The sequence below is a fragment of the Nelumbo lutea genome, chromosome 8 (genome assembly GCF_056320005.1).
Source record: "Nelumbo lutea isolate HS-2025 chromosome 8, American lotus-T2T, whole genome shotgun sequence".
Classification (NCBI taxonomy): Eukaryota; Viridiplantae; Streptophyta; class Magnoliopsida; order Proteales; family Nelumbonaceae; genus Nelumbo; species Nelumbo lutea.
In genome coordinates, this window is record NC_142691.1 from 52168173 (window position 1) to 52240261 (window position 72089).

The 72089-nt window shown below is 40.8% G+C and overlaps 2 protein-coding genes and 1 long non-coding RNA gene across 5 annotated transcripts; 1 reads left to right on the plus strand and 2 right to left on the minus strand.

The window, feature by feature from the left end:
- Positions 1–5075: 5075 nt before the first annotated feature.
- Positions 5076–10427, minus strand: LOC148844171 (uncharacterized). The gene is made up of 4 exons (XR_016103841.1): positions 10245–10427; positions 9802–10057; positions 5825–6231; positions 5076–5751 (listed from the first exon to the last, which is right to left on the minus strand). It is a non-coding gene; the product is annotated as an uncharacterized LOC148844171 (long non-coding RNA).
- Positions 10428–19095: 8668 nt separating this feature from the next.
- Positions 19096–44750, minus strand: LOC148844172 (Ribosome recycling factor). 3 transcript variants are annotated; one of them, XM_088958853.1, is made up of 8 exons: positions 44400–44750; positions 37270–37416; positions 37073–37188; positions 24426–24517; positions 23956–23977; positions 23812–23880; positions 22042–22110; positions 21489–21947 (listed from the first exon to the last, which is right to left on the minus strand). In XM_088958853.1, the coding sequence occupies exons 1-8, from the start codon at positions 44629–44631 to the stop codon at positions 21867–21869; spliced, it is 828 nt and encodes a 275-aa protein (XP_088814979.1). In that variant the 5' UTR covers positions 44632–44750; the 3' UTR covers positions 21489–21866. The 3 variants fall into 3 exon arrangements, with proteins under 3 accessions (XP_088814981.1, XP_088814979.1, XP_088814980.1); XM_088958855.1 differs by lacking the exons at positions 21489–21947; positions 22042–22110 and adding an exon at positions 19096–19606 and having other exon boundaries at positions 44400–44746; XM_088958854.1 differs by lacking the exon at positions 22042–22110 and having other exon boundaries at positions 44400–44746.
- A 24010-nt stretch (positions 44751–68760) lies between these two features.
- Positions 68761–71815, plus strand: LOC148844173 (uncharacterized). The gene is made up of 3 exons (XM_088959805.1): positions 68761–70496; positions 70582–71000; positions 71071–71815. Exons 2-3 carry the CDS (start codon positions 70995–70997, stop codon positions 71698–71700), a joined length of 636 nt encoding a protein of 211 aa, XP_088815931.1. The 5' UTR covers positions 68761–70496; positions 70582–70994; the 3' UTR covers positions 71701–71815.
- Positions 71816–72089: the final 274 nt, after the last annotated feature.

The following is a 72089-nucleotide window of genomic DNA, read 5'->3' on the forward strand; positions in this document are numbered from 1 at the left end:
GATGAGGGGTGATTTGGCCCGACCTGATAAATAGAGGACATGTGGATGTAGCCCACCACCAGGACGATAACTCAGCACCATGGTCACCTTGGCAAGTTTAGTTACTTCGGAGTCCCAGCCACCTCGGATAGCACCGAGCTATAGACACCTCGGATGACTAAGACTAATCAAGCAACACATAGCAGATCCCTAGGAGCTTGCCAGCTATCTCCAAACCTTTCGGGATTATGCCGCGTAACTCTTAGGTTTAACTTCATCCCATCCGAATCGGAGGAAAATGGTAATCCATATCAATTAGCGCGGCTCCTGCCTTCCCAAGTGAAATAAACCCTACGGCTCAGACCAAAATCTCGGGAACATTTCGTGAGACCCACAGTAGCCCATCTATATAAGGGCATCAATCCCCAAGACTCGCGTACACGCGATTACTTGCTCACTAGCCTACTATCATACAAACTTTCAGCTCGCACAACTCAGTAATAACTTAAGTATCGGAGCGACCTCACCAAGTTAGCCACCCTGGGTTCTCTGGTCCTCTGTCTCGTAGCTTAGTCCAGCTTGCTACGCGACTAAAGTCTGGGTCATCTTCTAGATCATGCACAATCAATTGGTGTTATCAGTGGGAAACGATCGAAAGGTCAAACACTCAACTCACCAATCACCGCATCCTTTTTTAGTGGCATCTTCTAGCAACACTGGTAAGGGCATTGACATGAATGTCACTAGGGGGCAAAATCACCAAACGTCATTCCCTCAAGGCCTCTCAGTGACTATCGGATAGTTCACCCTCCCCCTAACTGCTTCGGGGATCCATTCTCTATTAGTGCCACAAACAACTTAGCAGGTAAATGTCCCGCTGGCACAAGTGAACACCACCTTTTTGGAGCCTTCAGTGATCCCTCCTAGGATCGATCATTCTCATGATGATGCTCTTGTGGTGAAGCTCGTCATTAATGACTTTGAAGTGTAGCAGATTCTGGTGGACTCAGGCAGTTCGGCTGATGTCCTATTTAAAGGGACTTTCGATAGGCCATAGCTGAAGCAAAGCGACTTGGAGCCAACAGTCACACCCTTGGTGGGATTTAACGGCGAAGAAGTAAGACCCCTTGGTTGGTTCACAGTACCAATAGAGGCAAGAGCGTGGCCGAGCATAGTGCGATTCGAGCATACCTTTCTGGTGGTCGCAACTTCGTCCCCCTACAATGTGATCGTGGGTCGGCCCATCTAGCATGTCTTGCATGCAATAGTATCGACATACTACTCTGCGATGAAGTTACCAACGGATTACGAAGTAGGGGTTGTACGAGATGATCAGATGGAGAAGATAGTCCACATACCGGTTTCCAAGATCGAGCCGAGTAAGACTCCTGATCGGTGCCCTAATAAGTGAACTGCTCCGAATACAACTAGTAAGTTTCTTACTTAATAATTTAGACATTTTTTCCTAGTCTGTGGCAGAAATGCCCAACATCGACCCTAGTGTGATTATTCACAAGTTAAATGTGGACCCTTTAGTCAGGCCAGTTAGACAAAAAAAATGCAACCTCGCCCCAGAGCGATGGAGGGTAGTAGATGAGGTCAGGAATCTCCTCACCGCAGATTTTGTCAGGGAGGTCCATTGCCTGAGCTGGGTGGCCAACCCTGTGTTGGTAAAGAAGGCCAATGGAAAGTGGCAAATGTGCGTTGGCTACACCAACCTGAATAGAGCCTGCCTAAATGACTGTTTCCCCCTTCCTAGAATAGACCGCCTAGTAGACCTGACCTCGAGGAATGAGTAGCTAAGCTTCATGGATGCCTATTCCGGCTACAACTAAATTAGGATGGACTTAACCGACTAGGACAAGACTGCCTTTGTAACTGAGCTAGGGTTGTACTGTTATAAAGTCATGCCCTTCGGTTTGAAAAACGCTAAAGCAACTTTCCAACGACTTGCAAATAAAATTTTTGAACCTTTGATTGGAAAAAAGATTGAGTATTATGTTGATGACATGGTGGTAAAGACCCAATTCTTGAGGTCTTTAATTGATGATTTAAATTTGATTTTTCAAATTCTAAAGAAATTTAACATGAAACTTAATCTGAACAAGTGTGTCTTCGGGGTCACATTAGCAAATTCCTCGGTTACATAGTGAACCGATGTGGCATTGAAGCCAACCCTAATAAGATTAAGGCCATTTTAGATACTAGACCACCCTAAAAAGTAAAGGAGGTCCAAAGACTCATAGGCCGAGTAGCTGCCCTGAGTCGGTTTATGTCTAAATCGGCGGGTCGGAGCCTACCCTTCTTTAAAGCAATAAAAAAGAATGAAGACTTTGCAGGACCAAAGAATTCCAGCTCACGCTTGATGAGTTGAAGAGGTATTTAAGTACCGCCCAGTTTTGACCTGACTTGAGGAAGGAGACGAACTGAAGCTGTACCTCTCCACGAGTGATGAGGTGGTTATCTCGGTACTAATTAGAGTAGTAGACCAAGTCCAACGACCAGTCTACTATGTAAGCAAAGTTTTGCAAGATGCAGAAACCAGATATCCCAAAATTGAAAAGCTAGCTTACGAGTTAGTAGTAGCAGCTCGGAAACTATGTCCATACTTCCAAGACTACGCCATTGTCATCCTCACCAATAGACCTCTGAAACACATTTTGCTTAAGCCCGAGCTATCAAGGAGGCTGACAAAGTGGTCCATCGAGCTAAGCGAATACAACATTCGGTTCAAGCCAAGTCTAGCGATCAAAGCCCAAGTCTTGGCAGGCTTCGTAGTAGAATGTACATTCAGTACGTCGGCCCCTAAACTAATTGAGCCCGTTAACACATCGAAGGCATCAACCAATGCAGCATTGGTCTTGGTCAGGGTAGGACTGACCTGGAACGGGGAGCCCTGGATCCTCCATGTAGACAGCTTGTCTAACCAACGAGGAAGTGGTGTTGGACTAATACTGTATGGCCCGAGTGAGGTGAAGTTGGAGTATGCTCTTCGGTTCGGATTTGGGGCGTCGAACAATGAGGCAGAGTACGAGGCACTAATTGACAGGCTAAACCTAGCAAAGGATATGGGTGGAAAACACCTCGTCATGTGTAGCGACTCTCAACTGGTAGTAAACCAAGTCAACGGCGACTACGAAGCTCGCAATTCAACTATGGCAGCTTACCTGGCCAAGGTTAGAGAAATCCTATCAGGCTTTCTTTCTTGCTTCATCAGGCAGATACCGAGGTACGAGAACGCTGAGGCCGACAACCTATCACAACTGGAAAGTACCAATGAAAACATAATGCAAACTATATATATAGAAGACTTACCTCAGCCTAGCATTCTTGGTAGGGGGGGGGCAGAAGAGGTCACTCCCGTGTTGCAAGCGGAACCGAGTTGGATTGACCCACTCGTTGATTATCTACTCCATGGGACCCTACCAGTAGAACGCAATGCAACTTGGAGGGTAGATCGTCAATCAGCCCAATACGTCCTTGTCGATGGACAACTGTATAGGAGGTCCTTCATGCTCCCCTACCTACATTGCTTACGACCTTCAGAAGCTAAACTAGTACTTCGTGACATCCATGAAGGACTATGTGAAGGACACTTAGGGAGCAGAGCACTCGCCCAAAAAGCACTAAGGCAGGGCTACTACTAGCCTACCATGAAGGCAGACACACTCAAGTTCGTCAAGAAATGCGACAAATGTCAGAGGCATGCCAACATCCTCCATCAACATGTTGCCGATCTGAAGTACCTGACCAGCCCATGGCCCCTCGCACAGTGGGGATTGGCATCCTCGGTCCATTCCCATTGACAACCGGGCAAAGGAAGTTCTTGGTTGTAGTAGTGGACTACTTCACAAAGTGGGTGGAGGCCGAGCCATTGGTGAATATTACAGCCCAGAACGTGCAAAACTTCTTTTGGAAGAACATTGTGTGTCATTTTGGACTACCCAAGGTGTTGATCTAAGATAGCAGAAAGCAGTTCAAAGACATCAAGTTCCAAAGTTGGTGTGTCGATATGAGGGTTCAGCAAAATTTCCCTTCGGTGGCACATCCACAGGCGAACGAACAAGCCAATGTGATGAACAGGGCTATTCTCCGCGGACTGAAAGCTCGCTTAGCATGAACTAAAGGGTTGTGGGTGGACGAGCCCAGTGTCGTTTGGGCCTATAGAACAACCATCAAGACTACGACCGGTGAAACGCCCTTCAACCTCACACGTGGAACGGAGGTTGTGATTTTGGCGGAGATTGAAATACCAACATTGCGGCTAGAGGCATATGACAAAGAGGTAAATGATGACGAGCTCCGGACCAACTTGGATCTAACCGAAGAAGTATGCAACTTGGCCTATATCCAGATTGTAGCTTACCAACAGCGAGTAGCTCAATACTTCAATGCCCAGGTCAGGAAACAACAGTTTAAAGTCGGTGACCTGGTGCTCCGCAAGGTAATGGTACCTAAGCCCGACATGGATAAGCTCGAACCGAATTGGGAGGGTACGTATCGAGTGAGACGAGTGTTCGGCTAAGGCACATATGAGCTTGAGACTATGGAAGGAAAACAAGTACCTCAAGCTTGGAACGTTGACAACTTGAGTAGATATTATCTATGAGCTCGTGACTCCAACTTCAACACAACCAAAAAATTTAATAAGTCCACAAGACCACCAAGCTGGTCAAAAGGATGTCAAGAGCTAGAGAGAGGACCGTAAGTCACTCCCAAAGCCTAAGGGCTATGGGCAGATAAGTTCTAGTCGCCTCTTCAGCATAGGCGTGGTAAGACCGAGTCGCCTCTTCGGCATGGAAAACCTAAGACCTAGTCACTTCGGCATGAGCAACCTAAGACCTAGTCCCTATAGTGCCTGTTCACTTCGGCGTACATTAAGATTGGGTTATTCCTACTCAAACCTAGCTCGTCTAATCGGAACTTCGGGAGTAATCCATACTTAGAAAAATTTTCGCACAACAAAGATTTTCAAAACTACTGCATTGTATTAATGAAAAAGAGTTCGAAGTACATGCAGAAAAAAAAGGTTACATCTACTTAACCAAGCTCAGAGGCTCGGGACGTCATATATATACAAGAGGTCCACTAAAAGAGGCACGATTTAGTCTTGATGGGGCTCCTCGTCCCCCCCCCCCCCTTCAGTATGCTCGGCTTCCTTGGTCAGGTCAACCTCCATGGATGTGTTCACAATGAAAACCTCATTGGCTACTACGTCAGAGTTCCCCGACCTATCTTCAGCTTCCAGATCTACTTCGTCATCATCATCAACCTCGTTGGAGTATGGGTCCTCACCTGCCGCCTAAATTACAGTCTCAGTCGTGAGCCCGATCGTTGTGAGTGGTGGAAGGTCAAGCTGGGGAAATTCACGCCTTGCTAGCCAATGGAAGACCTTGAAACCCTTGTAGAAGGCCGAGGTAGCTGTCCCACTCACAAAGTTATCGAACTTCGGAGAGGCCTTGTAAATTGAACAACGTGAGCACTAGCTTTCTTCAACTCCTGAGAGAAGATAGCCTCACACTCAGAAAGGAGAGCCTTCATCTCCTCAACTTCCTTTTTCATCTCACGGTTACACTCCTCCTTCCACTTCACTTTTGCCTCCCACTTCGACCCCTGCTCCACCACCTTTAATGCCTTGGACTGGCACTTCGCTGCTTTTGACTTAGCAACCAACACCTTGGCCTCTAAAACCTTCGCCTTCGACTCTGAAACTTGCAATAGCTCCATCTGACGGTTAGACTACTCCACTAGCGAGTGAATCATCGAATTCGTCTGCAAGGGAGTCATACCAATTAGTAAAAGCATGAAAAGCATAAAAGACAGAGAAGTATAGTTAGAAGAATACCACCGCTAGATGACCCCATGCAATGGCAGTGAGCTTGGAGCGTGGCATCCCCTCATACTTCGACACCTCAGTAGGAAAGATGACTTCCTTGCTCTTGTTGATGGCAATCCTGGCATCAAAGATGCTTTGGCCCTCCTTAGGGGTTGCATAAAAAACGGCGGCCTCGGGTTGAATAGGCTGGGGCATTAACTCCTGGGCCACCTCGGGCTCTCGAGCTGGCGACGTGGCTCCTTGGTCATCCTCGACTAGGTCGATGATAGGCGCATCTTTTTTCCTACTCAGGGTTGCAAGTGCGATGTGACTGGTGACGAGCTCGATGGCTTGGGGTTCAATTCGCGACACCTTCCTCTTCTTCCTCCTCTTCATGTTGGTAAAAAGCTTGGAGACAGGGATACCTGTCAAGATACCTACAATAGACACAGACTTAGCAAAAATTCGATGAAAAAGAAACATGTCTAAGTTTTTGGAACCAAAGTGAAGACCTACTCGAACTCAGCCCCGCACTAATTAATTTCTCCTTAGTTAGGAGGGTCTCCAGCTCAAAGTTGAGCCTCTCCCAGTCATGAATTTGCTTCTTCATGTCTTTGTCAAGCTTGATGCTGGGGTCACCAATGGCCGTTCTCTAGAGTGTAGGAAACAACCATCCCCCAACTATAGTAATAATGAAATAATGCCTCTTCCAGGCCAGGACCTTATTGGAAAAACCAGGCAGGATTTTGTATCTAGGGCGGGGAGTTAGGTAGTAACTTTGGGGCTCAGAAGAAGGAAGACTAGCTGAATTTTTCTTAATAGAGTAGATCGAGCTAAATGTGTCCATGGACAAGGGTCAACCGAAGTGATGAAACAAGGAAATTGTGCCTATTATGGAGCGAACTGAGTTTGGGTGGAGTTGACCTATGGTGATGTTAAAGAACTTGAGGATTTCTACAATGAATGGGTGAAGGGGGAAGCGCAATCTAGTAGTAAGTTGCTCCTCGAATACGATGAGCTCGTTGGGTTCAGGATCCCAAGGGTATTTTTCCATCGAAATAATCCAGATGTGGTCCTCGAGAAATTTGTAGTGCCGAGCTAGGGTTTGGAGCCTCTTAGTAGTCATCACCAAAGGACCGAAGCAATCCGGTCCTGGCTTCTGAGAACCATGGGAGGTTGACCCCTCCTTCTCAGAGACTTCTCAGTCTTTTGATGGGGAGTCCTCTTTAGACAGGTTAAGTTCAGCGCTATGTGCCGAAGTGCCCACCTCGGCAGAACCAGACTCTACCATCTGGCCCGAGGAGTCCACCTCGGCCCCAGTTGGCTCACCACTAACATCTAACAAGCTAGTAAAGAAAACACTCGACATCGCAATCAAAAGGAAACAAGTAGAAACGAAGAAGGCTTACCTAGGCTGAAGAGAAAGGAAGATGACTTCAAAGAACAAGAGCAGGTGACACCGACCTAGAAGCAGGCATGTGAGCTCAAAACACTGATGCACAATTCATGATGAAGAAAATGGGGACCCCATGGCCCCTATTTATAGCTATTGTGGGCTGTTTTGGATGGACAAGATCGATGTGAAACAACGGCCCCTGTGAAAACCGATTGAACTCCTATCAAAGCCGAAATCAGTTGAGTGCATGTTTTGAAGTCCATTGGGTTAATAATCTACGTGACGTCCGCATGTTCCGAGTACGCGATCTGGTTTCTTGGTCGAACCGAAGGGATTGCTAAGATCAAACTGCCAAACCGGCTGAAGCCAAATCCACCTCAACTCGACGTTAACTGCTCGCACCAGGTCGTGACCCGTGAGCGAGGAGCGGGGGGCAATTGATGAGGGGTGATTTGGTCCGACCTAATCAACAGAGAACACGTGGATGTAGTCCACCAGCAGGACATTGACTTAGCACCACGATCACGTTGGAAACTTTAGTTACTTCGGAGTCCCAGCCACCTCGGATGACACCAAGCTCCAAGCACCTCGAGTGATAAGACTAATCAAGTGACACATAACAGATCCCTAGGAGCTTGCCAACTGTCTCCAAACCATTCGGGATTATGCCACGTGAACGTTAGGTTTAACTTCATCCCGTCTGAATCATAGGGAAACGGTAATCCATATCAATTAGCACGTTTATCGCATTCCCGAGTGAAACAGACCCCTATGGCTTAGGCCGAAGATCCTGGGAACGTTTTGTGAGACCCACGGCAGCCCAACTATATAAGGGCATCAATCCCCAAGACTTATTTACACGCGATTACTTGCTCACTAGCCTATTGGCATACAAACTTCCAGCTCGCATAACTCAGTACTAACTTAAGCATCAAAGTGACCTCGCCAGATTAGCCACCCCGGGTTCTCTGGTCCTCTATCTTGCAGCTAGGTCCAGCTCGCTATGCGACTAAAGTCCAAGTCATCTTCCAGCTAGGAGCTTCCAGATCCCACACAATCAGTTATCAATTAATTAATTAGTTGCTTAATTTTAAATTATATTTTAATTTTTTAAAACAACCAAGCCTAAATATCCAACCCGACCTTGCCCAAACTTGGACCAACCCTTTGGATCTTAGAGTGCATAAGTGTTGCCATGTGTCCTTTAATTTGCTTCTCATCCAGCTAATCGCAACCCTTGATCCTCCTTTAACTTCTAAATTGTACAAATTAATACTTTTTTTTTTAGATTTTTAGAACTCGAAGGATTGTTAATTTGTAGCTATACAAATATGTCTTTGATAACTCATTAGATTTATGCATTGTGCATCTAATAGGGAAAGACACCTTGTAGAACAGTGAACCTGTCACGGGTACGGTTTTGACTCGCTATTATGACGACCCGAGGAACGTATGGTCCACGATCATCACCGGGACCTGTACCCCTCACAGGCTACAGTTCACCAGCAACAAGATTCATTCAGCATGTGACCATGGCATGACCTCTTGCCCCCAAGTGTTATGCCCTAGGCATCCTCAGCACTAGTAGGAAGCAGGGCAGGGGGCAAGGACTCCTTTCGCCCATGACTGTCACGAACACCAAAGCCAGAGTCTAGGCCTCCGGACAATAGGAGCTATGTGGCATCCCTCCAGGAAAGGAGTGAAGATCAGGTCGACACCATAGCACACAATGCCAAGATCACCTCCAATGAGCCGAGGCCGAAGCCCTAATCAAATAGGCCCAACGGTGCCTCCCAACACAGGCAATCACTCTTTTTGAACGAAGTCGAGGTCCTCAACTCAGATCTCCACCACAACCTTAAGAGTGGGGGGCAAATGATGTAGGCACACCTGGCCCAGACCAATGAGACGATAGCGCGTGTGCGACAATAGCATTCAGAGCGGACCCAATCAGGGTGCACACAAAGTAGAGCTCAGCAAGGAACCTGGAACCAATAGTGCAAGCACACTTGGCGGCCCCAATGACCGCATCTCTCATGTACGGGCTACATCCCAACCGTCTGATCTCACCTACCTCCAAGCGGACTCAAGTATAAATAGGAGGCAATCCCCTCAAGGTAAATATCTGCAATCTAGAACTAAGACACAAGAACTTTGAGAACACTTCAATTTCCTTGTGGCATCGTCTAAGTGTCCTCAACTCAGGGCTTGTCCACCTTGACCTAAACAAGAACTAACTTGTTTACTTGGAGAGTGTTTTGTAAGTTGGAGATAGACTCCTATTTGGAGTGAGATTCTAAGTGTGATAGGACTGGATTGAGATTAGTTTGATGGGGAACTAATCTCAATTAGTGATAAGAATTGTTAGAGTCCTAGTCACCTCTGGATGAAGGTTATAAAAACCACATAGTGGTTTTGGACCCATCACTGTTGGCCTCAAGATTTAGAGACCAATGAACTCAAAGAGCTAAAAAGGGAAGCACAACACAGGCATTCAACAATAATGACCGATCTCAGAGTGTAATGCAAATAGGTAAGTATATCTGAATCTGATTTGTTTCAAGTTCATCAATTGAATGATCTTAAAATCTTGCAGCTTTAAATGACAAACCTGAGCTTCACAACAATTTCAGAAAATGCTTTCCATGAGTAAATCTATAGAAACTGTCTTGACATTTGTTGGGTCCCGTTTCTCTACACTCATTGGCTTCTGATATTTGTCTTGTTTCTCTGCAGATGTTTATTGGGAAAAACAAAACTCAGAAATAGACATCTTCATAACGTTAAGCTCTCGCAAAGCCTATAGTTCTTTTGCAATACTACATCTGATGTTGGTTCTCCTCCATAAAGAAATTAAAGCCACAAACCTGAAAATCAAGAACAAAGAAATCATTAAAATAAATCACAAAAGAAACCCTATAGTTCTTTTACTAGATATTCTTTGTGGGTGGGATCGTGGGTTTCCCAAAAGAAATTACAGACGCTTCGTGCACCCCTCACAGACCTGAAAATCAAGAACAAAGATTTTCGATCTTACTTTCCCTTGATAATCACCTCTCAATAAGATGCACGACGGAGATGATGGAACCAGATGCACAACGGATAAGATGGAGAAGAGAGATGCCAAGAAAGAGAGAAAGATAGAAAGCGAGACGTAGACAGAGAAGTAACGGCAACGGTGAAGAGTTACTGCCATGGGAGCAGTTCCAAGATGGAGAAGAGAGACGTTAATGAGAATGCTTTTACACCGATGGAGTGACGAAGAGATTTTTACGTCAATATTTATAGATGTATTTTTTACATCGGTTCTCGATGTAAAAATCTGTCGAAGAGGTTATTTACATTGATATCCGTTGTTACTTTACACCCCATCCAAACGACTGTAAAACCAGACCGGAGTGTAAAATAACAACAAACCGAGATTTAAACGGCTTCCAAACGCAGCCTAAGGACGTATGTCCTTCGTTGGAGGGATGTAAATGGCAGCAAAGAAGATCCCATGTACTTGGATCTTCAACAAATTTTCTTCTCCAGCTTTTTGGTCGACTCTGATTTAGTTTTTGTCGTTTGTTCGTTTTCCTCTACAAATTATTTATTTAGTGAAACTTTAAGCAATTCCAGATTAATTTGTTTTGTATTGACTGCTTATTTAACTTGGTGAAAATAGGCCAGATAAGACACAATGAGCTCACACGTACTGATTAGCAATGTTGCATGACAGTGTTGCATCTTGTATATGTGAAACCTAAAAATTTGTGAAGTTAATGGAAGGGTCTTGAGCCCTTTGTTAGTAAGTAATTTTTTTTTTTTGTTTTTAATTATTATCACCTTAGGTTGAGTTTGGAGGGAGTACAAATGCAAATATGTAGAGTGCAAAACCTTATATTTTGTATGTATTTATGTTGTACATATTTGTATTTGTACTCTTTCCAAACTGAGCCTTACAGGTTTTATCAAAAACATCAGAAAAGACGGTGGTGCAAATGTGAAGCTCAAGGCATCAGAGATTTCAAGGGCATCAGAGATTGTAAAAATGCTAACAATTAAAATAAAATCTTAGGTAAATATCTTAAATTATCCCTACTGTTCACGAAATTCACAAACTATATCTTTACTATTTAGATATTGTCTTGTGGTACCCTTAAGTTTTCTGATAATTGACATTTCCGTTAAGTGCTAATGGAAGAAACTGAAATGTCGAATTTATTCTCCATTATTCTTCAAATTTCATCCCCCATTTCACCGTCCGCCTCTATTCTCTCTCCATTCTCAGATCTCCTCCTCTGCCTCTAGTCTCTCTCTCCTTATTTCTCCATTCTCATACCTCCCCTTTGCCTCTGAAATTATTATGGTGATCCTTGTGGATCGAGTGGCAATGTATAATCCCTAGATGTCGGATAGTCTAAGGACTTTAAAGATCAACCTCACAGGTTTAGCGGATCGTGGGTGATGATAAAACAGGGGCGACAACTACCGGCAAAGGGTACCTCCCTCTCTTTCTCTCTTCCTCCCTTTTGTTCTCTCTCTCTCCCCCAGGGGAACAAAGAGAGAAAGAAAGGGAGGGAGCCCTTCGTCCATGGCTGCCGTGCAACTATGCCGAGAGGGAGAGAAAATGAAAGGCTCATCACAAGCATAGCCATCACAGGCAACGGCAGCCACCGGCCAAGGGGAGGAAGAGAACAATGAAATGCATGATCTCATAACCTTTTATCTGAAAAATACCCTAGTACTATTCATCATCATCATCCTTTTTTGAACAAGAAGTAGAGCAGTGGCTACGTAGATCATCTCTCTCTGTCTCCCCCCTCCACAATTGACCAAACCTGCAAGTGAACCGGGAAAACATCTCCACTGTCCTTGTGGGCATCGCCATCACCACCCTTTTGTTCATCCCATTTCCTCTCATAGACAACTACCCGATGCTTGAGATGTATTTCTATTGGAAAATAGTAAAGAGAGCAAATGGAACTTATCGGTAATCACTTTCCTTTGCCAAAGTTGCAGTGATTTGAAATTGTTGCAGGAAATCGAAACTGGAAATTGCATGAAGATGGAGGGCTGAGTCGTACCACTTGGTCACTCTCCTTAAAACCATATTTTCCCTCTACGGTGTAGCCTGGTGATTGCAAACCAGTCGCCAAGATAAAACAACCCACAGGCCACTAGTAGGCGTGCACTCGCTTACCAGACCTTTGCGAACCACTAAAGAATGATGCTCAGATTTCTCAGAGAAAAGAAAGTCAAAAATGTTGTGTCTCCTAGACTGGGTCGGCCAGCACTCATTTTATTGATTTTTCTTAGACCCGAATGGACACAGATGTGTCCTTTCAGACAGGAGCCTCTTGAGAACAGTGCACATGTTCGATGAGGCACAAGGAGGAAGAAGAGAGACGAAAAAAAAAAGAAAATAGTTTATTTAAAAATTAAATTTGAATTTGAAGAAACACGTTTTAAAATTAAAAAGGTGTAATTCGGATAAAACAAATTATTCAGTGCATCGCGCGTACACATACACGTGCACCCACGCCCACACCCACGCCCCGACCTAGCTCGGCTCGGCTCGGCTCGGCGCATGCGCGTGAAAAGCACCCCCATCATGAGTGTTTTCGAGAGTCAGCCCTAGATCTCTCTTAGAAGCGGCTATACTTCACACTCACTTAGGTCAGTTATTAGTGTGCATTGCTCACACTATTCCTAACTGATTAAGTGTCTCATGCTCAACCTCCTCAATCTATAGTGAGCACTATCTTACCTCAGCATCTGAAATGGGACACAAATGATAGTGCTTTCCCAAGTCATCTAGCGACTCATTTTTACCCATCAACCTAATTCTAGGGATCTCTTTTCACATAGGTTGGGTGTCCATCACTAATGACTTCGTAACAGGCTTTAGGCCCGTTCCTACCAATGTCTCATAAACCACCTTAGAAGTTTGTGGTTTGGTTAACGAATTTGCGAGGTTCTTTTCAGACCTTACAAAATCCAAAGCGATCGTACCTTCGCTAAGGTATTGTCTTACCAGGTTATGTCTTAAGTGGATGTTCCTTCTTTACCATTGTACATTTGGTTCTTGGCCCTAGCTATTGCTGCTTAGTATCACAATGGAGAGATATGGATGGAACCAGCCACGGCCAAAGTGGTATGTCTGCTAGCAAGTTCCTTAATCACTCTGCCTCAGACCCTACCAATTCTAGTGCAATGAACTCAGCCTCCATTGTTGAACTTGTATTGCACGTATGCTTTACCGATTTCCATGATACTACTTCTCCACCTAGAGTAAATACATATTCACTAGTGAAAGTACTATCTTTTGAATCTAAAATCCAATTTGCATCAATAAAACCTTCTAAAACAAGAGGAAAACCCAAGTAATGTAATCCAAAGTTTATGGTTCCTTTTAAATATTTTAATAATCTTACTAAAGCTTCCCAATGTTCATTTCCGAGATTATGAGTATGTTAACTTAATTTTCCCACAACTATAACTATGTATGGTCTTGTACAGTTCATTAAGTAGAATACAGATCCAATTATACTTGCATACTTTTTTTGTGAAACAAGTTCTCCTACATGTTTCTTTAAATGAATACTATAGTCAAAAGATGTTTTAATCGGTTTATAGTCATAGTGTCTAAATTTCCTAAGAATACTTTCTACATAATGTGATTGAGAGAGAATAAAGTTTCCTTGTTCTTTATGAATTTTAATCCCTAAGATTACATCAACCTCACCAAGTTCTTAGTATCAAATTTGGAAATTAGAAATTGTTTTGTTTCTTTTACTACCTCTAGACTAGTTCCTATTATTAGCATATCATCAACATATAGATAGATCATGACTCTTTTATTATTTTCAAATTTGTTATAGACACATCTATCAGAATCATTTCTGTTATATCCATTAGTTACTAACACATTATCAAATTTTTCATGCCGTTGTTTGAGAGCTTATTTTAAGCCATACAGAAACTTAATAAATTTATATTTTATTTTCTTGTCCTAGCATTGTGAAGCCTTCAGGTTGCCTAATGTAAATTTCTTCCTCTAATTCCCCATTTAAGAAAGCGATTTTCACATCCATTTGATGAACTATCAGTTTGTAAATGGATGCTATAGCAAACAAAACCCTAATTGTTGTTAATCTTACAACCGGGGAATAGGTGCCAAAGAAGTCTATACCTTTCTTTTGTCTGAACCCCTTAACAACTAACTTGGCCTTGAATTTATCTATTGTGCCATCTGGTTTTAGTTTTTCTTAAAAATCCACTTACAAACTAGTGCCTTCGTTTCAGGTGGGAGATCTACATGTTCTCAAGTGTGATTAGTGGCTAAGGAGTCTATTTCACTTTTTATGGCTTCTTTCTAAAATACTGCATCAGGTGAAGTTATAGCTTCTAGATAGGTTACTGGGCCCTTGTCTACTAGAAATGTGAACATTCCATCACCCAAATTTGTTTCACTTCTTTATCGTTTACTTCTCCTTAAGTTTGGGTCTTGCCTAAGTAAAGTACTAGTTTCTTGAGCATTCACTAGTTATCGATTTCTAACTTGGTTTTGGGAAGGTTCCCTATTTAATATTTCTTTCCTCTAAGGGAAGATATGCTCAAAGAACTCTACTCAAGACTCTATTATTGTATTACTTTTGATAACATTTTTAATTGTTTTAATTACAAGGAATTGATAAGCCGCACTGTTTTGTGCATAACCTATGAGCACACAATCACAGGTTTTTTGTCATAATTTATTTCTTTTAGGTTCAGGAATTCCAACCTTTGCTAGGTAGTCCTAAACCCTTAGATAGTCCAAACTAGGTTTTCTATTATGCCAAAGTTCAAAGTGGACTTGTCCTTTCTTCTTAGATGGTATTCTATTAAGTGACAAGCCGTTAGGATTGCTTCCCCCCACAAATCCAGAGGTGCACCTAAATTAATTAGCATTGCAATAATCATTTCTTTTAGTATTTTATTAAGTCTTTCTGCAACTTCATTAGATTCAAGTTGATAGGGAGCTGTGATTTCATGTATGATTCCATTTTTTTCAAAGAATTTTCTAATGGTTTGTCCATCATAATCAGTTCCTCTATCTGTTCTATGTCTTTTTCTTTTTTTTCCTAATTGATTTTCTACTTCAGTTTTGTAGTTTACAAAAGCTTGATTAGCCTCATCTTTTGATCTAAGTAGAACTACTTTTACATATCTAGAGAAGTCATCTGTAAATGTTATATAGTATATTTTTCCTCCTCTAGCTTCATGACATTTAAGGTCTCCTAGATCACTATGTATAAGTTGTAACAATTCAGCTTCTCTTTGTATACTTTTATGAGGTTTCTTAGTAAATTTTGCTTCTACACATACTTGGCATTTTTCATTTGTAAAATTAAAATGAACATTCAAAACTCCTAATTTACATAACGTTTTAAATAAGGAGCACTACGATATCCTAGTCTAACATGCCAAATATCAAAAGATTCAACAATATAAGCAAAAGAAGTAGTTTTATTCGTAATAATATCAGAGATGTTCAGTACAAATAATCCACTTGTATGTTTCAAATGTGAGTTTCAGTCCTATTTTGTTGAGGAGTACTCCCGATACCAAGTTCCATCGGATCTCTGGCACATGTAGTACATCATTCAGCATTAGGATTTTTCCTGAAGCCAATTTCAGGAGCACTTTTCCTTTGCTGATGACCTTCGAAGTTTGTGAGTTTCCCATGAAGGCTTGCTCTCCTTCAAATAGAGTTGTATACTCATAGAAGGAATTGCAGTCTCCATAGATGTACTTGGTAGCACCAGTGTCCAGTACCCACTCCTTCGGCTTATCAACTAAGTTTACCTCAGCTACCATTGTTGCGATAACAGCCTCAGTCAATTTGACTTTCGGTTTCCCAGAGTCCTTGTATTTTATACTGGTATTGAAATCATCCCATGTATGTGGCAATTTCTCTATGAGAGAACCTGCAATGAATTCATCTAGCAGTACCATGCTTTCTTTTGCTAGTCCCCCACAAGAACCTAGAACTCATCTATTTGAGCAGATACATCAATGTCTTCTTTCACAGTGAAGTGCAGGAAGTTGACAATTACATATTTCTTGTTTCCAGCATTATCTAGAGCATACTTAGTGTCCAAAGCATTCCAGATTTCATAGGCATAATTGTAGGAAGAATAAACATTGTATAGTTCATTGGACAAGCAGTTTAGGATATAATTGGTGCAAAGGTGGTCGGTTGTAATCCAATGTTCTGCAACAACAGAACGGGTTGGTTCCTCCATGTTTAATGGGTTTGGTTCAGTCAAAGCGAAAGCTACCCTAATTGTTCTAAGGCAAACAACAGGTGTTATCTCCAACGCTTGTAGTTGGTTCCATTAAAGGGTTCAATTTTAGAGAAATTAGGAACCATTGACAGTATTCGGTTCCTCATGAAGGAGTTAGCAGAGATAGGTTCCATAAATTCGGTTTTAAGAATGTTGGAAAATAGTAAAGAGAGCAAATGGAACTTATCGGAAATCGCTTTCCTTTGCTAAAGTTGTAGTGATTTGAAGTTGTTGCAGGAACTTGAAACTGGAAATTGTAGGAAGATGGAGGGTTGAGTCGTGCCACTTGGTCACTCTCCTTAAAATCGTATTTGCCCCCTACGGTGCATCTGGGTAACTGCAAACCGGTCACCAAGATAAAACAACCCACATGCCACTGGTAGGCGTGCACTCGCTTACCAGACCTCCGCAAACCACTGAAAATTGATGCTCAGATTTCTCAAAGAAAAGGTCGGAAAAAAAATGAAAATTATTTAAAAATTAAAATTGAATTTGAAGAGACACGTTTTAAAATTGAAGATGTGTAATTCAGATAAAACAAATTATTCAATCCATCACATGTACATGCACCCACGCCCCAACTTGACTTGATGCACGTGTGTGAAAAGCACTCCCAACCCACCCTCACATGCATGGAATATCTATAGTCCTCTCCTTCTATGGGTAGGGACCCATAGAATGAGCAAAACTACAAATATACTCTACTCTCACTTCTTTCCCAAGCAATGTGGGACAATGAATCATTCAAGGGAGAAAATGACAAAATTAAAAGAGGGAGGATAGAGATTTTTGTAAATTTAAATCTCCCTCCAACAATTTCCTGCTCACCACATTACCCTCAAGCACCCAAGCCACAGCCCTAGGACAACAAATCCATTCGGGAAGATCCCACCAAGCTTGAAAATAAAGGGCTTGAGAATTGGGGTAATTGGTGGGGAACTGGTTTTGTGGGTAGCCATCTGGTGGATCGTCTGAACAGGAGAGGAGACCGCGTGATCACCAACGAATCATGTTTACTGTGATCAGATAGCTATGGGTAACTCTAAAAATTTGATAAAAGAGGGGTCATTTAAGATTTAACAACAAGAACATTGTTGACATAACCTTTGGTAAGTCTAAAAATTCAAACAATGTTATGGGTCTTAGCGACCTAAAATCGAATCGTGCCATCTACTGATCCAAAAACTAATAAGATTACATCCATGCTAAGCAAGTAACGTCCTTAATTACTGTGATCAGAAAGTGAACCCATGATATGCTTTCCATAATTGTTGCTGGAAATGCTTTCAACATTAATGGCAACAATATATCTATATCTATATCTATATATATATATATATATTTCCAGCATAAAATGCATGGTCATCAGAATCTAGTGCGATTACATCAATTACAAAAGGGAAATCTATCCTCACAGGAAACGACACCAACACTACTTCCATTCTTATTGTTGACTATAGATAGCCTTCTCAAATCCTCTTCTGTTTCTGCTGCAACCTACCACCTGTGCAATATAAGTTAATTAAATCCGGTAAGACCGTCGTTGGTAAATGCAAGTTCTCTCCAAGAACCTTTAGTAGAGCTGTACTCTTGCTCGTGCATTATTACACTCGCAAAATAATTGTTTTCATTTTTTATTTTCCTTCAATCGTAGGGACTGGTTGAAAGGGTTTTTTACACTTTCGTTAAAGAGAAATCAAGGTTCAAAGTATCGTTACGTATTGGCCAATGTCATTTCGGGACCCTTCCAATATGCCCTTACAGTGGGTGTATTGGGGGTCTGACCGGTTCAGGGGATGGAGTGATCCTAGACCAGTTCTCCTGAACCAGTTTTGAAAAAAAAATAAAAAAAAATTAATAAAAAAACAAGTATCGTAACACTTGATACGCCTCTACCAACGTATCGGACATATCAATATTTTAAACCTTGAGAGAAATAGCTCTAAGTGAAAAGGGTGCAAACTATAGGAGTGTTTTAACAATAAGAAAACTAGAGGGGGCAGCTGTTAATGTAGTAAAGCATAGGGGGTGCCTTAATAAATGAACTTTTTATATACTTTTATATTAAAAAGAAAAAATATGGTTTTATATGGGTTTTGCCTTGTAAATTACAAGGGGGTGACTAGGCCAAGGCAATTGGAATGGACTAGATTGTTGGATAAGCCGTTGGGCTGGGCAGAGAATAGGGGTGATTAAAGGCCAAGCCCGGGTTTGCACTTCTAATAAGGGCAAAACCCTAGGCTTAGGCCCGGTCTAACCAGGTTTTGGGCTTGATTCTAAGCCATATATTAAAATTAAATATTACATATATAGTATTTTATATTAAATGTTATATAATATGTTTATAAATATATTTTAAACATTATATAGTATAAATATTAGGGAGAATTATAAATTTATGCAATGTATTTTGGGCCTAATCTTACTTTAGTCCCGAAACTTTAAAGTATACCAATCTAATACTTGAACTTTCAAAAATTCCCCTTCAAAACATTGTTAATCATCTTCCTTGGAAATGAGACATTGTTCATCATATGCATTGTGTACTGCTCCATTGATGTACTCATGCCTCAAAGCCAAACGCCAAATAAATTCCATATCTTGGAAGCTCAACTCTCTGGCCTTAAAATTCTTTTTTTTGAAGAAAAGCATTGGCTAATTCATTGAGAAGCACCTTTCAACAGAACAGGTACAAGGAAATCTGGGGACAAAGACCATAAGTAAGTTCTGTCAAAGAACAGGCCTTTTTTGCAATTACATGAGCAACCATGTTACCTGTACGATGAATGAAGGAGATAGAATGACAAGAAAAACTCCGCAAAAGATTTTAGAACCCAACTGATAGAATCTCAGATCAGCAACTAGATCAATCTGATAAAACAGATACTGTTTGCCCATAACTACTAGCCACGTAAAGCCAAAAGTTGCCGTGTCAAACCTCTTCCGATTGGCCTGGGAGCGAGCTGCTTCTCCGAAAGCTCTACTATGTATCTATTTGATATGATACATAGTTATTGCTTGTAATTAATGTATCCGTTCCAACACCCAGACCCAGAACTTCTTTATGCAGCCGCATCTGCATCTTTCTCTCCTCTTTAGGTTCTGTTTAGAAAGAGTGCAAATTCAAATATGTAAAGCAAGGTTCAAAATATCGATAAATCGGTAGGGGTGTTTTGGGTGTTTCGTTACTTGTTTTTTATATTTTTTTTTCAAAACTGGTTCAGGGGAGCCGGTCTAGGACCCCCCCATCCCCTGAACTGGTCAGACCCCCGATACACCCACTGTAGGGGCGTATCAGAAGGGTCCCGAAATGATACATATTGGCCAATACAGGCCGGTACGTAACGATACTTTGAACCTTGATGTAAAGTACATTCTGGTTCATACAAATGTATAGTTGGTTTAGATGGCACCTAAAGGACATTTGCATCCTTTCACATGTCACTTAGGTTCAGTTTAGGAGTACAAATAAAATAAAATAATACAAAATACAAAATTTTACTCTACATAATTGCATTTGTAATCCTTCCAAATTGAGCCTTAACAGAAATTAATGATTTTGAACTAAATTAAAACGTTTTAAAAGTTCAAATACTAGATTGGAACATTTTAAAGTTTGGGAATCGAAGTAAGACTTGACCCAGAATACAGGTACTGGATTGGCCTGAACACAAAACCTAAGCAAAAGCCTGAATATTTTTTCAGGCCAAGCTTGTGCGAGCTGAGCTGAAATGATCAACCCTAGCGGAGGTACCAGGGCAGTCGGGCACTAGGCAACAAGGCAGGGGCAGGTGCACAGAGTGCCAGGTGGGGAAATTGGGTAGTGGGGAAGGGGGGCACATACGGGTGTTTATGCATTCTAGGCGGGGTGTGGCATGCATTTGCACATAGATCCCATTTGAGACTTTCTTTTGTTTAATCAATCCCCATTGAAACATTATTTTTGTTAATTAATCCCATCTGAGACTTTCTTTTGTTTAATCAATCTCCATTGAAACACTTTTTTTTTTGTGTTAATTAATCCATTTGAGATTTTTGTCGAACACATGGGGGCCCATTCACTGAAACCCCTACCCTCTTTAAAAATGTCCTCCTATTCCCATTAATTCTCCTTAGGTGATTTTACAGAGGAAAAATAATGAAAAAAAAGACAACCGTAAATATAAATAAAACATAAAAAACCAAAAAGAAAAAACATTGAAATTTTATACTTGTACCTCAAATATAAAACCTTTCTCTTCATGCCCAGCCTTCAAAATTATGGGTAAGTGATCTTATGCTTCAAAATGGGTGTTGGCATGACCGCATGAGGACCTCCTTGACGGCTTGACCATATGTTTGCACCATTAGGACTATCGTACCTTTATAGTTAAATCTTCTGGTGCACCCTCAGCCTATAACCTCATGGAAACTCCTCTAGTCCATTTCGGTACTCCATAAGTGCCATCTTTTTATGTGGAAGGTCTTCTCAAATATTGTCAAAACAAAGGGAGAAAGTTGGTGTTACAGACAAAGAGGAGTCATGGCATTCTCATTTTGTGACTCGTCAATGGAAACACAAATGCACCTCTTCTTTGAATGTGAATTATCGAAGGCAGTTTTTCTTCATGCTCAAATTGGTGTTTACCTCCAAGTTTTCACACAGTAAAACTCCCTGAATATCGTGGATTGGTGGTATCAAAGAACTGAAGAAAGCAAGCCTAATAAGAAAATCTACCTCGCAAGATTCATATTTTCATTATATATATAATGCAAATATCAAGTTTAAGTCAGGTTCACGCTTTTCAACCTTAATCCTAACCCTAAGGTGAACTTCAACCCAACCCTACATTTTCGGATTAAGCTAACCCGACCCAAGTTACAGCCCTAATTATTATTATTATATTTATGTTGTCAACAAACATTCTCAAATGTTGTCAAGCTTAGGGTTAGCCTCTGGTGATGTCTTGGGGAAATCTGACTCAAATGATAACTTGTCAGAAAATGATGTGAAGTTGCCGATGACCATCAATTCTCATTGAAAATGTTTGCTATCAAACACATCTGACTCGGTTGATAAGACAAATAATGCTGTGTTCATGAAGGCATGCATATTTGGGCAAGTTACTATTGCTTTATCACTATGATTTCAAAAAGTTCAAGGGCTTCAATCCAGTGATGTTAACTCTGACAACAACCATGCCCATAGGCCATATTACCACTTCGCCTGCCTCTGATTCCAGTTAGCTTCTAAAAGAAGACTATGAAGATCATCAAACACTACTCTCAAACTACCAAAACTTTGTGGCCAACGTCTTCTCAAACAGCAAGTATTCTACATGAGATGAACTCCTGAATCAGTACCATAATGTAGAAATTGCTGTCAACTGCCCTTGATCTCCTTCTCCTTTACTTTGCACATATCCTCTGCCGACTTGACATACTTCTTTGTCATTTCATCAACCTGGAAAACGGAACTAAAGTCAACAAGCTTAGTGACAAAACACACACACACACACACACATACACACACAAAGGGATATCTGCTGGTCACTCGCCTCTTTCTCCAATTTTTTCAAATCATCCTTTGGGATACTTGATCCTACTTTCTTTACTGTATCTAACGCCTGCAAAACCCAAAGGACATCCTGTTTCAAAGTACGAACGTAGAATAAAAATTATAAATCATTGTGACGTACTGCAGTACAACATCCGTACTTGCTCATTGCAACTCACATGGCAACATTGCATCAACTTGTCCGATATACAGTGTTGCATGGACTCTGACACTACATGGATTCTTGGAGAATGAGGACTCATCTATGTGACATTTTTTTCTTTTTCATCTTGCTTATTTAACAAAAATGAACAGCTAATGTACACAATCAATGCTGTTTTTCTTATAAAATGTTATTAGGTTACAATATAATCTTTTAGACCTTAAGAACTCAGCAAAATATGAATTATTATTTTAATAGTCTATACTTCTCCATAGATCTTTCTGAAAGTCCTTGTTTCTTCATCTTGCTGAGTCAGACTCTTGGACACATGTCAGATTCTAATTCCCATGTTTGTGTCCATGTAACGCTGCCTATACATCTGACCATCCAATAAAATGCCTTTCAGGATTGCTAAATAAACCTAGAACTTCCAACCATAGGATGGTAAAGATCATAAACCAGGGCTTTGAAATAAGAGAACCATCCACTGAAGCTACCTTTGGTCTAAACATCCTATATATATATATATATATATATATATATATATATATATAAACCCACTTGCATGTGCCATATAGACAATAATCTGTGAGAAAGTCTCATTTGCTCATACTTCACTACAGTATCAAACTCCATGCCAGAAGTCAGAACTATAATAACTGCTACGTAAGACAAGATTTAGTGTACAATAGATACAAACATATCATTTCCCTGTATTGATAGTCTATTTGGATAGGATGGATAACCCATTGTTGAACTCTTTTTTTTATAGGAAATGGTAACTTTCATTAATAAATTAAGTTAAACAAGATAATTACAACTCCAGCATTCCAAAACTGAAATGCTGACCCACATTCATAATCACTGTTACAAAGCAGACCAGAAAAGTTCACTCCTGTTTGATCCTTGTTTGGTAAGAATTGTTTATCGGATTCTTTTAGACTGGCTGGTTTCTTCAAGATCACCTCTGTCTCTGATGGAGATTCTATAGACCTGGCCCTCTCCCCACTTGAAAGGTATAAATCTAAATCTTGATGATTGTCCTTTAGGAAACCCAAGGCCTCCAGGGATTGAGGTGCTACAGAAATGATAGTTGACTAATTCTAGGTTTCCATGGGTTTAAATTCTTTATCCCCATGCACTATGAAAAGGTTAAGGTTGCTAATGATCCTCAAGTTTTGATTGGATGAGAGGCATCTGATGACCCTAAAGGTTAAGACAGTGGATCAAGGAGGCTATGTCTTCACTCTTCATATTCCATATTGAACCACTTTTGTTCAGATGGATCACAAGGTCAGCTAACTGAACAGTAGTTGATAACCTTGCCAGGAATAGAGTTGAGAAAGTGAGATACTAGAAGGGGGCTTACTACCTTGTTGATTTTCTAGCTTTATTTTCTTTTTTATCCTTCTGATGGATCTTTGAAAGCATTCCCTTTCTTTCTCTTGTAGAGATGTTTGGTTGTATCTCTTTTTCTTTAACATTTAACAAAATTTCATTTGTAAATAAAGACATGGAAATTATTAGTACTGAAGACAAGGGAGAATTTGAGCTTTCATTAGCAAAACTCTTATTTTCTTATTAAAATTGTAATTTTTGATGCCATACCTTTTGACGTGCTCTTCGTATACTCTGCTTAACAACTTCAGATGATTTGGCAACCACCTTACACATGGCCTGATGCAAAAACAATGATGAGGGGAAACAGCACAAAGAAGAAAAGAGAAAGAGAACAATCTACAATAAGCTCACCTGAATATGTTCCTTGGTCAACCTGGTAGAGGCATAAAGCAAGTTATAACAATAGAAGGAATTCAATCAACAAAAAGGTTTATCAAGTACTACAAAAGCTTAGAAAAGTTAATGAGCTTTAGTAAACTTGGGAAATAGAGGGCCCTTCCATTTTTAAATCACAAGTTTCTAAGTGGAGCCCAGTGCCTGTAATAGGTATTACGGGCAAGTAGATATTACTGGTAAATGGGCACCATTAAAGCCATAATAAGCATGCATTCTGGAAGTCGGTAAAAATAAGAATTAAATCAGCAAAGAGACTCACGAGTTACTGGAAAAGCTTAGAAAAATAAATAGGAAATATAAAACTTGGAACAGAGGAACAGAGTTGTTAAAACAAAAGTTTAGCCTCCTTAGTCCAACATTTCAAGTTTTGAGCCATGCCATCTCACAAGCCAGAAACTCTAAATATAGATGGAATATATACTTACGGGGGAATAGTTGCAATCAATCGTTGACCTTCCAGTGTTGGATTTAGACCTAGGGGTGATGAAACAATGGCATGTTCTAACTCCTTCAGGGCCTGCATGAAACGACTTCTAAGGTTACAAATTCTTCAAAAATAATTCACATTGCACAATGGTAAAACATCAGCATCAGAAATTTATGTGTAAAAATACTAGTCAGAGAAAGTACCAGAATTTTCAATAATTATAAGTCTTCATTAGAATTTTTCAATTTTCAACACATTATTATGGGCCTTCAATCAATAAATGTGCACAGAAAACCAACAACTGCACCATCAATTAGTGACAAAATGCCAATTGAAAGATGTAGTAAGAGCTAGGGTCAAACCAAAAAGAGCATGATTTAACATAGTGAAAACATGAGTCAAGGGCTCACAATTTAACCATGAATATGACCCTAGATAGAATGGAAAAGTGGAACTGGATTCATGTAGTCATCCCCATGTAAAGTGGAGTTAATTCCACTTATCTACCCAGCTTTCCGGCAAGTGTCAAGCAATTCTTCAACAATCTTGAAATCATTCTTGAAAGAATGGATAGGAGATTAGCAGGATGGAAGAGGCATGTTCTTTCATTTGGAGGGCATATCAGTTTAATGAATAGTGCTTTAACTAGTATTCCTATCTATCATACCTGATCTTAGCCAAAAGGTCGAGAAAGGTAATACTAACTGTTACACGTCAATTCTCAACATGCCAGCTTCAAAGACACTTTCTATAGAATGGTAGAGATGAACAGGGGAATAAATCCATTACATTAAGTTGAACTGGGTGTGTCATCCCAAGCATCTTGATGGCTTTGGTTTCTGTTGAGGTACAAGATTGGCAGCCTTTTTCTTTCTTACTGGGCCTGCTACTAGGACTGTTATATTTCTTTTTTCCTTTTTGGTCAATTACAAATTTTTCATTAATTCAAGTACTGTGTGATTAAAATCCAAGAAATAAACAGCCTGGTCCCAATGAATAACACAGCCCAAAACAACTGTTCCCTAGCAACCTCTTTCTTGTCTAATAAATTTGCCAAGCCATTTGCAGATCTTCTGACCTAAGAAAAGGAAGCTATAAGATCCCTAGCATTGCATGCAATCTCCCATAAAGCTTGTCTGATAATCCAGACTCCTTAATTTCTGCTTTGCAGCCATATATTACCAACTTTGAGTCCCCTTCTACCTACACTTGTCTAAATGCTTAGCTAATCTCATCCCATGCAATGGTGGTGTAATTTCTGCGTTTAGGGAGTCACCAGTCCCTATTAGTCCTGAAAGCATGGCCATAATCCATTGCCATCCCTAGTTACACCTCCAATTCCACAGGGACTTGGATTACCTTGAGAGCTACCTTCAAAGTTCAGATTCACCCTATTATTAATTGGAAGCCTCCATACTTGTATTTGGTTGCACACTGAAGAAGAAGCTGCAACTGCTTCCCAAGCTCTTAGAGTACCACTCATTGTGTATTCCGCAAAGATCTCTACCTTTCCCTTCAGGTTGTCTAAGAAACTTGGGGTTGAATAAGCTAACCACATCATAAGGGGGATCACACCAACAAACCAAAGAGAGAACAAAACCACACCCAAATGCATTTCACAAAAGAATAGGAGATTAATAAATGGGAGATAGACTCACCACTAACATTGCAAAGGATACAAAAGTGGGGTGAGAGAACCAATTTGGTCTCCTTTTCTGGAGCAAATCATTGGTGTTAATCTTCTCTAGCACCACTTCCCAATAGAAAGCCTTAACCTTAGAAGGCAGAGGTCTACTCCAACACCAGAAAGTAAACACCCAAACTGTTTAACTGAATAAGAGAATTAAAAAAAAAGTCACAATAGAAAATACCAGGATTGGCTGACTAAATACAACTGTCCTCACAGGATTGATCCAGGAACACACTCCCAAGCTTAGACAACAACTCAATCACAGAGGAGCATTTCACATCCCTGAGACACCTTCTAAAAACCAAACTCCCAATCAACCCCACTGGCAAACCAAAAACAAAATTTTGAAATAGGTTCCTTCTTGTAAGAGGAAAGATAATACAGAGGCAGATAATGATTTTTTGAGAGGGAAACCACCCAGCCACACATCTTCCCAGAAAAGCACTTTATTACCACATCCAAAAAGGATCTGTTTTATTTCTTTATTATTATTTGGTTTTTATTCTTTTATTTGTAGGCTATGGACTACGGTACTTGGAAGCTTTTTTTTTCTTCTTTTTCCTATATGAGGATACAGATGTAAATTTTCTTTTAATTACAGCAATTAATAAAAGTGGGAAAGGATAGAACACAATCAGTGTTCTTCCTCCCATCTTTTCTTCTTTTTTATTTTTTATTTTTTTTGAAAAGTAAAATAAAAGTTTCATTAATATAAAAAGAAGAATACATAAGGAAGGTGACAAGATATCATCCTAGAGATAAATGACAGCTGACATAGAATCTCCACCAGCTACAAGACTCAAATAAAAAAGGAAGGTTAACACTTCTAGAATCATAATTTCAGACAGCTTCACTGCTGATACAACTGCACCACAAACAAAAACAATCCTAACAGAACCAGGGCCGTAATCTTCCCCCTTCAAACACCTCCTCCTGATCGTCACCATCTTTATCCCACCTCCGTTTTCCTTTTTCTTCCTCTCTTGCTTTCCCTTTCTTGAATCTTGCTGCAGGTTGATTTAATTTACTTTTGCTGCTGTAATTAAGAAAGCCCGGTGCTTCAAGATAATGAGCCTAATGAGTAAAGCTTCAATAAGAAAATGGCTTTAGAGGTATCCAAAAGAGGATGTTGCTCTTTAGTGAAGGGTAATGGTTAAATGACTAGGCGACTATACCAGTGAATTCTTCATATCCTGCTAGTTTTTTAAAAGGTATCATGAAGATTCATGATGAGTATCTATCTACAAGGTGGCAAATGGGTATAAAACAATATTGGGGAAAGATGATTCATGCAGTGTTGGAAAGCTATGCTCCTCTTTTTTATTTGATCAGCAACACAAAAATTGATTCATTAATTTTAAAATGAAGATATACAACAAGAAGTTGTGGGAAGAAATATCCCAATATTTACAAAACAGCCCAGAACATGGATCATCATGTCTTTATATATCTGTTTGAAGCGCCTAAACTCATTCCTTAGCTGCCACATTACTCCTTTACCCTTTTCAGCCAACCGATAACTATTTTTGAATCACCTTCAATAATCAGCCCATCAATCCCCATTTCTTTAGTTTTCTCTACTCCATACATTGCTGCCATCAGTTCTGATCTCACCAAATCTCCATGCTAAACAGGACCTGAATACATGGCTAGAATGTTTTCATCTTCTTTCCTTATTACCCCACCAATACCCGATAGGCCAGGATTTCCCATGCAACTGCAATCAAAGTTCATTTTCTTCCACCCAGCACATGGAGGTGCCCAGGCTTCATGTACTTTTTGTCTTTTGGAGGAAGAGTCGGCAATTAGTCTCCACAAGATGAAGAAATCTTCAACCTTAAAGTCAGCAAAGAGCTTTAAAGTTTTCACCCAATGTGCCACCCTTAAGGTTATAACCTCTATTACAGCTTCCTTACTCCTTTGTCTTCAAAGATTCTCAAGTTACTTTCTTCCCAAATTGTCCAAACCACTTCTGCTGCATCTCCCCATTATTCTACCTCTTCTTTTAGAGCAACTAAAAATATGAGAGCTAAAAAAACCTTCCAGACTATCAAGGAGAAGCCAACCTAAAAGAGATGAAAACCACTCCCAAATAGAGTTAGCGAAAGAACAGGATATTAATAGATGAAAAGTAGTCTCACCATACAACTTACATAAGAAGCACCAACTTGGGGACAAGCACCAATTTGGTCTTTTCCTCTGAAGCAAATCACAGGTGTTAATGGAGCCATGAAACACTTCCCAACAGAAAGCATTGAATTTGGAGGAATAGGATGACACAAAATATCCTTAACAGGAAAAGGATAATGAGAGGTAGCCATAAGAGAGTTCAAAAAAGACTTGAAAATGACCTTGTTTGATTAAGGGTCCACACTCTAGAATCTGAACCTCCATCCCCCAAGACCACTGAATTCAACAGGCTAGGAAAGCAAAAACACTGGAAATCTCAGATTCTCTAAGATTTTTAGTAAAGCCCAGATACTAATTCAAGCCTGATTGGGATGAGGATGAGCTGATAAAATCACACAGGTTTTCCTTTGAAACTAGAGAGATCAAAAAGGAAAGCTAGGCTCCTCTTACTTACCAAGACTATATAGTCTCCATCAAAGTTGGAATGAATATTTGTGGATTCTTTTCCATCCAGGGAAATTTGGTGGCTTGGAACCCTATATTCCATAGGCCTATTGTAACAGACAGAGTGTCTTCTCCTAATTCAGAAACTTGAAGATGCTTGTCTTTCCTGGGTCATAAGTATAAAATTGTGTGGAAAGAGGATTCAAAGAGAACTTCTATGCAACTTTGCTAGAGGATTGTCATGATGCTGGTTGTGTTTGAGGTGAGCATCAGATTGGTTCTAAAACTTTAGTAGGAATTTTTTATTTTTCTGATTTTTCTAAATTTTGTCATAGGGGTAAATAGGTCATTTTAAAGTTTGATTTGATGTCCGAACATTGCAAATTATTAGTTAGGTCATTGTTAAGGTTGATTTAAAATTTTGAAGTCATTGGTCAGTAGGTTAGAACTTGGCCCCTTTTGTCTTAATTGGATGTAAAGTGGTGATTTTGCAACATGGTATATGATCAACCAAACCACACTAGTAATATGTTTCTTATATTTTCTTCTTCTCAATATTGATTTAAGTTGTAACTCCATCTACTAAAAGATCATTTTTGTTAATTCAACCCCCCTTCAACATCCAAGTATCTTTCACCCATTTTTCAACTTATAAAGTTTCTATAAAACTGTAGGGTAAAAATTCTTCTTTAGAAACCATCCAACTTATAGAGTTTCTATACGCTAACCACACCCTCTATACCACATCCATTCACACACTTGATTCAGTTCATATTGTTTAATTTGTAATACTTTCTAAGATTCAAAATTCCTTCTGTATTAATAAAATTCTTTTTACTCATCAAAACATATATATATTTCAAAATTCCTCCTCTTCCCACTGCTAACATTCTCAAAAAAATGTTCAGCCATTCATTAGACCTATTCGCATCTTCCTAGCTAGTTCTTGTAGGAACCCTAGTACTCTTCACTTTTACCTTCTTAAAACAGTCCTCTATTTTCAGCACCCACCAAGTGTTTGTAAGTAGGTCAGCCATCCATCCTAAATCAATTTGGTGAAAGCATATTCCACCCAGGTTGGATGCTTTCATGTGGCTTCTCTACCATGATAAGATCCTTACATTTGATCATATAAATAGTATGTAGATGAAAATTTGACATAGTTGTACCATGTGTAAAGAAGCTCAGGAACTGACCACCATTTTCCTTTTCTGCTCAGCTACATCATTCCTTTGGTCTTTGATACCTTATCCAATTTGTTGTGCTATTTGGAAATAGCATAACTGAAGAATCATTCACAGGTTAGAGAGGCTTCTGAGTCTTCCCATGAATGGGCATTTTTCTTTATTTGATCACTTACAATGATCAAGGAGACCTATGCTGCAAACCAGTTACACTTGGTCCAACCTTTGGGAAACCCCTTTGTGTTCGAAGTTGGACAGATTTTTATTTAACCTAGCCTGTGAGAATAGTTGGGAAAACTCGGTTTCTAGAGCATTACCTAGGGTCACCTCTGATCACCGTCCCATCCAGATAGGCACCGAGTCTTTTTCTACCGGACCCAAACCTTTTAGACTTGAAAACATGTGGCTTACCCATCCAGATTTTGTAAAAAAAGTGAAGGAATGGTAGGGTGAGAAGGTGAGGGGGGTAGGATGGAAGGGGGTCAAGTTTCATAATAAGTTAAAGAGGTTGAGAGACAAAATAAAAGAGTGAAATAAAGGTCAATTTGGCAGAATTGAGGAGCAAAAAATGAGCCTAATCTCTCGAATAGAAAACATGGATGTAAAGGAATCCCAAAATGGTTTGACCAAGGATGACAAAGTGTTAAGGGGACAATTGAAAAAGGATTTGGAAGATGTGGTATTAAGGGAAGAAATCAGTTGGAGACAAAAATCTAGACACAAGTGGATTAAGGAAGGCAATGGCAACACTAGATTTGTTCATGACTTAGCCAATGGAAGACAAAGAAAGAATTTTGTGACCAAGCTAGAGATAGAAGAGGAGGTGATTACCAACCAGCATGACAGCCAGAAAATTTGTGGATCACTTAAAATCAATCTATAGAAGACCTTTGAATGAGAAAGCATTCGTCAGAGGGGTGGAATGGCCAAAAACTGAGGACGGAATGGCAAGGTGGTTGGAAAGGAATTTCGAGGAAAAAGAGATTAAGAAAGTTGTCTTTCTAATGGATAGATCCAAGGCTCCAGGTCCAGATGGCTTTACAATGGGTTTTTATCAAGACTGCTAGGAGTTGCTAAAAGAGGATTCAGTTGAAGCCTTTAAGGAATTTGTAGACGATCATGTAATAAGCCCTGGAATCAATGCCACTTTTTTGGCCTTGATACCTAAGAAGATGATGCTAACCACCCAAAAGATTATAGGCCTATTAGTCTAGTGACAAGCATCTATAAAATTCTGGCTAAAGTTCTTTCTTTGAAGATCAAAACAGTTCTCCCTTCTATTCAAAGGTGACAAATAACAGATCAAATCCTAATTGCAAATGAGTGTGGAGGAAATGAAAAGGTCTAGGCAAAGAGGCTTTATTTGTAAATTGGATATTGAAAAGGCCTATAACTTGGTGGCCTAGGAGGTTTTATTAGAGGTGATGAGAAACTATGGATTTGGGGATAAGTGGTGTAGTTGAATATCTGGGTGTATCAGTACATGTCACTACTCTATTCTAGTGAATGGTGTGGTGAGGGACTTTTCTCCAATTTGCAGGGGTGTCGGGCAAGGGGATCCACTCTCACCCTTCCTTTTTACCTTAGCAGCCAATGTGATTAGTAGGACCATTACTAAGGCCGATAGAGAAGATGTCATTAGGGGTTAGAGAATAGGGAGACACCAAATCCTAGTCACCCACCTTCAGTTTGCAGATGACCTAATGATCTTTTGTGAAGGAGGTTTTAGTGAGAAGGTAGCAAACCTAAAGGAGCTAATTAAAGGATTTGAAAGAATTTCTAATCTGAAAATAAATTTGGAAAAGAGTTGCATAGCGAGTATAAACTTGGAGGATGGGGAGATTGAGATTACTACAGAGTGTCTTGAGTGTTCCATCTCATCTTGGCCTATGTCCTACTTATGGCTTCCATTAGGGGCAAATCCTAAGGAGAACAGATTTTGGACCCTAGTGCTAGAAAAGTTTGAGAAGAGATTAGCCTCGTGGAAGAAGAATTATATCTCTTTAGGAGGGAAAATTACCTTAATAAGAGCTACTTTGGCTAACTTGCCTGGTTACTTTCTGTTTGTCTTTAGGATACCAGTTAGGGAAGCTAAGAAGCTGGAGAAGTTGGACCTCCTGTAGGAGCCGGAACAAGAAAAAATGATCATTTGGTTAATTGGGAAATTGTTTACAGAAGTAAAGAAGAGGGGGGTTTGGGACTTAGGAGGGTGATTGAAAAAAAAATCAAGCTTTGTTAGGGAAATGGTTGTAGCGATGGCCATTGGAAAGTGAGAGGCTATGGCATGAGGTGGTGGGAAGCATTCATGGGAGTTCAGAGAATGGATGGGATGCTAGTATATCAATGCAAGCTAACCTGATAGCACCTTGGAAGGCCATTCACAACACCCTTCCTCAATTTCTTAATTTTATCAAGTATGAAGTTTGTTCTGACAATGTTGTTCGCTTTTGGGAGGATATCTAGGTAGGAGACACCCCTTTAAAAGACCTTTTTTCCCTTTGTTATTTTCTGTTTCTTAGTATAAAAAAGAGGTGGTCTTAAAATTTGTCTCACCATTGGGAACACCCTTGGCTCCTAATTGAGATTTTGGGTTCATAGGGAACTAAGGGATGTTGAAATTGAATCTCTCTCTAACTTGCTATGTTGCCTTAATCAAGCTTGCTTGGATCCCTCCAAGCCAAACAAAAGGGTGTGGGCTCCTAGACCCAAAGGAACATTTACTTGTGCTTCTTACTTCAAGTCCATCTCTCAGCATTCTTCTCAACAACCCTTTCCGTCAAAGGAAATTTGGTGTAGGCCAGTTCCCCCAAAGATTATGGCATTCTGTTGGGAAGTATTATGTGGGAAAGTAAACACTCTAGATAATCTACAAAAGAGAAGGCATTTCCTCTGTATTTCTCCCAATTGGTGCATCCTCTGTAGAGCTCACGGGGAGGGTTGTTACTATCTACTAATATCATGTCCTTTTTTTTTGCAAACCTTTGGGCTTGGCTACTTTCATTGTTTGGGAGTAGTTGGAGTCTACCAACAGAAGTTCGCATGATCTTTGACCATTCTACTTTCTCTTGGCCTACAAAAAGAGGGAGACTTATGTGGAGATGTGCTCGCACTACCCTGATTTGGACTCTTTGGGAAGAAAGGAGTGCTAGAAATTTCCAAGAAAAGGAAAGGAGCAGTCAAGAATTGAAAGACTGTGTTGCATAGGGCAATACTTTGGCTGAAGACTTTGGAAAGCTTTCATCAATTCTCTTTTAATAAACTTTGGAGAAACTGGTCAGCAGTAGAGTAGCAAGGTGTTCACCCATCAAAGAAAAGTCAATCACAAGCTAGTCTCCTCCATCTAAAGGTTCACTGAAACTAAACTTTGATGGAAGTAGCATGAGTAATCCAGGATTATCCAGAACGGGGGGTGTCTTAAAAAATGAGAAGGGAGAGATTCTGTTGCTCTACTCAGGTCCTTTAGAAGTTGGGAACTACCAGGGTAGAGCTATTAGCTGTTGTACAAGGGGTGCAATTTGCAAACCAACTAGGGTACAACATCTAATAATTGAAGGGGATTCCAAAGTGATGATGGGCTGGTTGAAAAATCCTGAAGAGGCTATATGACGCTACAAAAACAAAATGAAGAAATTCAGTTGGTTGACAATGAATATGTTGGTCTCTTTACAGTGGGTGAGGAAATCAACAAATACTTTGTCCGGTATGTTAGCCAAGCAAGGGGTAAATAGGGAAGAATTGTTTTGGGCTCAACTGTGATTCTTGTATTTCTTTCCTAGTTTACTTCTAAGATTCAAAGAGGGGCTGTAGCTCGCACCTCTCCCTAGGATGTTGTATGAATTCACAACTCTAAATCAGCTTTTGAAAAAATAAAATTTACTTTTATTCATCAAAAAAAAAACAATGTTCAAGGAGGCTTTTATTTAAGATATGAAGACATATAAATGAACATCAACAACTTCATTTGAGGGCGGTATACTATATGGATAGATAGGATTTGAGTTGTTTCTTTGTAATACATATAATTGATTAATTGTACGCATTAATGAAAATTCTTACTACAAACAAGTACAGAGAGGCTGTTTCCAAGATTTGAACCCTGGTCACCCAAGTCACAATGGAGCAACCCAACCATTGCACCAAGGCCCCCTGATCAATAATAAGTATTGTCCATTATATGTTCATTCCCTGCACTCCTATGTATGCAGACTTACAGTAAAGCCGGTAAGAATGATCAAGAACAGAATATTTAAAACAATTTCGTTTAACAACATTTGCCTAAGAAAAACAAATTTCATGATATCAAATCCAAACATCACAATAAGTGACCAGAACAGTACCAGATTCTAAGACATATGGGACAGATAGGGGGTCCAACGACTTCTAGATCTGGTAGGGTGAAGAGTAGAGATAGAGAAGCAAGTAGATTAACTTGTACTTTGGTTATTAATGGTGAAAAACAGAGATAGAGAAGAAAGTGGATTAACTTGTTGTGATGGGAATCAACTTAAGGTGTTTCAAAAGCAAACCAAAGACTGTTATACCCCTAATGGTGAAAAATAGAGAAAGATCTAAACTTGAGAGAAAAGATCAGTCACTTCTCAGCCGAGCAGATTTATTTATATATTTGTGAGAGTTATACAAAGATTGTTTACTGTTATACCCCTTATTAAGTATGGGATACCCTACTTAAACTAAAACAAAATATACAAAACGTCTTTTAATAAGCCAGCCTATAATGACTAAAATATCCCTCTACCAACTCTAACAAGTACCGATATGAAGTGTATCATATGGGTATTTTGAACCCTGGGTTCAACATAGGGATTTTGCTCTTCCTTTATAGACTCCAATTTGGGCTCATACACTGACAAATAAAAAATAGAATTTCCAGTTACTTCAAAACTAAGGCAAATCCAAAGGTCACATATGGGATGTTAAGGGCCCGCGAATAGGAACACTGAATTTAGCTAAGAGATAAGATAGGAACACTAAATCTAGCTAAGAGATAAGATAGGAACACTGAATCTAGCTGAGAGATAAGATAAGATAGGAACACTAAATCTAACGCCCATTACTACTGCTGCCTGTGGCTGTATTCCTTTCCAACAAAAGCATCCACAATATTACTCCCCTCCTGGACTAAGAGCTTGTCCTCAAGCTCGAATTCAGGATGGGTGTCTTGAAACATAGTCAAAGGAATCCAAGTAGCTTCAGCCAATGGTAAGCTGGCCCATTCCACCAGAACCTCAACAACACCTCGATTAATTCTGGAACGAACAATAGATTGAGGTTGGGGAATGATTTTGCCCTCCTGGATCGGGTTCCAATGAAGAGGGTTCATCCCCATCTTCCTCTTGTTCCACCAGGAGACAGAAAAGTCTCTTGCACTTGTGCCCTGCTGAGTAAAGTTCATCAAAATTAAAACACTATCCCCTTGCCCTGCGTTCCGCCATCTCATCCTTGGACAAGCGTTTAATAGGGGGTGCAACAACGCTGCTTCCCACACTGGATGCCGATTTGGAATTGTTGCTCGCCTGTGGTTTTTCCGCTAACCCCGCGGTGAACATGTCAATCTATTGGTCTGGTCGTACCGAAGATGCTCTTGCAAGAAGGGTCTGAAACTAACGCTGATACTCAGCCACAGTTCCAGTCTGTTTGAGGTTGATCACCTAATGGATTGCTTGTTAATGGGGGCCCAAATCTGAGAAGCCAGTAGGATTTGAATTGGGTCCAACTGAGCCCAGGTTCCTCCTGCTCCAATTTATAAAACCAAAGATGTGCCTCCTCTGTCATGTGGAATGCGGCTAAGCCTACCTTGTCCCTGTCTTCTGTCCATTGGTTGCGGAAGAACTGCTCACAGTTGTACAGCCATCCCATAGGATCTCCAGTTCCATTATAGGAAGGAAATTCCAGCCTGCTGTATTTGGGAACGATCGCGGTTCCCTAGGCAATGACCTACTGCTCGCCGGACGATTCTACCATGTCTGGTCGGCGATCGTCTGTGGTCGCAGCCCCTTCTAAATTCTTTTCCTTGCTGGAGAAATATAACTCCATCAAGTGCCTCAATTCTCGGACATCATCCTTGATCTCACACACCTTCTTGCTATTTTCCATGAGTTTGTGCTCCAGATCATGAACCCTAGTCTTCAATTGCTCAAAGTCACCCAAGACGCCCTGCTCTAATACCAAATTGCTAAGGGCCCGCGAATAGGATCTCGTCACAGGTCGGTTAACGGGAAAAGCTTCTTTTTTTCCCTTGTTTCTCCCTTTTCTCGAGGAACCTATCTTTAGCGCCTTTATGGTGATTTGTTAAAGAGATCATCAACTCTCCTCTGCTCTTTCTTGACTGAAATTATCGATAGTTTCATTGAATAACATCTGCTCCTTTAAATAGGAATTACAAGAGTCCTTAAGGAAACTTTCTAAAAAACTTTAAGAAACTTTCCAAAAAGAGACTTTCTAAAAATACACAAGGAAACTTTCTAAAAAACATTAAGAAACTTTCTAAAAGACATAGGAAATAATAATGTTACTGCCTAATTAATAGGACCACTGAATTTAGCTAAGAGATAAGATAGGAACACTGAATCTAGCTAAGAGATAAGATAGGAACACTGAATCTAGCTAAGAGATAAGATAAGATAGGAAACTGAATCTAACGCCCATTACTGGTGTTGTCTGCGGCTGTATTCCTTTCCATCAAAAGCATCCACAATATGGGAACACTCAAATAAGGACCGACTCCTAAAATTACTCTTGTAATATTCTACTAATCCTGCTACAACTAGACAAACCAAAAGCAAATTCCAAAGGAGACCAAGAAATAAGACTGAAATATCGTTACAAACACCCTACTAATAAAACAACTATGACTTAACACATTGGATATACAAGATATTAGTCTTGTAGGATAGATAATTGAAAAGCCTATCCAGTGACACAAAAATCATGAAAAATGGACAAGTTTAGACCCCTAATAATTAGGCATAGAAAATCTTCCCAAATTAGCAAAAAAAAAGACAACAAAACTATCATGACCCTCCAAAACATTTAACCCTATATGCAAAGAAATTAGCAAAAAAAAACTCTTATAAGGCTCAAAATTGACCAATAACCTAAAATCCATTGAATTACCACTCATGTAGGTGAAAAAAAACCAGTATTATAAAATAAAAGGAGAAGGAAAGAATACATTACATTTGGATCATAAGGAGTTACTGAGAGAGTCTGGGAATCTATGACAGAAACAACAGCAACATGATTTAATGGCATCTTCATACCACTTGTTTCTATTATAATATGATCAAGCATTCCTGCAAAGACATTTTCCAATGATCATTTCAAGTAAATACACCAACCACACTAGAAACTCTTGAAAAAAATGCACAATGTACCTGCAGATGCCCTTCCTGTCCGCAGTTTGCTCAGCTCTCTCGATAAAGCATCTATAGCTGCTTGCATCTGTGAAAGAGCAGTTGCCTTAACACTAGGTCCAATATCTGGCACCATTTCAACTGTATTTGTATCATCATCATCAGCTCCTACAAAAAATACGTCAAAAGGTGTAAAGTTCAAACTCAACAAAAAAAAACATCCACAATCTGAACTGGACAGATAACAACCAGTCAACCATAGCTGGAAAACTTCTAGAACAACTAAGAAAATTGGCAATTCTTCTCACAAGCCTATTCTGCCTTTATCATCATGGATGCAAGAAATAATTTTGGAGAGGGAAAACTAGCTGTTAAAGGCAGTCTCCCATCTTTCATAGATGTTTCAACATGGTCTCATGTCCACTTCAGACATTTGAATTTAGGACCAATTCACTTCAATATAGGAAGAGGTCTTAATAAACACTTTCTTCCTCCTCAACAACAAAACAAATGTAAACTTGGTGCAAATTCCTTGTTCTATAGTCTATACCTTATCCATAACATGACCTTACCACATCTGGGTAGCAAAGTCTACCATTCATTCTACATGTGCAGGAAGTGTATTCTCATTGAACCATAACTATTTTTTGATGAATATTGAACCATTAAATGTTCTAGCTATAATACTTCAAGGATTCAAGGATCGAAATATGACTAAAGACTTGTAAATATAGAAACATTTCTTCAGTTTAGTGACTGTTGTCATTGCTACAATGTGCTTTATAGAAACAACTGATTTCGAACTTTTGAACATAAATTTTCCCTGCATTTACCATTGATTTTGTTTAGCTTAAATTTTGAGAAGGCTTAGAAAGGCTAGTGTAGAATAAGAACTAAAAGCAACTCAACTCAAGAAAACCTTTTCAGTTTTCCCAACTATGTTCATTTAGCTACATGAATCATGTTTTCCCATTCCACTCTATTGTATAGACAACTTTGATAGTTTATAAGAAAGTAAAAATGTTGTTACAAAAGCTAACCTAAGTGGTCATTTCACATTTCTCCTTATTTTTCTTGCTTCATATGAATCTCTTAATAACTTGTATATTTGGTACTGTTTCCCAAATTGTTACTCACTTCAATCAATGGCCACCTTGTCTAGCTCTATTGCATTGCTAAAACAATTTTTTTTATTAATTTAACTGAAACAATGCAACACAATAATTCAATATGCAATGAATAACTATTTGATTATATAAAAACTTTCAGGATGGAATAACTATCTTTTTTTAAATTCATGAATAAGCCCAATTCCACCTTTTCTTTTTGTTAGAGTTATCCAAATAAAGGTAGATTAGTCTTTTCATTCTGTTTAAGTCATATGCTTATGTGGTAGTCCTAAATATTACTTCTGTAGACATCCTGTCCCATACTTAAGTGGGGGCAGTTTAGTCTTTGTACACTAATTAGAATCCCTATCCATATTATGGTCAACTAGTAGGGTTTAGCCTACTAAGTTCGACTGGTTCGAACTGTTGAAGCTACTGCAATAACATGGTATCAGAGCGTTAAGCGAAGGAGAAAAAGGCTGTAGCACCAAGTTTCATATTCTGTGATTTCTCCTTCTGGTTTCTCCTTCTCTGGGCTGCGAAATCTGAGGCACTCAGTCTAGTAAGTGCAGCACTTTTTATTTTTCTTAGGACTGCCGCAGTCCCTATTTCAAGTGTTAGGAAGGTGTGGCAGCCCTAGGATATCAGTTTCATACTGCTGTCACCATGTGTGACAGCTTTGGTCGTGTGGTGGTGTTTGTGATGTTCACCCTCTATTGAGCAGTTTCAAGAGGGTTTGTGTGTGGTTGGTTGAGTTGTTGAGTTGCTGTCATTGTGATTTATGTTTCTGAGTAATCGATAGTGGTGTGAACAAGAAAAAAGTCTGTGTTTTTGTGCTGGAAGGAGTGGCCGAATAGTTTACATCAATACTCTGACTTGTTGCTGTCTGAATTATAGTTTACACTTTTTTTTAATCTGAAATGGTAGCTGAACCTGTCTGAGACATCAAGCTCTTAATTTGAATGTTAGTTTACATAACGGTGGTTGATTGTGACTGGTTGTGAACCTATTATCTGTGTTTGGAGACTACTGTAGTGTTAGAAGTACTCATTTGGAAGCTGCCGTAGTGTCTAGAACACCAAGCTCTTGACAGCAATACTCATTTGGTGACTAGGGATTCAGCATTAGAAGTAGCATTGGGAGGACATAATGGCAGCAACTGGAGATGGTTGTAGTGATCAGAAACCTGGTGTGATGATTCCCTCCAACTATCTAGGTGTGTAGATGACTTCAATTAAACTTAATGGTGAGAATTATGTGTCATGGGCCAAGTCAATGAAAGTTTTTCTCAGGACAAAGAGGAAAATGAAACATGTGAAGAAAGATAAACCATCAGTTGAATCTCCAGGGTTTGATGACTGGGAACAGGAAGATGTCCAAATCGTGACATGGTTGTGGAACAGTATGGAATCCAAAATTAGTGCCAACTTTATGCTCTTAGATACAGCTAAGGACATATGGGAACATGCCAAGAAGCTTTAGGGGGTGTTTTGTAGTGTGGATGAGAAATTGGTGGGTGTGGACTGGGCCACACCACACCCTATGACAATGACCAATCCACACCACACCACAGTCCATAGCTGTTCTGACCATCCACGAAGTTATAAATGGTTCCGAACACCACCTTATTTTGGACAGGATAATACTACGAGGGTATATCAGCTCTATCAGGAGTATTTCGATCTGCAGCAAGGGAATAAAACCCTAGAAGAGTACTATGCTAATATAAGAAACCTCATAAATGAATTCAATGTCTATCATCCCCTAACTCCAGATGTTAAGGTTCAACAACAACAGAGGGAGCAATTGGATGTCACTAGGTTCTTAGTGGGGCTGAAATCAAAGCACGAACCAATTACAAACCAAATATTGGGAGTCTCAAATCTTCCTACACTTGAGGAAGTATTTGCACGGCTTCACAGGATTTCTTTGGGATCTATAGAGAGCACCACACCTTCTGACAGATCAGTATTTGTAGTAGCCAGAGGAAGTGGATGTGGTACTAGAGGGGGAGGACATGCATCTCGAGGAGGTCGTGGCGGTTCCATGTTTGGCCGTGGTGGTAGTCGTGACTCAGGGATTGGCCGTGGAAAAGGAAAAGGTTAGGAAGGGTATCCATTGTGGCAGGTAAGGGCATTCAATGAATTTCTGTTATGATCTCCATGGCCCACCTTTTACATGGGCTAATCATGCAGTAGCTGGTGGGGTTAATGTCAATGATAACCAACAAACAGATCTATCACCTTCCACGTCTACATCTGTTTCCCATAAGGAGATGAGTGTACCGCGAGATGAGTATGAGAGGTTCCTTCAGGCTACTTCACAACATACTACAGCCACCCTTGCACACTCAAGTATAGCTTGTCTGGCATCCAAACCCTCTCCCTAGATTATTGACTCTAGAGCCTTTGATCACATGACTGGGACTCCAAGTGTGTTCTCTTCCCTCTCTGAAACTTCCACATCTCAAACGGTTACCCTTGCCAATGATTCTTCTTCTCCCATCTGTGGTGTTAGTAATGTTGACACGGCTTCTCTTTCTTTATCATCTGTTCTATATATACCTAAATTTCCATTCAATCTTATGTCAGTTAGTAAATTAACTAAGACCCTTAATTGCTCTATTACATTTTTCCCTTCATTTTGTATTTTTCAAGATCTCAAGATGGGGAAGAAGACTGGTGAAGGGCATGAAGCTGGTGGATTGTATTATCTTGACGATGGTGGATCATTAGTTGCACGTCAGACTTCCCTAACTCCTCTACAATGGCATTGTCGGCTAGAACATCCATCTCTCAAGGCACTCAAGATACTGGTTCCGTCTTTGAGTCATTTGTCTTCTTTACAGTGTGAGTTGTGTCAATATGGGAAACATATTGGCCCTTGTTCCAACTTGACATTAAAAATGCCTTCCTCCATGGTGACCTTATGGAGGAGGTATATATGGAGCAACCACCTGGGTTTGTTGCTCAGGGGAGGATGGTAAGGTGTGTAGACTGAAAAATGCAATTTATAGGTTGAAACAATCTCCTCATGCTTGGTTTGGGAAGTTTAGTAAAGTGATGAAGAATTTTGGAATGAAACAATGTCAGGTTGGCCACACGATGTTCAACTATAATTCTGAAGCCGAAAAGATTTTATTAGTAATCTATGTGGATGATATTGTCATAATTGGCAGTGACAAGTTGGGGATTGATAAACTAAAGGCCTTATTGCAAGACCATTTTCAAACAAAAGAGCTTGGGAAGTTGAAGTATTTCTTAGGTATAGAAGTTGCTAGATCAAAACAATATGTAAATTTGTGCCAAAGAAAATATATCCTTAATCTACTGGATGAAATAGGATTGTTAGGTGTGAAACCGACTAAAACTCCCATAGAACCAAATGCTAAGCTAAGCAGTGATACAGGTGAAATATTTGATGATCCTAGAAGATACAGACGGTTAATGGGGAAGTTGAACCATCTAACTATGACAAGACCTGACATCTCCTTTGTTGTCAATGTGGTGAGCTAATTTATGCAAAATCCCCAGATACCTCACTGGGATGCAGTTCTTAGAATTGTAAGGTACCTAAAGGGATCTCCAAGCCATGGGATATTGTACAAACCAGGAGGAAGACTTGAGGTAGTTGGGTATATAGATGCAGATTGGGCAGGCTCAGTGTCAGATAGAAAATCTACTACATGTTACTACACATTCCTTGGAGGAAATATGGTGACATGGAAGAGTAAGAAGTAGATCACTGTTGCAAGTAGTGTTGAAGCCGAATAGAGAACCATGGCACACACTACATGTGAACTAATATGGCTGAGAAACCGCCTACAATAAATTGGATTCTTGTACTGTGATAATCAAGCTGCAATTCACATCTCCTCTAATCTTGTTTTTCATGAGAGAACAAAGCACATAGAGATTAATTGCCATTTTGTGAGGGAAAAAGTCCTTACTGGAGAGATAAACACAAAACATGTGGGCTCAGGTGATCAGTGGGCAGATTTGTTTACAATAGGTTTGAGCTCAGAGAGAGTGAATTATATATGTAACATGTTGGGATTATATGACATATATTCTCCAGCTTGAGGGGGAGTGTTAGAGTTAACCGAATAAGGGTAGATTAGTCTTTTCATTCTGCTTAAGTTATATGCTTATGTGGCAGTCCTAATATTACTTATGTAGACATCCTATCACATACTTAAGTGGGGGCAATTTAGTCTTTGTACACTAATTAGAATCCATAATCCATGTTATGGTCGACTAGTAGGGATTAGCCTACTAAGTTCTTCTTCTCTTCTCCTCTTTCTCCTTCATTCTCTACTGGTTCAAATTGCTAAAGCTACTACAATAACACTTTTAATAGAAAAAAGTTGAATAAACTTAACCCTTACTTTTTTCTAGCAAATTCGCCAAATCCTAAAACAATCTATATTTAATAAATCTATCAGTACCTAGTTTTTTTTAGGGGCTCAAAACCTTTATTTTAGACTTATGACCTAGAAATACAAGGGTTTTCAAGACCAAAGATGACATTTTGGTAAAAGTAATCTTTGCGCGAAAAAAAAAAAAAAAAAAAAAAAAAAAAAAAAAAAACATTATTGTCTCACTTTTTGCCTTGATTAACCTGCACAATTTTTATCATAATTTCTTTTATAGAAAATGAGTTTTCAAAGGGACCAAGTGCATTAGAAAGGTCTATTCAAGACGTACAAAACAACTACCCACATGGTAAAATTTAATTCCAAATGTTGGATAAAAATAGGGTTTTATAGAAAAAAAAAATCATGATGTATTTATAACAACTTTCAAGTGTGAGCAAACTTTCGACAACCTTTTGTTTTCCAAAATTGGCAAATTAGGTGCCACTATAAAGATTTTTAAATAAGTTGTGAAATTGGCATAAGATCACAACAATCCAACTTTTTTTACAAAAAGCTATGATTATGAAGGCAAAGTTGCCAATTTCACTTTACTTGAGTTTCATTTCATGAACAAACAAAATGTATAATACATAGTAAGGTACTTAACATTAATAAAATGACAATAATAATAATAAATTATCCAAAGATATTATGTATTTATTATTATTATTATTATTATTATTTTAATTTGTCTAGATCCCATTATTTTAATGACCATGGTTATGACAAAACAATTTCCCTCAAAACAAGGTACTTCTTGGAACCTCCTCAATTAGTTGGCAAATATTTAGACAAACTCATTAGCTCAATAGTGGGTTAGTAGATGGGGATCCCCTTTCTCCATAACATATAACACCAACCATTCATTAAGCTGCTCTGCTCCCCTCCGATTCAAATTCTACCCCTATATCATCATTCTAAAACAAGATACAAAAGGAAGAGGAGAGATAAAGTGAAAAGAAAGAACCTAGAGAGAGAAAATGATGAGACAAAATGGAAAGAAGAAATGAAATGGGAGTAGTAAAATATAGAGAGGAAAAGGAGAAAGTGGAGAAAGACTAAACAAAGAAACAGAGAAAAATATCTACAGATAAATAAAAGAGGCAACCAAGAGAGAAAATACTAACAGAGAAAATAAAGAGAAGAAGAGAAAAATAAAGAGAAAGAAGGGAGAGAATCTAAACGGAGGAAGCAAAAAGAAAATAACAAAGCAAACCTTCCCCATCAGTTCAACTATTTGATTTCTAAAATGAATCAAACAAGTTAAAGCATAATTGCATACAGAAAATAGAAGAATAACCAATAAATACAAAAATGTAGGATACACACATGGGAGAGAAAAAATACCAATGCCGCTCAAACTATCGAGTTCATAGGACAATGACCTATTTAAAGTTTTCAATTAACAAGATAATATAAATCCCAAAAAGGAAAAAAGAAAAGATGATGTTCTAAAAGCATAGTTACGTTTAAATAACAGTAGTGTATAGGGAGATAATAAAACCTACAATGATTATATGTGTATGATGCATCACAATATCCACTATTTATTGGTCACAAGCAATCAAACCCCAGAAATATCATTTTCAAGGGAAGGGGAGGAGGAGAGGGTAATTGAGTCTTACTTGACTTTCGTACTTTGGCAAATCCTCTTCGGCTTTCTCTTAGAAAATCGACCACAGCCACAGGATAATTGCAACTGCTACGGGTGTCAAGAACTGAAGTATCCAATATAGACTTCAAGGGGCTGAAATGATGACGCAAGAACGAGAGCTTGCCGAAATTGGCAGTGTTTCGAAGGAGAAGGTTTCTGGCAGTGGAAGCGCATCTCAGAGAAACTGCCATCATTGCTTTCATACTCTTACAAGTTACAATGCATTGCGCCTGGTTCTATAGTCCAACGTCAAATTTTATGAACAAAAAACCCCGAAATAACAAAATAATAAATGGATTTTGAAGCTTGGGTACTGCGGATTTAGATGTTAGGGTTTAAGTTTGATCTCTAAATTTTAGGAAAATGACTTATTCATCCCTAATTTTTTAGAAATTATTTTAAAGTACCTATAATTAATTAAATCCGCGCCTACAACAGAATTTGTCTAACATTCGTCATGACTTTTTAACAAAGTACCCCATCTCAATGAGTTTTTGTTTTCCAAAACTCATCATCCGTAGGAGACATTAATTTGTTTAAACATTTTTTTTAAATATCCAAAGAACCTTATGTCGGTGAATCAGCCATATTAAACATATTTTTATAATTAAAATCACCTTAAGCACCTACCTGCCTTATATATAAGATTTCTATTCATTGAGATACATTTTGCTCTCATCATGCTCCTTGAAGGTATTCCAAAGAAGTTGAAAAATGGGCTTGGGTTCAAACAATAATAGGGATATTTCTAAAATATTGAAAAATGGATTAAATATAACAAAGGGTAAAATGGTAATCTATTAATATTTTTTTGAATTTTAGACAATTTCTCTTTTTCTAAATATCAATATTATCCTTTTATGATTAATTTTGCCTTTGATTATTCTTCAAATTTTCAAATTAAAATTCAACAAGCCAAGTTTCTTCCTTTTCCTAAAATTCAAAGACACATTAAGTGGGAAGTGAGTAGCAACAAACTTTTAAAATACGTTCACTAAGAGAAACAACTTTAGCGCACATAAACAAAATATTCTAAGAGCTTCAATTCTTGTTTGATTAGATTCTGTCTAAAACCCACGAAAAAATATGGATTGAGATATATACCCACTTTAATCATTGAAAACACAAGAATTCCTTTCACTTTAATTGAAGCCAATGAGAAAAACGAGTTGCTTTGTAAAGCGTTACGGCACCCCCCACACCTTTGTTTCGTAGCCTAGACTAAAACAGCCAAAACAAGAAATGGCCTTCACAATTGTTACTTAGGCTGCGTTTGGTCGGAGTGCAAATGCTAAACCATTGCAAATTTGCACTCCAATTTAGACTTGCATTTATTTGGTAGGGGTTCAAAAATACATCAATTTCAATGCAAAAATGTGTATAGACTAGGATTTGCATCCAAAATAAGTGAAAATATTATTTTGGTTAGAGTGAAAGCCCGGCCAGAGCCCAGCCCGGCCCGGTCCATGAATAGGTCTACTTGGGTATCTAGGCCTCCAGTTCGTTACAGTTATGATCAAGAAAGTTACTTGGTGGAAGGCACGACTAGTTAAGAAGATCCCGTGACTTAAATGGAAGCTATGTTGGACATGGATTCCTTGAAATGGGTAGACGCCATGAAAGCCTAGATGTACTTGATGGTGACCAACAAGGTCAGGACTCTTGTAGACCCGGCCCCTAGGGTGAAAGCAATTTGTTACAAGTGGATTTACAAGAGGAAGAAGGGCCTAGATGGTAACGTTGAAACCTGTAAAGCTCGTCTTGTGGCGAAAGGGTACACTCAGAAAAGAGGGAATCGACTATGATGAAACCTTTTCGCCAGTGGCCATGCTTAAGTCTATTAGGATCCTACTAGCTGTAGCAGCATACCATGATTACGAGATTTGGCAAATTGATGTCAAAACCACGTTCCTGAATGAAGATCTTACTGAATCCATCTATATGCAGCAACTGCAAGGTTTCATTGCTACAGGTTATGAACACATGGTGTGTAAACTCAATCGATCCACATATGGACTTAAGCAAACTTCTAAGAGTTGGAAGATCCAATTTGACTCTACTGTCAAACAGTTTGACTTTGAGCAGAATCCGGATAAGCCCTATATTTATAGGAAGACAGTGAGAGATAAGGTTATGTTCCTAGTTCTGTATGTAGATGGCATTCTACTCATTAGGAATGATGTAGGAATGTTAACTACGGTAAAAATATGGCATTCATAGCAATTATTCATTAAAGATCTTGGAGAAACCTCCTATACCTTGGGACTTCGACTCTATAGAGATAGATCGAAGAGGACAATAGAATTATCTCAATCAACTTATATTGACAAGATTGTCAAAAGATACAGTATGGAGAACTCCAAGAAAGGAAATGTTCCTTTCAGACACAGAGTCACTCACTCCAAGGGAATGTCTTCCAAGACTCCCGAGGAGATTGAAGGCATGAGAGAGACTCCCTATGCTTCAACCATAGGGAGCATCGTGTATGCTATGCTGTGCACTCAGCCCAACATTGCTCAGACAGTGAGTGTAGTAAGTAGGTTTCAATCTAATCCAGGTCAGGAGCATTGAACAGTTGTGAAACACATACTAAAATACCTTCGAAGGACAAAAGAGTTTTGTTTGGTATTCGATGGTAGTTCACTACAGATCCAGGGGTATATTGATGATGATTTCCAGTCAGACCCACCCAGATGATATAAAGTCTATATCTGGATATATCTTCATGATGGGGTCCTGTGTAGTCAGCTGGAAGAGCAGCAAACAGGGGTTCATCGTAGATTCCACAACCGATGATGAATACATTGCCACAAGTGAAGTTGCCAAGGAAGCCATTTGGATGAAGAAGTTCATTCAGGAATTAGGAGTAGTTCCATCCAGCACATCACCCATTCAATTGTTGTGTGACAACACTAGAGCCATTGCTCAGGCGAAGGAGCCACGAGCCCACTCGAAGTCGAAGCACATCGAGAGGAAGTACCATGTACTACTAGAGATTATTGGTAGAGAGGATGTCTAGATTTAAAAGGTAACGTCAACGGAGAATGTAGAATACCCATTAACTAAGCCACCGACACAAAAAGTGTTTGAGAAACACATGGAAATTATGGGACTCCAGCTTATACCCAATTGGACCTAAGTGCAAGTGGGAAATGTTTGATAGTTATGCCCTTAACTCCAATCAGATTGATGTACTTATTGACATTTATTGTAAATGAATAAAGTGCATAATTGATTCATGTTATTTTGGTATGTTTCTGTGTAATATCCTTAAACTGGACACTAATGAGACTCGTGTTAGTTTAGAATCTTCACAGTCATTGGATAGACCTGGGGATGTTTATCCTGTCAAAGTTGACACTAGTGTGCTGCCAAGAAGGTTGGGGTGGATGGTCTCAAGCTACCAAGGTAAGACCTAAAGCATATGTAGTGTGGGTTTTCTTGAAGTCCTGAACCGAACCATTTTCCAGTTATGCCTTGGACCTTGGAGACAGATGGGCAAAACTAGAAAGATACACCTAACCCCTAGACTCGATTATGGTACTACACTAGTTATCAGATTGGACTATCTTTGATATGCCAATCAGTGAGATCCTTAGCAAGGTTTTGTTCGAGAATTTACATGAGTGGTGATCATAGTGACAAGATCAACCCCTTTGTCAAACAAAGTGAATGATTGGGGAATGCACTCTTTCTGATGGAAACATAAACTGCTAGTAGTTGATTTCAAACTTGTTGAAATTTGTTTTGCAAAATTTATATAGAGATATACTTATATATTATGGTTTCACAAAATGTTTGCAAAATGTTTTAATTCTCAAGATCCATGTGAGTAGAGAGTGCAACATTGTACCTTACAGCCGAGGTTGTCGGACAAAGTTTAATCATTATGGGCTGAGAGGTTAAGTGTAAGACTATTGAGGGTTATACCTGATGAGCTAATCTTGCATCTACCCACAGTCCTTGGGCCTTCATATGGTGGTTGAACCCAATAACCATTTATTATAAATGTTGGGCCCATTAAGAGCCTATACTGATGGACTCAGGGGTTCACTGTATTCAGAAGTGAATTCAACCCGGCCTTGTAACATAGGCTGGGCTGAACCCATGTGGCTGATGTGGAGATGAATGCTAGGGTCCCATGCCATACAAAGAGAGTCAAGCTAACCAACATATAAAAGGGAAAGTGAGCTATACAACTTAATGGGACTAAAGCCCATTTTGAATTGGGCTAGAGTATTTTAATTAAATGGGCAAATTTGGGTTTATAACTTAATTAGGATTAGTAGTTGGATAAGATAAGTCTTATCGAACTTAAGAGTTCATATCCAAATATTAGATTTGAATCAAGAAACTCATTCATAATTGGATTAGGAAGCTGATCCAGAGAAGGATATAAATAAGGGGGTGAATTCTACAGAGATATCACTTCTTCTCTGCAATCTTTTTCTTCCTCTGCTCTTGCCGCCCTGCCTAGTTTGACCTCCACCTCTTAGAGTGATTAAGAACTGTTCTTGATATTGTTTCTTGATGAATAAACAATCTGAAGTTGTGCTCACACAACCCTACATGATTCTTGTTGAAGAACCATTCTTGCCTCAACATTCGCTATGTCATCTTCAGTGGAGGCAGATTTGGTAACATCTTTGGGCGTGAACACCCACATTGGGAGTTACTATTATTCCGTATCAGATATATCCCTCTCCCTCTTTTGGTTTCTGATGAAGGGTGATTTGGCCCGACCTCATAATCTGGTGACACATGTACGTGACTCAACATAAACGACAACACGACATGAGCAGATCGGCATGTGGACATGACTCAATGCAGGTGACAACTCAGCAAACATCAGTTTGCTACAGAACGAGCTCGAGTACACTGATGTCCCGAGCTAAAGGTACTTTGGGTTGAGTTCATTCCAGTTCATGAACTAAAACAACAGCATCAAGATTGCATATTCACCACTCTCTAGCTTTCTCACCTTCTAGCAAACTCATTTTCTTCCAGCTCGTATCCGAGTACTAACTTAAGCATCGGAGTGTTCCCACAGGGTGAGCAACCCCGGGTTCCTTCATCCCTCTTCACACAGGCATCTCTTTCCCATCGCCAGTTAGGAGCACAGTCAATTCCAGCTAGGAGTGGCCGGATTACGCATCATCAATTGGCATCGTCTGTGGGAAAACGCTTTGAAAAGCCTTCTCTACCAAACTTTCACCAGCATTAATGGAATCTTCTAACAACACTAGGCAGAACAACGAAATGAACACTTCTGGGGTCAACTTCAGGATCCCATCGTGCATACCAGTCAGTTTACTATACCTCTTAGCACCTTCGGGGTCCCCACGTTGAACCTACCCTAGGCCGCTGAGGTGGTAAACACCCCACTCCCTCCTGCGGTGAACACCACCTTCACTGAACCCTCTGTGGTTCCACCTGCAGTGGGGAAAAACCAGCTGGGTGACCTAGTACAGTGCGTACGGGCCATTCAGGCCTAGATGCAGCAAGTCTAGCAACTTCAGCACTACCAGCAACAAGTCCTGTGCCATTTCTACCAGCAGCAGTTCCCAACGCTGCAGCAAAGCTGATAGCCAGCTCCACCGCGGTGCCCAATAACGCCGCAGAACCAGCAGCCACTCAACCGCTACCGAAGTATCCACCCTCCTCGTAGAGGAGAAACCTCCCAAGCCTCATCCCATAGCAGGAGAGAGCTAGTAGCTCCCACCGCCTCGCGACAATGAGGCAGATCAGAAGACACTCGCACCACCAAGGCCGGTCCGCCCCAGCGCGCAATCAGAAACCTCACTAACGGGCAACCGATTCGAGGTCTTGGCCACGAGCTCTAAACGAAACCCTTCGGCTCATGGAAACCAGTACCAGCCTGATTCTCACCAGGCCAACACCGGCCTGACAACACCGAAGCAAGCAACACCAACACGGACCCCACCAAGAAGCAGCCAAGATGGCATCCCAAGGTGTGCCGTGCGATAATCCCTGAATAGCTCACGGAGCCCAGTCGACCTGAACAACCCAAAGGTAAGACAGGAGCGAGCTCGGGAGTCACGAAGACCACCCCTCTCCTCTCGGTGTCATCCCCCCTCTCCCCTGATCTCCTGGTAGCTCCCATGCCAAAGGACTTCAAGGTACCCCCGCTAGACAAGTATGACGAATCGTTCGACCCAAATGACCATGTGGACTCTTTCTAGTCCCAGATGCACCTCGTCGGGGCCAGAGAAGCATGCATGTGTGTTGCCTTCTTCACGACCTTCAGGGGAGTAGTGCGCACGTGGTATAGGAACCACCCACCTGGAGCAATCCAGAGCTGGGCGCAGTTCATACAAGCATTCACCTCGCACTTCGTTACTAGCAAGAAGTGTCCGAGGTCGTAGGAAAGCCTTCTTAGCATAGTCTAGAGAGAGGGAGAGTCCATCCGGAGCTACATCAAGCGCTTCAACGACACCTACCTCTTGATCCTAAACCCGGACCCCACTGTGAGACTCGCTGCAGCTATGAGAGGAGTCACCCACCGGGAGTTCAAGTGGCATGTAGTGGTGAACAAGCCTAAGGACATCACCTCATTCCTCAAGGTCGTTGACCAATTCATCGAGACTGAAGAGGAAATGAACCAAAAAGTGGGAGCTCCGACGAAGAAGAAGAGGAAAGATGATGACAGGGCGCACCATGGAAGCGGCAAGAGGAAGAAGAGCAAGTCATCGACCTGGGGGGACAGTAAGTCAGGTTGGCACCCCCGAACTCCTCCAGCTGAAAGGATGAGTTACACCCCCCTCAACGCGAGGCGAGGGGAACTTCTTATGACGATTAAAGATGCTCTGTTTGTAAAGTGGCCACCTCGGATGAAGGGGGGCCCTGCTACTAGGAATAAGAATGTATATTGCCATTTCCATAGAGATCATAGCCATAGTACCCAAATGACTATTTTCCGCTCCCCAAGATCGACTGTCTAGTGGACACGACCTCAAGGCATGAGGTGTTGAGCTTCCTGGATGCGTACTCAGGCTACAACCAAATCAAGATGGACCTCGCCGATGAAGAAAAAATGGCTTTCATTACCGAACTGGGCCTGTATTTGTATAAGGTCATGCCCTTTGGACTGAAAAATGCTGGGGCAACCTACCAAAAACTTGTGAATCAAAATTTTGAGCCATTGATCGGCAACAAGGTTGAATGCTATGTAGACGACATGGTCGTCAAAACCCAATTTTCAGACTGTTTAATAAGTGACTTGCAATGTGTGTTTGAAATCTTGTGCAAGTATAATATGAAGCTAAACCCTAACAAATGTGTCTTTGGTGTCACTTTGGGAAAAATTTTGGGTTACATAGTTAGCTAACATGGCATTGAAGCTAACCCTGAAAAAATAAAGGTTTTCTTGGACATAAAGCCCCCTCGCAAGATAAAAGAGGTTCAAAGGTTGAACGGCCGTATGGCTGCCCTGAGTCACTTCATGTCCAGATCAGCAAATCGCTACCTAAATTTTTTCAAGGCAATTAAGAAAAGCAAAGACTTTTAATGGACTGAAGAATGCCAATTCGCCTTCGACAAAATAAAGAAGTACCTAACCAGCATCCTAGTTTTGACCTGGCCCAAGGAGGGTGATGTTTTGAAGCTGTACCTCTCTGCGAGCGATGAGGTGGTCAGCCCAGTACTAATAAAGGAAGTAGATCGGGTCCAACGACCCATCTACTATGTGAGCAAAGTTTTGTAGGGTGCCGAAACTAGATACCCAGAGATCGAGAAGTTGGCATATGCGTTGGTCATAGCAGCTCGGAAGCTTCGGCCATACTTTCAAGCCCACACAGTCATCATTCTTACCAACCAACCCCTGAGGCAAGTCCTACTCAAGCCTGAGGTATTTGGAAGATTGACTAAGTGTGCTATAGAGCTCAGCGAGTATGACATCCGGTATGAACCCCGAACAACAATTAAGGCCTAAGCCTTAGCCAACTTCGTGGTAGAATGCACTTTCAGCACTACAGCCTCTGAATTAATAGAGATCAAGCACGCGAAGGAAGCCTCAACCAGTGCGGAACCAATCCATTAGAATGAAGTCAGCCAAGGACGAAGAGCCCTGGATCCTTCACATAGATGGTTCGTCGAACCAACAAGGAAGTGGAGCCGGAGTCATCCTGTACGGGCCAAGCGGAGCAAAATTGGAATACGCACTCTGGTTCGAGTTCGCAACATCCAACAATGAGGCGGAATACGAAGCACTGATAGCTGGGCTCATGCTAGCAAACAAAGTACAGGTGAAGCACCTCGTCATCTGCAGTGACTCCCAACTCGTGGTCAACCAAGTAACCGGCGATTACGAAGCTCGCGACCCCACCATGGATGCCTATCTAGCCAAAGTCAGGGAAGTTCTACGCGGCTTCCTATCGTACTTCAACAAGAAATTTCCAAGATCAGAGAATGCTAAGGCCGATGCATTATCCCGATTAGCTAGCACAATCAGCAACTCTATGAGGATCGTGTTTATACAGAACCTGCCTCGGCCTAGCATTCTCGGGGGGGCAAAGGAGGTAGCTCCTGCTGCACAAGCAGAGCCGATCTGAATTGACCCACTCGCGAGCTACCTGCTTCACGGAACTCTCCCTGCATATCGCAACGCAATTAGAAGGGTAGAGCGATAGGCAACCAAGTACGTCATTATAGATGGATGGCTATACCAAAGATCCTACACGCTCCCCTACCTACGCTGCCTACAATCCTCAAAGGCCAAGCTCGTTCTCCACGACACTCATGAAGGGCTGTGTGGCGGACACTTGGGGGGTAGGGCCCTCGCTCAGAAAGCGTTACGGCAAGGATATTACTGGCCCATGATGAAAGCAGATACACTCGAGCTCATCAAGAAATGTGAAAAATGCCAAAGGCATGTCAATATCCATCATCAACCCGCTACCGACCTAAAGTACCTCACCAGCCCATGGCCCTTCGCACAGTGGGGAATTGACATTCTTGGACCATTCCCACCAGCGACGGGATAGAGGAAATTCCTAGTATACCGCTTTTGGAAGAACATACAAAACTTTTTCTGGAAGAACGTAGTATGCCACTTCAGACTATCCCGAGTACTTATCTCTGACAATGACAAGCAGTTCCAAGATATCAAGTTTCATGACTGGTGCGCCGAGATGGGGATACAACAAAACTTTTCCTCGGCACACCCTCAAGCAAATGGGCAAGCAGAAGTCACGAACAGAGCTATACTCCGTGGACTGAAAGCCTGTTTAGCTCAAGCTAAAGGACTATGGGTAGATGAGATGCCCAACGTACTATGGGCCTATCGAACTATCGTCAAGACCGCCACAGGTGAAACCCCCGTTAACCTTACCTACGACACATAGGTAGTAATTCTAGCCGAACTCGAAGTACCTACATTAAGCCTGGACGGAGTACGATAGAGAAGCAAACATTGATGAGCTCCGTGAAGGGATAGGATATCCATGATATGGATGCCCAAAGATTGCAGAATAAGGGGGAAATTTTCAAAAAATTTTCTCTCCCTTCAATTGGGAATCAAATTCCCTATTTAGAAAATCATATTTTCAATGACCATTCTTGAACCATAAACTGAACCAGATCTGAACCAAAAGGAGTAGGGAGGGATAATACTTGATATAGAGAAGTAGTATCTCCCAATGGAGGTGTTCACGCCCAAGGAATGATCCAAAATCTGCTCCACAGAAGATTGCGCAGTGCAGGGTGGAGCAGAATCAACAGTGTTCTTCCAAAAGAACTTGACCATTCTCAAGAATCACTTGGACGGCTTGTGAATACAACTCCCACCAATCTTTTCTTCAAAAGATTGGTATCAAGTTCCAATCTTGATTTCTCTCAAGAACTAGAGATCGAACTGCTGTAGGTGGCGGCTGCAGGAAGGAGGCGGCAAGAGAGTATTTGTAGGGTGCAAAATTCTCTCTTCTAGTAATCACAGCTCTGAAGACAAGGATCTCTGGATTGCATTGCTTGTCTAAAGGCTGCTGCACCCTCCTCCTTTTATAGACTTAAAAGGGATCAACTCCTAATCCCATTAGGAGTTGCTAATCCAAATCATATTTGGATTAGAAGTCCTTTTAAGTGATAAGGGATAACTCTTATCTTATCTGTAGATTAGATCAGCCATCTCCTAATCTAATTATGAGGTTTCCATATCTAAATCTTATTTAGATCTTGGACTCTCTAAGTGGATAGGGTGTGGGCCCAATCCTATCAGTTGATCCATCTCAGAATTTTCCCCTTAAGTGACTAATCAAATTAGCCCAGTTCGAAATGGGCTTAAGGGCCATTTAAGGTTATGTATTCATTTAGCCTTCCAAGCTGCTGCCCAGTTGGGCTTCCTTGTATGGCGTGGGACTCAAACATTGATCTACACATCAGCCACATGGGTTCAACCCAACCTTTGTTACAAAGCCTGGCCGAATACACTGTTATGGACAGTGCACCCCCTGAAACCCATCAGATGGGCTCTATGGGCCCAACACTTACCCTAAGTGGTACCTAGGCCAAGCCACCTTGTAACATCCAGGGACTGTGGGCAGATGCAAGATTACCCCATCAGGTATTATCCACAATGGTCTTACACTTAACCTCTCAGCCCATAATGATCATACACTGCCCGACAAGAGAGGACCTCTCCCTCGGCTGCAAGGAACAGTGTTGCACTCTCTGCTTATATGGATCCCGGGAATTAAAACCTTTTGCAAATCATTTCGAAACCATAATTTATATACTTTTATATCTCATATAAAATATATTTTGCAAAACAAATCTCAACGATTGAAATCGGCTACCGGCAGTCTTGGTTTCCATCAGTGAGAGTGCATCCCCGATCATTACCTTTGTCCGACAAAGGGGCTGATCCTGTCAATATGATCACCCACTCAGATGAATTCTCAGACTGTCCCAACATACCCAGGTTTTGACCCCCGCTAAGGATCTCACTGATTGGTACATCAAAGATAGCCTAGTTTGACACCTAGTGCAATATCATAATCGAGTCTAGGGGTCGGCTGTAACTTTCTAGTTTTGCCCATCAATCTCAAAGGTCTAGAGCAATACTGGAAATCTAATCCAGTTCAAAGATTCAATTAATCCTACACTGTATGTGCCTAGGGTCTCACCCCGGTAGCTGAGACAGGCCACCCCAACCGACTTGGTGGCGCCACAGTGTCAGCTTTGTCAGGATAGGTCTCCCCAGACCGACCCACTGGCTGTGAACATTCTAAACTAACACGAGTCTCATTAAGTGTCCAGTTTAAGGGTATAATACAGAAACATACCAAGGGAACATTAATAAAATATGCACTTTTATTCATTTACAATAAACTCATAAAGTACATCATTTTGATTGAAGCTAAGGGCATACAAAACTGTCTAACACTCCGCACCAACCCCAACCTGATAGAAGAGGTACGGGACCTCGCGTATATCCGAATAGCAACCTACCAGCAAAAAGTAGCTCAGTACTATAGTAACTGGGTCAGGAAGCAGCACTTCTATGTCGGTGTCCTTCGAAAAGTAATGGTACCTGAGCCCGATGTGGGTAAGCTCAGGCCGAATCGGGAAGGTCCCTACCGAGTAAAATGAGTACTTGGAGAAGGTATGTACGAGCTCAAAACGTCAGAAGGAAAGCGAGTACCTCGAGCTTGGAACATCAACAATCTAAGACAATACTACCTGTGATCGATGAACCAGGGGAGCAGATTGAGAGTCACTCCCAAAAAGCCTAAGAGTGGACCACGAGTCGCTCTCAAGGCCTAAGAATTGACGGACTCATCGCTATATAAGTCCCAATCGCCTCCTCGACATGGGCACCAAAGTCCCAGTCACCTCTTTGGCATGAGCAAAGTTTAGGAGTGGATTCCAAGTCGCTCCTAGAGCCTAAGGGCTAAAGTGCCGAACTGGCAAAGACCTCGGCACAGCATAAGCCCTAATCGCCTCTTCGACATGGGCAAAGTTTAGGAGTGGACTCCAAGTTGCTCCTAGAGCCTAAGGGCTAAAGTGTTGAACCGGCAATGACCTCGGCACCGCATAAGCCCTAGTCGCCTCTTCGGCATGGGCAAAGTTTAGGAGTGGACTCCAAGTCGCTCCCAAAGCCTAAGGGCTAAAGTGTCGAACTGGCAAAGATCTCGGCACCACATAAGCCCCAGTCGCCTCTTCGGCATGGGCAAAGTTTAGGAGTGGACTCCAAGTTGCTCCCAGAGCCTGAGGGCTAAAGTGCCGAACTGGCAAAGACCTCGGCACCGCATATACCCCAGTCGCCTCTTCGGCATGGGCAAAGTTTAGGAGTGGACTCCAAGTCACTCCTAGAACCTTAGGGCTAAAATACCGAACTGACGGAAACCTCAGCACCACATAAGACCTCGCTGCCTTTCTACTAGAACCGAAAGCATAGACAGCTCGGGTATGAACCCTACGATGTATGTATCACCTCGGCAACAATTGTAGTCTAGGTTCATCAGGGGACCAACGTTTATACAAGTGACTCGTATACAAACAACTAAAAGCACCAAACACTTAGAAAAGTTTCGCCGTGGTTACCCTTACTTGTTACTAAGCTCGGTAGCCTGATAGTTCGGGGTGATTCGCATGGCTTGGAATAATGATCCGTACTTTGGTTATCCTCGCTTGTTGCCATCTCGGTAGCTCGACGGCTTGGGTAACCTATACATGTGTCATCTAGATCGAAAAAAGAATCCTTTGGGCTGAAACAATACTCTTTCATTAACAAAAATGTTTCAAGTACAAGATTTTTACAAAAAACCGAGCTCAACAGCCCAGGAGAATACATCCGCATTTCAAAAAAGGGAAAAAGCAGGAAGCCATCATATAGAAGGGTCCACCACCTCGACCTCAGTATCACTCTCCTCCCCCGAGGAATGGGGCTCCTCATCTGTTGCCTCGGCCACCTCGGAGTCTAGGCCTGCCATCGTGATGTCGCCGAGATCAAGATCAGGAAACTTCTAGCAGACTAGGTACCGGCACAACTTGAACCCCGAGCAATAGAAGCCCGAGCCGTATTCAACCTGTAGGGCCTCGAACTCCAAGGACTCCTTGAAGCTTTGAACAACCTTGATCCTTTCCTCCGTGATAGAAGCCTCGAAGTTCACAACCTCTTGCTCGAGCCACGCCTTCTCCTCGATCAGTGAGGAGATCTGCCCCTCTTAAGCCAGAATCAGGTGCTTCTGGGCCTCAGCCCCCTTCTTGGCTTTTAGTGTCTCACTCGAGCCAAGTCCAGTTCACGGTGAAGTTGATGTGCCTCTCTCTTGGCGTCAAGAGCTTCTATTGAACGGATGGCCGCTTGACAGGCCAGCGTGTGACCAGTAGAGTTGACTTACCAAAAGAAAACTGAGGTCAGTCAAAAAAAGGGGGGGGGGAGAGAAGAAGAGGGCGGAGTGCTTACCACCATACTATGGCTGCCAATTAGTCCCAGAAGCCGGCCCGTAGACATCTCGGCCCACTTTGTGACCTCAGCCTGAAAGATGGCCTCACGACTCTTGTGCATGGCCTTTGCATGGTCCATGATGCTATCTCTCACCACTTGGAGGTAACCCCCGGCCCGTCCACAGATGCGGACGAACTTCCCAGCTCTTGGGGACAAGCTCCCTCCCATTGGACCTCGGCCAGAACCGCCTCAGGAGCAGTAGGTTGGGCCTCTTCCTGGGGAGGCGCAACGGAAACTGGCTCCACGATTAAGACTTTGGGTGACAGACCGACCTCCTGGCGCAATCTCTTGGCCTTCTTCTTCCCCTGAGAGCTCCTCAAGAGGCTTTCTACGTTAATTGGCATTGTAACTGCGACAGGCAAAGATAAAGTTAGCACGAGCTATCAAAACCTCAAAAAAGTAAGAAAAAACCCAAAGCAACCTACCAGGACTTAAGTCGGCCTGCACGAGCTTATCTTCGGCAAGGTAGTCCGCGCAAATAAGGCCGAGCTCTGCCCAGTACTGAAGCATCTCCCTCGTCTTCAGGTCTAGCCTAACACTAGAATCCTGAATGGCATCCCTCCAATGGGATGGAAAAGGCCACCCCTCGGGGTTGTGAACCACAAAGTAGTCCTATTTCTAGGCCATGATTTTATTGTGTAGCCTGTGAAGAAGCTTGTAGCCTGGGTGGGGGGACAAATAGTAAGACCACCTGTGCACGGGGGCACCACGGGAAGCATTTTTTATAGACAAAATTCAAGAGAAGATTTTGAGGGTGAGAGGGAGACAGTACTCATGGAAAAACGAAATGGCCCCTATAACATTTCGAATGGAGTTTGGGTGTAACTGGTCTATGGTGATATCGAAGGACTTTAGGACCTCCACAATCAGGGGGTGCAAAGGAAGACGAAGACCAATCGTGAGCTGCTCTTCAAAGATCATGATCTTGTCATGATCGTGCTCCCAAGGAAAATTGCCCCCGGGGAGACTATAGGAAAGCTCCCTTGGGGGGTTGTACCGAAGTACTAGAGCCCAAAGCCTGTCCGAGATCATTGAGGAAGGACCGAAGTTGTCTGGAACCCGACCTCGATGAGAAGTGGATGCCAGGTTACCAAAGGCCTCTCAAGCCTCCGGGGGAGACTGCCCCTCGGGAAGACCGCGGGCTACCCCTGAGCCCGAGGTAGCCTCGTCTCGCCTACCGACCTGGGCCGAGGTACCCACCTTGGCCTCATCGAAAAGGCTATCAAAACTAGAAGACATAACTAATCTAAATTGAAAGAGAGCAAATGGACTCACCAAAGAAAGATGACCGAACTGGAGAAAAGACGCGAGCTGGGAAGACCCAAGCTAATGGAGCTAGAGCGCGACCTCAAGTCGAAGGCAAGTCAGCTTTTGGTGTGAAAAATGAGTCTCGGGACCCCCTATTTATAGCCACTGTACCAAAGTGGCAACGGTCTAGATCAAAGTAGCCTGATGGCTCACAAGAAAATCGGTTACACGACCCTCGAGACCAAAGACAATTTAGCACATTTTTTGGCGTCCGCGGGACTTATAGTTCGTGTGACGTCCACGCGTAAGCCACATGCGATCTGACGAGGCGGCCTAAACTCCGAGCCAAATCCACTTGTCACATCATGAACTCCCTGCACCAAGTCAAGACCCCTAGCTCGGGGAGTGGGGGGCAATTGATGAAGGGTGATTTGGCCCGACCTCATAATCAGGTGACACGTGTACGTGACTCGACATAAACGACAACACGACATGAGCAGATCGGCAGGTGGACATGACTCAACGCAGGTGACAACTCAAAAAGCATCGGCTCGCTACAGAATGAGCTCGAGTACATTGATGTCCCGAGCCAAAGGTACTTTGGGTTGAGTTCATTCCAGTTTGCGAACTAAAACAACAACATCAAGATCACATATTCACCACTCTCTAGCTTCCTCACCTTCTAGAAAACTCATTTTCTTCCAGCTCGCAACCGAGTACTAACTTAAGCATCGGAGTGTTCCCACTGGGTGAGCAACCCCAGGTTCCTTCATCCCTCTTCACGCAGGTATCTCTTGCCCATCGCCAGTTAGGAGCACAGTCACTTCCAGCTAGGAGTGGCCGGATTGTGCATCATTAGTTTCAGATCTGGTCTGGTTTTGTTTTAAGAATAAACATTGAAAATACAGTTTTCTAAATTAGGGAATGTAATTCCTTGATGGGAGAAAGAAATTTTTGAAATTTCGCTCAGCCACCTTGCATGATTCAGCTATCCATATGATGAATCTCACATCCATTCACAGACTTCAATCAAGAATAGGAACTTTGGAACCTAGAGTTTAGATAGCTTATGTTACTTGTGACATCATAGCATAAGAGTCTCTAAGATTAAAACCATAGGATTCAAATGGGTGAAAGAATCCCAAAACTATCTTATGTAAGATAACTCAAGTGGGCACATGGTGATTCCAGGAAGATATATCTTCTTCCAATTACAGAAAATATACAGGTATTATTACAAAATTATTGTCATTGGAGGCCCAAAAGGCCATTAGCACAACTGCAAGGTTTATTATATCTTATGCTACAGCTACCATTATTGTCATTGGAGGCCCAAAAGGCCATTAGCACAACTGCAAGGTTTATTATATCTTATGCTACAGCTACCGCATCTACAAAAGGGGAAACCTTCTTAGTAATATAAACATGATCTCCCACCTTAATAACTTTTCCCTTCCCTTGAGTGAGTGATTCCTTGCATACTAAGTTCTGGCCATAGAAAACCTGTAAACACCTTAACCATTTAATAACCTAAATACACATTAGCATTTAAATCAGATATACATTCTTGTATGGTTCAAGTCAATTGTCTTACCTTGCCCTGATGTTTTTGGCCTGGAAGCAAGATTTTGTTTAACCGGAGTTCCATAAGTGTTTCTGTTTGGCTCAGGTCCTGCAATGCCATTTTCTTGATTGATTGTGGGTACCTGATGAAATTGTTCAGTTGTAATATTAGAAGCTTGTGATCCTCACCAAGCACAATACAAATACACTGTATGTTCAATGTCATTTCAAAACGATGTTGATCTTAAAAAGGAATATATTAAACAAGTAGTAGGGATAACTTTCTACCCTGCAGTGTGAGCATACGTTGACACCATTACATGTCAACTTGTTTATTTTGACATCCATCATGGGTTAATAAACATAGGTTGACATCCATCAACAAAGATGCTGAGAAATTCATAGAAAAACAACTTATCAGCTCTCCAAGCCATGTTGATTAACCCATGATCTGATGGTATGGATATAAAGCATTCACTATCGACATAAAGATGTAATAGAATGTCCAACTATGCATGCCATTAATTAGAATGCTTACTAACTTTACTTAAGAAAGACTGGTCATCTTGTCGTTGTATTTGTATTGCACCTATTATCCAACTTTGGACAGCAAGGCTTCCTTTAAAATGACTACATATTTTACTTTACCTTGTCCCAAAAAATTGACTTCAAATTTTTTCACAAGTAAAATGATAGAAATCATTCTGTTGATTATTAAATAGAAATAAATAAATTAAAGAGAGAAAGTATTGACACACTTCTCAAGTTGCAAATGCTTCCATCTTGTTGGATACATGCTCTAAGGATGAGCTTTGAATACTTGAAAAGTAATGGACAGCTGATAAATATCTATTTTCTTGACCCACCTAAATATTTGGATTTTGGAATATGGTTACCTTCATGTTTATTGTCCTAGATGCACCATTTTTCTCATTTTCATGAATATGATGCATATATAGTATCCATAGTCTTGTTGATAATAAAATGTCCTAGATTTTTTCTTTCTAAATGTTGATTGTAAGTTGATTTAGCTGTTTGTATACTTAGGTCCCTTTTCAAGCTCCTCAACTCAAGGAAGAAGCTGAAGTTTTAAGGCAACATTTTCTTTCTCTGTAGCCTCAAAGCTTCAAAACTTTGGTCTGGAGCTCAACAACTTGGTTCTCAAGCTCAAATTTCATAGTTTTCCACTCACCGGTTTCTTTCCTTTTTTTTTTTTTTCTGTTTTTCTGTTGTTAAAGTGAATGTGACACTTCATTTGCATCTAATACAAGACTATAAGGTAGAGATTCAAACTGCAGTATTTGATTCCAGCATTTGCATTCTCATGGCAAGAAGCAGTGCAGAAAAAGTTTTTATTTTTATTTCTTATTTTTCTGGAATTCCTATAAAATTTCTTGATATTTTATTTTCTATAATTTATTAATTAATCTGTATTTTTTATATTTGTTTAATGGCGGAAGTAGTTGGAAAACCATTGGGTAGCAAGACAATTGTATGGAAGTGCCAAACCCACAAAAATTGTATTGTTATTTGCATCAGTCAAAACAAATTTGTTGAGTGCAAAGTGAGCATGTAAATCTTGAACCACTTTGCACTCATATGAACTGGACATTTTTGTTTTGTACTCTATATATTTGTATTCGTATTCCTTCCAAATGCAGCCTTAGGCACACCACACACATTCAAAAGGACGACAATTCTATTAATCCGCATCAAGGTTCAAAATATCGATACGTTGGTGTGGGTGTATCGGGCAAATCGATACTAATTTTTTTAGTTATTTTTTTTATTTTTTTAAACCAGTTTAGGGGGCCGGTTTAGGCTTCCTCCATCCCCTGAACCAGTCAGACCCCCGATACACCCACTATAGGGGCGTATGGGGTCTCGGAATGATACGTATCGCCCGATATGGGCCAATACGTATCGATACTTTGAACCTTGATCCGCATTATTGTTTAGGTTAATTATCTAAAACTTACCATAAATTTTCAGCATTTCTCTTAAATTCACTAGAACTTTTCTAAATTTTTGGAAACCCTATGTTAGTGAGCTTTTGCTTTCCAAAACTCACCATCCACAGAAGTTGTTCATGCATAAATGCAATTTTTATGACCAAATTGCCCTTGAATGGTGAATCAGCCTTATTAAACATATTTTTATGACTATAATGCCTTAATCCCCCAACTGCCTTATACATTTAAGCAATGTTTTCGAACCGCCATTGACCCAGACAGTTGGACCGTTCGGCCCAGGAACCGTCTAGGCAACCGGTTCCGTTTTACCCTAAACCCAGAATCTAGTCAAAAGCCGTTGAAAAATTCAACAAATCGTTGACCCGGGCAGTCGAACTGTCAATTAGTTCGACGGTTTTTTACCATTTTTTTATTTTTTAATTATTTTTGCTGTCAGAATGGGTCGTCCGTTCGAATTGGACGGTCAGACTGCTGGCCCAAAAATCGGTGGCCAGAATGATTCCGTTTCTGGGTCATTTTTTAAGACATTGCATTTAAGTGTAAACCATCATAAAGAAATTGTTAAAAAACTTGGACAATAATAAAAATGTAAAAGAGAAACTAAAAACATGAAAATTTGCACAAAAGCACAAATATATTTTTAGCCAAAAAATTATATATACATATGTATGCATTTCAACTAAAAAAGCCAAAATTGCAGAAAACAAGTAAAAAAAAGATAAAATTTCACATATATAAATTTCAGCCAAAAATCGGAAATTACAGAAAAAATACATGATAAAAAAACTAATTAAAAAATTATATATTTCAATTAAAAAATCTAAAAACAATAATTTCCGAAACGGAAATGTTCATCGTCCCCTATTCTTAAAAAATCTAATTAAGGGTAATCTACTGTTCATCGTCCCGAACAGCGGCAACGATCAGCGATCTTCCCCTTTCCTCTCTCCCCGGCAGTTTGAAATCTTCGAATTTCCATATGGGTTTGTGTTTCTTGGATTCTACTGAATCGTAGCTTCTCGTAGTGGAGATAAGGTTCATTTATATATTTGTCTTATTAAGGGCATTGAAGTTTCATGTTACGAAAACATTTCATTGTTTGTCGTTGTAGGAGAGATTTTTTCAAGCGAGCTTCTGGTGAGAAGTTGTTGCTTACATCACGCTGGCCGACACTCGAGTGATATCTTCTCGCACCTTAAGGTAGGTGTGGATTTTTTTGGGAGGATTCGTCCTTGCTCCCCTCATCGTTTCTCCTCTCCTTTTCACTTTGTCTCGTTTTGATATGGCGAATCTTCCTTAATCTAATCTTTTCCAATGTGATCACTGCTCATTTCTTGGAAGAAGTAGAAGGTGAAAAGGGTAACTTAGACCTTTATCCAAGTTGGCAAGACGAACATATAAAGTGTTGGTATTGCTAGTTTCAGCTTTTCGAGGGGGGTTTACTGAAATACCCCCCGTAACAGTTATAAACAGTCATATTAGGGGGGGGTATTTCTGTATTTTGCTTATGGGGTTGAAAAAATGACATAAATGTCCCCCTAACAGCTATATAACAATTAGTTTAGGGGGACATTTTGGGTAAAGTTATAAGTAACTTTACAATGACCAAAATACCCCTCCTAATAACTAAATAACATATAGTTTTTTAGGTATTTTGGGCAATTGAATTATGTTCAATTCCTATAAATTGTCCTATCCTCCATCATTCTCATCACACCAATTCAACAATTCTCTTAATTCTCTCTCTCTCTCTCTCTCTCTCTCATACTTATACATTCTCAATTATTTGCAATCTGAGAAATTCTTATTAGCTGATTGTTTAATTCTGCATTCTCCAATTCTCAAGTCTCGATTTTGTCGAAGTTTCGACTTTCAACAAGAAGAATGCTTGGTCAACTAGCTCAAGTATCTCAATTCGGGAGGCATGGACATTGAAAAGTTTCAACCGTTGAAATCAAGTTGGGATTTTGAACAGACAATCCAGGTAAGTCGAATTAGATTAATTTTTATCTTTTTAGAATTAAAAAAAAATGGCCGGCCCTTCTCAAAACCGATTCCCCAACATGTTCACCATGGATGACATTCAATCGCATTACGTTAGTATTAGTGTTAGCACTTATGCGTTTTAATGTCGATGGAAGTGGAACTCTCACCCCCAGTAGTAGTAGTACTATGAGAAAAATGAGGGCTTCTAAGCTGAGTAGCCCGGTTTTGAAAATTTTCAAAGTAGAGGATATTGAGGGGAAGGGGAAAAGGGCCATTTGCCAAAAATGTAGGAAATATTTTAGTTATTGCAGCAAGAGTGGTATGGGTCATTTGAGCAGACATTTGCTCACACATGAGTGAGAAGACGATGAAGGGAGAGAAACAACCCAAACATAGATTGAGAGGGGGACTAGTTTTAGTACTTTTAGATATTCACAAGAAAAAATTAGACAAGAACTTGTCAAGTATATTGTACATGCAGAACAACCATTTATATTAGTTGAAGATCCAAAGCTAGAAAAATGGTTGCGTAGTTCTATAAACCCACAATATAAAAAAGTTTCTATGAATACTATAAGAATTGATGCTTTAAAATTTTTTTATTCATATAAACAAAATTTAATTTCTTTGTTAGCAAGTTTAATTCTAAAGTTGCAATTACTTCGGATATGTGGACATCTAAATTTAATATTAGTTATATTTGTGTTACCGACCATTTCATTGATGAAAATTGACTTTTGAATATAAGAATTTTAAGTTTTACTAGGCTTGGATGGCCACATAGTGGCCTAGCTATTGCTGATAGTATTTTAAATACTTTGCATGCTTATGGAATAGAAAACAAATGGTATTAATTCAATTATTTTTTATTAGTTTTGAAACTGTTAGCAATAATGATTTTGCAATAAATATTTTAAAATCTCAATTAAAACCATGCTTAAATGGTAAATTATTTCATATTAGATGTGCATGTCACATCTTAAATTTATGTATTCAAGATGCCTTGAATATTATTTCAAATTATATTTCAAAAATTATAAATTGTATTTATATATAAAAAGTTCAGGGGCAAGAAAACAAGAATTTAAATATTTATGCCAAAATTATGGTTTAAAATATAAAAATTTTAGATTAAATGTAAAGCATAGGTGGAATTCTACATATGCTATGTTAGAAAGTTGTATATCTCAAAAACAAATTCTTTTTTATTTTTATAATTTAAAAATGCCTAATGATATGATATTTGAGGAAGACTGTGAAATGGTAATTTGTACAAGAGATTTTTTAAAACATTTTTATTATGCAACAAATGAATTATCTGGAATTAATTATCCAACTAGTTGTAATTTACCATATTAATTAATGGTAATTAGTGATTGTTTTGCCAAGTATAGAAATAATCCACAATTTCAATGTATTGTTAAAATTATGGAAAATAATTTTAAAAAATATTGGGAAAACATTTCTCCCCTTTATTATTTAACTACAATATTTGACCCTAGGATTAGGAAAGATGGTTTAGATATTTTACTTGAAACATATTATGAAAATATGAATATTGATATAGGAAATAAAAAAGAAGAAATTAATAATTTTGAAATGTACAGTTTGTATGAATCTGAAGTTATAGGAAGCTAGATGTGCATCTGCTTCAAGGATTGACTAAATGTAGAAGATAGATTACAAGACAAAGGAGGTTATGATACAACACCGGACATTTCACTCGAAGCATATGATGAAAGTCATGAATGATGATTCATGAATTTAACTACTTGTAGAATTTTTCATTTTTTCAAATTATTGTATAATTTTTAAATTTTATTTAATTTATTTGATATATTTTATTTAATTTTTTAACAATATAATTTTATATTTTCAATTTGTAACCATATTGTATTTTTTATATTTTATTAATTTATTCCATTTTTATATTTCATTCATCCAAGTATGCAATGATCCAATCATTGTATTTGTAATTCACTAACTTGTACCATTCAAATTTAAATGAAATAAAATTCCTATTTTTCTTCCAATTTGTTATTCCATCATTCTTATTTAAATTTGGTTAAGTATTTTTTTTCATTTATGTATTAAATAACTTTGATTTCTCATTTCTTAATTTTTTAAATAGTTTCTAATTCCCAAAGTTCATAGGAAGGTTAAATATTTTAATTTTACAATTTTACTTGGAAAATAAATCAAAATTTTCAAAAAAATAAAAAATAAAAAAAAAACAGTGCAACTCGGTTCGGCCTAAGCCCAAGGCCCACCTTGTGGCCCAACCCGACACGATCCAAGCCCATGGCACGGCCTGCAGCTCGGCCCGACCCAGGCCTGCTTGGGCCTAGGCCGTGGGCCAAGCCGGACCGACCCCCAAAATTTCCACCGGGGAGGATAGCACGACCCGTGGCAGCCTGTGGGCCAACACGGCATGGCCCGCCTTTAGGGTGGGCCACCCACTGGCCATTCCGTGCCGCCGGCACGGCGCACTTTACACCTCTAGGTGTAGGCGATGACTTGAATGGATAAAGTCCCCCCTCAATCGGTCCTCGATGTAGGATCCTCCCTGTCGTTTTGTCATTCGCAATGAAACAAACATCATCAAAAAGAAATGTACAGTTATTATCCTTAGCAAATTTAGAGACAGAAATAAGATTACTTGAGGCTTTGGGGCAGTGAAGTGTATGGTTAAGTGTAAAATTCATGTTAAGGGTGGATACCACAGTAGAACCCACGGCTTTTATACCAAGTTCTAGTTCCATTACCAACTATAACATTCTCAGTACCTGAATAAGGGTGATGGAGATGAAGATTACCAAGATCAAGAGTTATATGGTGAAATGCACCTGTATCAGTTAGCCATGTAACATCATCACAATTGTTACCACAAGTAGATGTCACCATTGCAAGGAGTTTCTCAGGTGGGTGGCATCATTGGTAAGAGAGATCCAACCGCTAAAAAAATTGATAGCAATATGGCCCACCTTTTTGCAGATTTGACAAGTGGGTCGAGTGTTTTGTCTTGCTAAATGCCGATGTGGTGGATGTTGCGTGTGCATGGGAGTAGTGTTTGATGAATGCTCTGAATGAGGTGTAGTATTATTGGAATTGTTTGTACACCTACCATCACCCGGCTGAAAATACTGACGAAATGTTGTAGGCCTAGGACTAGACTATTGCATTCGTGATTTAGAAGTAGCAAATGCTAAAGGTTGATATGGAGATATAGTTATATCCTCTGATAAAGAAATTTCTTCACACACTAATAGATCATGAAGTTCCTCTATAGTAACAGCAGCCACACGAGAACGACCCCTAATAGTGGGAGGCAAAAGGACGATATGAGGAGAACCGCAAGCAGCTAATTGGTCACTAATGACCTTGAATTTTTGCAAATAATCATGCATGTTGATTGAACCTAGAGTTGTCTCCGAAGAGCAATAATGTGCATTGGAGTAGAAGAGGCATAACGCCTCTCTAAAGTCTCCCATGCTTCTTTAAACAAGCGTACCCCCACCATATAAGGAAGGGCTGAAACAGAAAGTGTAGCTTGAATCCACAACAGAATCATTTGAACAGTTTTATACACGTAATGAAAGACGGATCTTCATTGTTAAGAATAGGTGTTGATCCATCAATAAAGGACATCAAGTGATGGCCTCTGAATATGGGTTCAAACAATGATCTCCAAAGGATGTAATTAGTAATATCAGGATGTAATTAGTACTATCAAGTTTGATGTAGTGCGATCCGGTCACTCCTAACTGGCGGGGGTCTTGTTCCTATTTGGCAAAAGAGCACCTGAGAAGAGGGAGAAGATAAAGGATTCCTAGGGGGCTTGCCCAGCGGGAACACTTCAGTGCTTAAGTTAGAATTGAGAGAGAGCTGAAAACTGAAGAAATTGTAGAGAAGATGAGAGCTAAGAGTGAAGATGCGCCAAATTCGCAATTACCTTCGCCCCTTGGGGGTCGGGGCCCTTTTATGCCGAAATTCCGTCAAATCGGGTGTAACCACCTCTGTCAAATCAGGCATAACTGCCAGAGCTAAGGTGGTGGGCGCAAGTAGCCATTGTAGAGTACGGCCCTGCCAGGCGTGAGACATCTTCCAAAGTTGGCAGGCACATCGCCACCTGACGAGAGATGTAGGTGCAGTCTGCAGATTCTGCGGTACAGATGTCAGATAGGAGATCCTTCCATTATTCGCTAAGTTATTCTTGTCCCGAGCTATTTTGTACCGATCTACCCTTCACCAAGCTACCTCGCATCAAGCTACTCTTTACCGAGCTACTGGTATCATATCGAGGTGCTTCTGGCCGAGGTGGGGCTCTTGAGCTCGTCTTAACTTTGGGAATGAACTTGTCCCGGGGTGCCCTTAGCTTGAGATACCCCTGACTTAGGAGGACCTCAATTCGGAGTGTTTGCCCTGGAAGAATTGGAGCTTGGAGCTCGGGGCACTCGGAGAAGTGTCTTGTAGCCGAGCTGCCACACTAGACCTTAGCGAAGTTTTCGTGCTGAGCTATCACTTATGCTAAGTCATGTCCACGTGTCCCCCTATCATGAGGTCAGGCTGAATCACCCTCCATCAATAGCCCCCCACTCCCCGTGCTAGGGGTCTTGACCTAGTGTGGGGAGTTCACGGCGTGACGGGTGGGTTTGGCCCGAGGTTCAGGTTTACAAGTCAGACGATTCGTCGGTCTAGACCAGTTCACTGTCTGGCTCAATCGAAGACAACCTAGGTCGCGTAAACCGATTTCACCTCAGGAGTCGCACAACCGGTTTTCTTGAGAGCCACTGGATCATCTTGATCTTGACCATTGATTTCCGGACATAGCGCCTATAAATAGGGGGGAGGGGGGACCTCATCATTTTCTCCGCCATAAGTTGACAAACTCTCACTTGGAGGTCACGGCAAAGCTCTTTAGCTCGGGTTCTTTGGTCTACCAATCACCCTAGCTTGGTCTCCTTTCCTTGGTGAGTTTCCTTAGCTTCTCCTCCAGTTGTTTCTAGTCCTTTTGCTTTCGTAGTTAGCCTCTAGTTCCCTTTAGTTCGTTCAGTTGGTAGCTATGTCAGACCATAGCTTCGACTCCTTGAACGATCCCAAGGTGGGTACCTCGGCCTACGTAAGTGTCCTCGAGGCGCACTCCACTTACGAGGTGCGGGAGGCCTCAGGCAACCAAGTGTCTGCCTCTAGCCGAGTCAAAATGCCAGACCGGTTCGGTCCTGCTACCATGACGGTAGACAAGCTTAGAGGCCTAATAGATTGGTATTAACTTCCAAAGAATACTCCTACAACCTCCCTACGGGCAACTTTCCCTGGGAACATGGTCGCAATGAGATCGTGATCTTCAGAGAGCAGCTCATAGCCGGGCTCTGTCTTCCTCTTCACCCCTTAACCGTTGAAGTATTGAACCACTTCGACGTAACCATAGACCAACTCCACCCGAACTCCATTTGGAATGTGGTCGGGACCATCTCCCTCTATTCTGACTACGCCCTTCCACTTGACCTTAATATTTTTTCTGCAATCTTGTCCATCAAGAAGAATGCATCTAGCGTTCTCCCCGAGCATAGGCCGACTTATTACCTGTCCCCCTGCCCTGGGTACAAGCTGCTACACAATCTCCCTGGCAAAATCCTAGCTTGGAAACAGGATTAATTCATAGTTCGAAGCCCCGAGGGATGACCCTTCCCTACTCATTGGAGGGTGGCCATTCAAGACTTCGGCATTACGCTGGACAAGGACACAAGGGAGATACTCCAGTCCTGGGCGGAGCTCGGCTTTGACTACAAGGACTTCATTGCCGAGAAGAAGCTCAATGAGGCCTGTCTGAGTCCCGGTAGGTCGCTTTGTCTTAGAGTTAGCATCTTTGGAAGTTGATACTTTCTTCTTAGTGACATTACTGATGCCGAGCTTTGTTGCAGGTCCTATGGAGCGTCTTAGCGCCGAGAAGCTGTTCGGCAAGATGAAGAAGAGACAGAAGCGAGATGCCAAGAGAGCTCATATCGAATCTTCTTCGGCTCTTGCCCCAGAGCCCGAGCAGCCCGCTCAAGCTCCTCCAGTGATTGTCTTGGAGGAGTTGGAGATCCCCCTCCCACGAGAGACCGAAACCACCGCGGAGCCTTCAACCATGAAGCCTACCACTGCGGAGCCCGCTAGTACGGAGCCCACTCCTGAGATGGCCAGCTCAACGTCGGGGAGTGGAGATGCAACCCGAAGTGTGCTGAACCCCAAGAACAGCCTCCGAAAGAGCAAGGGGGCTGCTTATGCTGAAGAGGTCTCTGAATGGGCCGATCTCATGCCCGCTTAGCTCGGAGCTCGGGCGGCTACCCACTCTATGGTGGTGAGTCTCTTTACTTAAAAACTTTTGTGATTCATTGCCTTACTGGTGCTAACTGACATTCCTTTGGCAGGTGAACTCCACCATCCATGCCCTCACTCTCCAATCCGATAGGAACTTGAAGCGAGCTCTAGCTACTGAAGACTCTGCTCGCGAAGCTCATGCCGATCTGAAGCTAGCTCGCGGTCAGATCCATTGTCTAGAGAGCGATACCATCACTCAGAAAAATTATATTCAAGTGTTAATGTCGAAGAAGGAGAAGCTGCAATGCAAGAACGAGGGGTTCCTTCGCGAGAAGGAGGAGCTACTACTCAAGGTGAAGGAGCTCGAGCCGGGCAAGGTGACCCTAGAGAGCGAAGTGGAGAACCAGAAGGCCGACGTCAAGGAGCAGACTGAAATCCTTGTCGGTGCCTTAGACGAGGCTAAGGTGAACACCATTCAGGATTATGTCCAGTCAAAACAGTTTGATGCAGTGGTGGTGGAGGCCTATCGTAAAGGCTTCAAACTTAGTCGGTGGTTGATCAAGCGCGAATTCCCGCAACTTGATGTGAACATGACCACCACCTCGCGGATTACGAGAGAAGTAGCCCAGCTAGCCACTGAGGATCCGGACTCTGATCCAGAGGGTGATGACGAGGCTACCACCACCGATCAGGTCGACACTTCGGAAGCTCCGAACAAGGAGGATACACCCCTTGAGTAGTCTGTGCTTTGAGCCTGCGAGCTCAATTTCTTTCTTTATTGTGATGAACACTTGTAATGAAACTTTTGTGATGAAACTTCTGTAATAAAGCGCTTTGTAATGAAATATTTTTTTTGCTAAGTGTTGGTGCAATTTATCTTTTCCGAAGTGGTTGTCTTACCCCGAGCTGTTAGGCTATCGAGTCAAATTCCCAATGTGGGTGTTCCTTAACTGCTGTCACCCTGAACTATCTCCCAGTACTTAGTAGGGGTGATTTTGTGAGGTACACCGAGGTGAGTGACATAGTAGGGAATATGCCCGACTTGTCTCCATCTAGGTTATACCCAAGTTGATCGTGTTTGGGGCGTTAAAAGTACTTAGCCTATGCCGTTGAGGTGACTTAGTCTTGT

Coding starts and splice junctions, on each gene's coding strand:
- LOC148844172 (XM_088958853.1), bottom strand. CDS start 44,631: ATGAAAGCAATGATGGCAGTTTCTCTGAGATGCGCTTCCACTGCCAGA. Junction 37,417..44,399: donor TGCCAAAGTACGAAAGTCAA/GTAAGACTCAAT, acceptor TATTTTTTGTAG/GAGCTGATGATGATGATACA. Junction 21,948..22,041: donor TGAAAAAATTGGAGAAAGAG/GCGAGTGACCAG, acceptor TCCGTTTTCCAG/GTTGATGAAATGACAAAGAA.